At 41.6% G+C, this 72089-nt stretch overlaps 3 protein-coding genes and 1 non-coding gene across 5 annotated transcripts; 3 read left to right on the top strand and 1 right to left on the bottom strand.

Moving 5' to 3' along the window:
• Positions 1–7245: 7245 nt before the first annotated feature.
• On the bottom strand, positions 7246–15757 carry LOC149279472 (cell growth regulator with RING finger domain protein 1-like). The gene is made up of 6 exons (XM_089501177.1): positions 15654–15757; positions 14471–14610; positions 12846–13023; positions 11596–11743; positions 9147–9254; positions 7246–7569 (listed from the first exon to the last, which is right to left on the bottom strand). Exons 1-6 carry the CDS (start codon positions 15755–15757, stop codon positions 7246–7248), a joined length of 1002 nt encoding a protein of 333 aa, XP_089357303.1.
• An 810-nt stretch (positions 15758–16567) lies between these two features.
• Positions 16568–26431, top strand: LOC149279473 (glia maturation factor beta-like). Its single transcript, XM_089501174.1, has 7 exons — positions 16568–16588; positions 19636–19732; positions 21432–21481; positions 22210–22265; positions 24420–24496; positions 26123–26196; positions 26360–26431. Exons 1-7 carry the CDS (start codon positions 16568–16570, stop codon positions 26429–26431), a joined length of 447 nt encoding a protein of 148 aa, XP_089357300.1.
• Positions 26432–30715: 4284 nt separating this feature from the next.
• Positions 30716–37838, top strand: LOC149279474 (protein cornichon homolog 1-like). Of its 2 annotated transcripts, XM_089501155.1 has the most exons (6): positions 30716–30796; positions 33320–33388; positions 34214–34261; positions 36150–36262; positions 37386–37529; positions 37811–37838. In XM_089501155.1, the coding sequence occupies exons 1-6, from the start codon at positions 30716–30718 to the stop codon at positions 37836–37838; spliced, it is 483 nt and encodes a 160-aa protein (XP_089357281.1). The 2 variants fall into 2 exon arrangements, with proteins under 2 accessions (XP_089357281.1, XP_089357282.1); XM_089501156.1 differs by lacking the exon at positions 34214–34261.
• Positions 37839–45449: 7611 nt separating this feature from the next.
• TRNAE-UUC (transfer RNA glutamic acid (anticodon UUC)) lies at positions 45450–45521 on the top strand. Its single transcript has one exon. It is a non-coding gene; the product is annotated as a tRNA-Glu (tRNA).
• The last annotated feature ends 26568 nt before the right edge of the window (positions 45522–72089 follow it).

The raw sequence follows: 72089 nt of genomic DNA on the forward strand, positions 1-72089 counted from the left end.
TTTTCCTTAAGCCTAAGCACTGTGAGAGTAGAAGGCACTTGTTTCTTGCCCTTCCCCCTCCAAGAATCCCCCCCTTGGTGGCCAGATTTGTCTGCCCTTCCATCACACTTGGATCTGCGTAGTGGTGAAGTAGTACTCCAGGACATGATATCACTCCCAGCATCATCGGTAACCAGAGGACACATACAGCGTTGTACACCCCTCCAGAACCTCCAATAACCTCCTATATAGGCTGCTAAACATCAAGGACACTCCAGCCATCGGATTTACTTTAATGCATATGACTGCTGAGAGTCCGCTTTAAATTATAAAATTTTCTTGCCTTGCAAATTCATGAAACTTTAAATATAATGTAATTAACATCAACACATATTCCTGGCAGATTAAAAAACTAATTATATTTTACATTTCGTAATGAAAAATTAATAATTACATTTTAATGAATTTAAATATTAAATCATTAACCCAGTCAAACGTTTTCTGAATCGTTTTTTTAAGACACAACATTCTGCGATTTGGCTGCAACTCTCATCACATACAACCAATCTTAACATCTAGAGGGCCACAAGATGTGAACTCCCTGGAAGACAAAGGGTTTTCTAAGCAAAGTCTGAAGGAATGCAGCGTCTGTAATATGAAGCCAAACCTTCAGCTGGGAATTCCTCCTTTGTAACTTTCTCGCTCTTCGCATTTATGTCCCATGATGAATGAACGCCTTTATGTAAAGTACATCCACCAGTTGAAGCAAGTACAGAATGAAATTACATTTTAAATTGGCACTTTTTGTTTATATATCCACTATAGCATCTTCAAGCTCAGCATTGTTGGCAACCATCATTGTAAGATGGTTACATATTTTATTCTATTTACTATTGTGAAGAATTAAAATATAAACTGAAAATAGCTATCTATTATTATTATTAATTAATAATAATAATCAAGATGTCATTTAAAAGGGCAGTCTAGGTGGGCCAACTGGTTCTTTCCTGCCGTTACTATCGCATTCTTCCCGAGTACCCCTTTTTGGGATCCAAGTCCCTCTGTGCCCCCCCTCCCCTGATGCTCTTCTTTCCTTGAAGTTCGGAGTGTTGGGTTAGTATGTGTATCATGGTGTTCTACAGCCCTAAAGGTCACAGTAAGGCATATAACGATTTCAGGTGTCCAAAACACCTGTTTTGGGATGTGTGGCCAAAGGTGGGGAGAGGCCGGGGTCAGAGGTAGAAATGGGCATGTCTGGAGGTGGGAGTGGGGCAGCATGGCTACCCACCCACTGTATCCAAAGAGCAACCTCACAGCCCTCAATTGCAGAGCGTTACAAGGTGGCCACATGGGAGCTGCTATAGAGGTCTCTACTGTTCCTCCATTTATTATCTGGTCCAAGTAGGGGAGACCATAGGATCTGTCCTACTGGCTCATGATCTCCATGTTGGCAAAACCGACACTGTGCCCAGCAGTCGTGATTGTCCCCTGAAAACTGGGGCATTTGGCAACCAATCAGTATCTAAATAACTTACAAAGTTATACAAATAGCTATAAATACTGGGTGACATGTATATTTGGGGTAATGTCTCAGCCCTTTGTTTAAACACCATCCCGAAGAAACATTATGTATCACTGGTTGGGCATTTAAAGCCACGTGATGTAAGCACATACACCCCAAGTCTCCTGTTTAGCGTGGGAAAGGTCACAATCTTCAGGGACTGTCCCACTTTTGCCCGTTGAGCTGTAGAATCCATTAAACTCTGTATGTTTGTAGCACAGACCTCCACTGCTTTAAAGGTGGCCACCTCACGACCTGTTGAAGAGGAGTTTTGGGCTATGACATCATATACCAGCATTCTACTTCATCAGGTATGTTGATTGTCTTGCTTACAGCCCTGCTCTATCCACATCCCCCGACAAAGATATCTGACTTAAGGCATGGTATAATTTGTGGGGAATGCCGCTAAGCTGGTGAGTCCAAGACAACCTTAAACACAGCATTTTCTATTCTAAACACATCCATGACATAATGCTGCATTCTATTTGCCTCAGCAGTCAGCAACCGCATATTGCTTGCAAAGACTCCACCTAGTGGTCAATGTGAAAACTACATGACTGGCAAAACGCTGCATGGGCAAACTTCTATGATTCTCTACAGGGCAGTAAAGAGTTGTGGGGTTTGTAGGACAGGAGTTGTGGGGTTTATGGTTCTTCAAACTTGGAGAAGAACTTGACCTAACATCTAAGAAACATTCCTCTATGATGAAAATGCAAAAAGACATTATGAATAATTAAAAAACGCATAGAATAACAAGCCTCTTGAAAAAGTAAAAGGCATTTTGGACACATTTCATCCAAAAAACTTACCATGTTTGCTTTATTGAATCTATTATTTGATGCAGCCGTACTAATTATAAACCATTTTCTATAGACACTTCTCTGACCTATCACATATACATTCTTTATATAATAATCTGATGTGACAGCCGTGGTTGCACCAGGAACCAGCTGCTGTCTTAAAGGAGTTAATGTATTATGTGACCCAAAAGATGTAAAAGGGTTAAAATGGATCTATTATTTTCCATGTAAACTACATTTTAGGGCTGAAACAGGGGAAGGCTGGTACCTTCTGGCCCGGGGGCAGGTAAAGCCAAGTGGCACACTGACACACATATTTAAACACACACGCTGACACGCAAATACTTACACATGCTCACACAGTAACACACACTTATACTAGTACACACCCTCTAACACACACTTACACATACACATTCATGCTAACACACACTTACACATGCAGTCTTACTCTAACATACATACTCCCTCCCCTCACCCCCTTACTTCGCCCTGCAGCTTTCTTTCTGTGCGACTGGCCTTGCCTTAACTCTGGGATCACTTAACACCCCATTATGTGACCCCTGCTGTGTTCCCACCCCTGTGAGTGTCCCAGTCTGCATCGGTCCTACCCTACAATTTTGGACTGGCCTGGAACTGCCCCACCTGCACCTGGGCGATGGCGTACCATTAAGTTGCTGGTTGTTTTTTTCTTGGGGGGGGGGTGATGTGTCTACTACTAATTTCAGATTCCTTTAAGTAAAAAAAAGTAAAAAAAAGAACTTTAATTACGTACAACCAAATACTATTTGTAACAAATGTTATAGACACAGGGGTGCGCCTAGGGTAAGATCAAGCGAGTACCTGTGAGAGCATGGTGCATGGATCCGCTGGGGCACTCGGCACTGTGATGAGTGTGTGGGGGGCACACTTTTTTTTCACTTTGCACGGGTTGATAAGCAGGTTGTATTCACCTTGGAGCCCCTCATGATGCACCTTTTTTTTTATACCCACTCTTAAATTGCCCCAGCCATTGGCTGGTGGTGAAGGGTGAGTTTTTTATCTTACCAGCCATTGGCTGGGGCCTGTGATACCTTCACTGGCACTTATTTTGGCTCTGACACTTTTCAGATTTTTCTGATTCAGAGCACGATTGATTTCAAGTTTCGGATGAGTTAAGCACCATTGGGTCGCCTGAAGCCCCCGAAGACTCAGTCCAGTATTGGTGGGGGGAGCGGTGTGCGCCTTCTGGCCCCCACTTTGCCTTTCTCGTACTGGAGGACGAGAAGACCTCAGTGGATCTCCTTTCGGGGAGGAAGATCTGGTCCACCCATGGCTTCTGCCTGGGTGGGAAGGAAGGGGCTGCATATCCTTTCGGGGAGTGAATGCTCCAGAAGACGAAGATTGGGGACTCGGCTCCGCTGCGGCCTCACGATTTGATGAACGCACGACAGAAGACGACCGAAGAGCACGACCTCAAGCTCTCAAAAAAAAAAAAAAGCTTTTATTTGATGTCTGGGCATTAAATATTATGCATCATCCATGATCTACCTGCTGGATTCATGCTCCCCCCATCCAAAACATCCTACTTTGAGCAGCTAAGGGAGGTTACGTTATTTAGCTGAATAAGGTAAAACTTTTACCTGTCAAACAGAATTCAAAACTGAAATCAGAAGACCTGTTACTGTGACGAGTTATCTTTTATTTGCGATTGTGACACGGCGTCCTTCGCTTCATCACGCAGCCGTAACAAACATTCTTCCAAATTACCCTGCGGCGATTTCCTACCGAATACCACGGCTGTTCAGAATTACAGAATTATTATAATTTGGCATATGCTGTTTTTTATACTGTCACGCAGTCATAATGCGTTTGTCCAGCAGAGTAAAATGATGCAATAAATACATTTTTTTTTCTATGTGTATTGCATGAATTTTCTGTATAAATTTCTGTAAAAGGACAGCAGTGAAGGAAAAAATGTGGCCTATAAAAAAAGGTTACATATGTTTCCTTATGACTGTAAAATGAGTTATATTCCCCCTAATGGATCAGGCAGCCCTTTTTACATTTCTTTTTTTTCCACTTGCCGTGGTAGACTGTTCCATAAGTGGCAACTCAACAGCAAAAAAAAGGTATCATTGGGCTTGTAGTGAAGCCCAGCTTGTCTCTCGTTTGCGCGCACACACACACACACACACACACGCACACACACACACTAACCCTCTTGCTTCCCTGAACCTATATACACTGTTTGCAAGCTGTCCACCACTGCCTTCGGGGTCATGTTGGGTGTGCACCGTGCCTGATACACCAGCGCCAGCCATTCCTCGCAGGCAACCGGAAGTTATGGCGACCTGGCGTCTTGGCTTTGTATTTTTGGACACTTTTAATTAGACTCCTCATGCGCTCGAATAGTCTGAAAGCACCCCTCTTGATGAACCTTGCATGAATAATTGTTCCCACTTATCATGTAGAAGATGGCATCAGCGGAGCTTAAAACATATAGTGAGAACATTTCTGATCGTACTTACTTTTTGGTAACACATCTTTCATTTCATCAAGCAATTGATATCTGCCCCTGTCCCTCACTCCACCGAAGTGGCGCCCCACGACACGTTTCCTACTGACAAACCACTTGCATGTAACCGGGTTGCAGATTATCATTTGTTTATTTCCGTTTACCAAACAAGACAAGTTTTCATCCATTATACAACTTCCATTGTTCTGGTTCTTGACGTATATTCAGCTGTTTGTGTTCAGATATAACTTTGGGCTTAAAATTGTACATTTTGTCACTTGTTCACATAAAGTACATCTTTTCCTGTGAAAACTCCATAAAAGTCAAGTGTCAAAGATATAGAAGATGAGCTTGGTGTAGGCTGGTATGGCACAGACTATGGGGATTTTTAAGTCCAGCGCTGCAGGCTTCTCCTAGAAGGTACAGGTGGAGCTGAGTCTGTGAAACGCGTCGCGCTGAAACTCCCCAAAACTCCCGGATTAAACAATACGCTCATATATCATTCACACAGCTGCCGCAGCGCTAAGACCTTTAACAGCCATTTAATACAGACACGGAACACACGCTTCCTTAACGTAAACTTGTTGCCAGTAATGTATATTGAATTTTGTTACACAGTCAGCGAAGAGTCGCTGTTGCTGCGACGTACATGTACATCCTAATGGGCTTTTTGCCACAAGTTTCTATAGTACATATATGAGTTTTTTTATTTTACTGTTAAAGGGGCTTCATATGGAGGCCAAAAATGCAAATATGCAGCTGTTTAGCTTCTCAGCCCTGAAGCTGGCATGTTAGAACATTTGCCAAAGAACACGCTGACATGGTATGGATTCCTCCTGAAATAAAGGCCTCTCTATTCATCAGCGTGGCTCACAAAGACATTTGGAAAGCAGATGATCAGGTTACCTAATATTTCATTTTTCCATTTTTGAAGCTCCAGTGAATACTCTGTCCTTCTGTTTCTGCTGCAATATGGTATTCGGCGTATATCTACAATATATTACGCACATTTGGGTTGTATGGAGAGGTTCTGTAGAAAGCAAGCAGTGTGTGCAGGGAGGGACAGCAAACTCCTCAGTGGTTATTATTGCCTAAATGCAGCTGCACGGTCTCAAAATTTTTTAGGTGGTCTCCTTTGCAAATGCATTTTGGGGACTCTGCAGAATCCACCCAATGCATTTAGCTCTTCGTCTATCAGCTATTTGGCTTGCTGAACACATCTCCTGCCACGTGATATACTTACTGCCAGTGAGCTCCATCAGTTCCCCATGTGCAATGGGAGAACTTTCCTGCCTTTAATTGGCTGCTTCTGAACAGCAATTTAATAAAGGGTTTGGACGTTCATCAGTATTAGGAACCGTGTTTAAAATGCTGTGCTAAATTCAGCAGAGTAGATGGGACAGCGCCTTTAATATTACTGTTTAAAAATATTTTTTTTTACTTACAAATTATTAATTTAACATATTTTTGGACGGTCTGTTTGCCGTAGATCCAGAGTTTACTTGTTTATATTCATTAAGCAACCACTTATTTTAAGTGTGTCTTTGCATCCTATAGTCTTGCACAATGGTCCCAAGCACATGCGCAGATCCCCAGCATCCCCGACTGCCTGGCCTAATTCAGTTAACCCTTGACATCAGGTGAAGATGGAACCTTGTCATCATGGATCACCCCACCGATCCCTAAAAGTAATAAAGAAATGGGCATGGCTGTCCCTTTAATAAAATTCAAACCACAACTCGCACTATAAATTATTCCACAAATGTAAACATGACATACATCTATACAATTCCTAAAAATTCTGATCCTGCAACCTAAACAAATATATACAGCGCTTACACCCTGCCTTTTTTTTAAGATTATGGTTATTGTAGAGACAGCTGCGCATGGTGTGATTTTGATAGATCTTGTTAGAGGTTAAATCCAGCAATGCATTGAAAGTATATCTAATACCAGATGACTTTCTTATAGAACACCCATTAGGGGTTATGTATTAAAAATGATTTTGGGTGCAAACTTGTATAATCACCACGGCACGCAGTAGAAGGTTGCTGTTGATTGGACAGTCCGCTGATTGCCATTTCACAAGCTTTTTACGCTTTTAGACATAACTGCCCTGTGTAGCACAGAATTCGCTGGTGCTATTCAAATAAATAAAATAATATTTAACACTCTCAGCTCCCTATGACACATGTACCCAACGTACACACTTTGTGTGTACATTGCAATAAGATCAGACTGCAGTAACCCGATTCTTTAAATACGTGATCCTTCTCAAGAATGAGCATCCATGAATTTTCTTAATTTTCATTTTTCTAATACAATATAGATCCTGTGTGTTATATACATATAAATAATCCCTACTTTTACCCAACTAATAGTCCAGGTAGAATAAGTCTCTGATAAGGTCAGTCTTGAGAAACATGATGGCTTCCTTCATTTGTGGCCGGTGTCTTGTTGTGTAAAGGGAACGATTCTTGTACAAACTGTCGGCAGATGGGGCAGTGTTGGAAGTGCTTCAGACATCGGTCACACAAACACGCGTGTCTACACGGCAGCAGCACCCAGTTCACGGTGTCGTTCTGACACACAACGCAATCTTTTCCCGTGTCGTCTTGCAGTTCATCCTCAGAGAGTCCGAGTCTCTCGAGCAAATCCCTGTCAGAGTTCTCGGGGCCGACGGCGTCACTTGTAGACCTTGTGGATTTGTCGTTAGACGACATGAAAAGTTGCTGAAAAAGAAGAAAAAAAAGGTTTTCCTCGAAGTTCCAAGGCCATTGTGCAAATAACTTTTGTTTACTTTGAAAGAAACCAAAGTTGAGTTTAGTCGCACTTTAATGTTCTACGTTCTCAGTAAACATGGCCTGTTTTTCCTCTTCTCTAGACGTTTCAGTAAATAAACGACGTGTCCCTATAATTTTTTAATGTAGTTTATCCATTTTTTCCTGTTATTACAGTAGTACAGCTTTATATTTAACATTTATAGAATTAGACTTAAGCGGTGCTCAACACGCACACTACAGTGCAGAGCAGGTAGGGGGCGCCACCACAAGCTTCCTTCTATGCTTGCAAGCAAGTATATGCAACAGCGGAGGTCTGGCACCTTCTGGCCTGGGGGGGGTATGTAAAGGCAAGTGCCCCCCACCCCTGTCACATTACAAGACCCTGCTGATACCTGCCTCTGTGAGCAGGCAAGCCCGAATTGGGCCTTGGGCTGACCCTGTTTGGAGAATTATGACTGGCCAGGGGGGGGAAAATGCCCCTCTGCCCCCTGAGTCAGCCCACCCCTGGCATGTAGGAAAGGGAAATGGAGGCATAGTTTGCTTAAGATACTAAAAACCCTGAGTAGTGGGATTGCTGAAGAGGAAGATTCTTTGCCGAACCGAATGAAGGGATATTGCCATAACTGGGAACTCTCCGGGTTTGACACGGAGATTGCCGGGTGAAGCACCGTTTATCCGGTTCCAGACCTGAATCCTCCGGGTCGCGGGAGCCCATTTTCCCTTTAAATGGGGGACGTCAGCGGGACCGCCCACCGATGTCAGTGGGCAGTTCTGGCCGCGTCCCGTAAGGGAAGGCTGCGGGTAGCCGGTGCCCAGAAGTTCCCAGGTATGGATATTGCAGGTAATTCCCGTCCAGTGATTATACAAACAGCATAAACAATCACTGCGCTCGGATTCACGCAGAATCTTTGATATAACATAACAGTCATTTAGGTCGATAAAACACAATAAAACTCCATTAAGTTCAACCTCGCTGTTGATCTAGAAGGAAAAAACCCCATGTTGAACTGATTTTCCTTTGTGTCCCCAAAAGGGGAAGAATTCCCTTTTGACCCCAAATTACATCCGGTTTCTCACGGGATCGACAAGCTATAATTAATCGTCCTCATCCCTGTATATTCTTCTTTGCCAAAAAGTCATCAAGCCCATATTTAACGTCATCTGTCATTTGATAGCACAACCTCTGTAGTAATGAATTGAAATACTTGTTTTTACCCTAAAGAACTCTTTTTGCTGCTTTAAGTGACAATTCCTTTCTTTAATTGTGTTTTGATGACCTTTTCTTTGCACATTCCTATTAATGAACAGGTCAGAGAGTGGCTGGTATTGCTTCTTTTCCAATATAAAGAAATGTAACATTCTAGCCTTTCTTCATAACTAAGATGCTCCATTCCTCTTCACCATCTCTGCACCTTTTCAAGCTCCATCATGAAGAAGAGCTGCGCAGAACACTGTACTGAGCCCCATAGATCTGACGCTGTCACACTGCGTCCCGGTCCATACATACCGGGGGGGGGATAATTTACCTTAAGGTCATAAAATTGCCCTTGTGCCGTTAGGAGATATTGGTACATTATCCTGCAAGGAAGCCTATAACTCCTGTCGGGGATATGGATCACCGTCAGCATGGATACCTGAAACGACACAAATATATTCATTACATCTGTGAGTTGGCACGGGAGCTAATCATCATTCTTACAACCCTAAAAATATAATCACATCCAAAAAAAGTGATCATTCACAGTAACAAAAAAAAATAATTGCTTTGGTTAAATCTGGAGGTATTGATGCGTGCCTTGAGATTCCCTCTAACTCAACTCAAATGTGTCGATGCACCAAATTTCGCAATTTAGTTGAAACTCCAAAATCAACACTTTGTCTGAATTTTGGAAAATCAGGAACAATCACAGAGCAATAAAATAGAGAATTCACTCCACTCCGTGCGTATATGTGTCAAACTCTTGCCTGGGTCTTTGCCCTTACATACCTCCCTAGTGTCCCTATTTAAGAGGGATAGTCCCTCTTTGGGACCCAGTTCCCCCTGTCCCTCCTTCCTTCCCTGATGTGCTTCTTTTCTAGGCGCTCAGAACGGGTATGAGGGTAACCCAGGGTTCTACAGCCCTAAAAGTCCAGATAACGTGTATAGAAACAGCTGGAAATTGGGTCAAATTAAGTTACTTAAATTAAATACATACATCTAAAAGTTACACAATTCATCTAGAGGCCACCTAAAAAGTCACACTAAAACTCCGCCTCCTAGCCACACCCCAAATTGGCCATTTGAAAAGCTGGTAGCTATGCCATTGCCACCAGGACCATGCTTTACATAGGGAAAACTAGGGTGGTCACCCCCGGCCCCCGAGAGCCCACCTGTTCTGTATGCATAACTGCCGCATTGCTGTAAATGATCTTGATGTGTGGTTTCCGAGAAGTTGCCACGAGAACCTTGAGTCCCCTTGAGCCCCGCATCCCACTGGGGAGCCTACGACCCTTACTTACAAAAACACAGAACGTAGCGGTAATTGGGGGTATCAATAAAATAACAGGGTTATTTATTCTTCAACATGAATGTCCATTTAACAAGTTCAAAACACCAATGATTATTTCTTCGAGGTGCAAATCTGTGCCATTCATTCGCAGTTCTGTCTGAACCCTGGAATGATATATGATTCTAAGTGTAACATAAGTCAGTGAATGAATGAAAGGGTATAGATGCCTTTATGTATATAAGTGAAAAATATTAATACTTATGGATATACCGACCAATAACGCAGCTGCAACCCAGAAAAGCCCCCCAAGTTTATTAGCTTTACCTTTAAATCTTACCCAGAAATGGAACTTTGTTAGCTGTGCAGGAAACGAAGCTACCCAGTGAAGCGGGGATATTACTGGCTGCGTTACGGGGATTCGGTTACTGGAAAGTATTGCGTTTGACTTTTTAACGGGAAACAACGCAACACAAAGGTCAGCAAAACAAAGGAAGCTGGAAAGCCCCGATCACTTCGCTTTTAATCACACTTGGCATTCCAGGTAATTTGTTGTGGCCGATAAAGGCTAAAATAATCAGAATTTATACATAAACAAAATCAGCCATCTGTGTCATCCGTGATTCATTTTGCTCATCACTAGGATAACACTTGTTAGCCCTGGGTGGCATTTAACCTTTTCAGGTGCAAAGCTTTTTCTGAACGGTGTCAGATCATCCTTAAAATAAAAAAATGCCTGCCATATTTCAAATAAGTAACAAAAAGTGCGGCTCTTCAATTCTATCCGTACACAGAGATAAAGAAATGTAATAATAAAATAAATAGATGCTTAAAACAACATGAAAAAACCCACACACCTTCAAAAAAGTATTTTCATCCATAAATATAATATAAATCAGAGGCGAGACATTAAACAATATTTATAATGGTGAAATAAAAAGCAAGCATTGTGGAAAAGCTGCCTATTTGCCCAGTAGCGACAGCTGGCCTATTTGAAAGACTTGTGGGCAACTTGAGAAAGGAGTAATAGTATATAGGAGTATATCAGTCTGAGTATATTCACCGATCAGCCGTAACATGATGAGCACCGACAGGTGAAGTGAATAACACTGATAATTTTGTTATCATGGCGTCTATGGCGTGTGGGGGGGGGGATATATTAGGCAGCAAGTGAAAGTTGATGTTAGAAGCAGGAAAAATGAGCAAGCGTAAGGATCTGAGCGACTGACAAGGGCCAAGTTGTGATGGCGAGACGACTGGGTCAGAGCATCTCCAAAACTGCAGCTCTTGTGAGGTTCCCGGTCTGCAGGGGTCGGTAATCAAAACTAGACCAAGGAAGGAAAATCGGTGAACCGGTGACAGGGTGATGGGGGGCCAAGGCTCATTGATGCACGTGGGGGGGGGGCAAAGGCTGATCCGTGTGGTCAAAGGGTTACTTTTGTAGTGTATATATATATATATAAGGGTAGTGGGAAAATGAATGACTTACTATGTCATACAGCTCTCGGTCATCCTTATCTGATAAGGTCAGAACGGCTACAAGGGGATAGCGAGTCCGAGGCACTGGACCAAAGTCTTCTATTCTGTGATCCTCGGGCAAGTGAATCAATATTTCATCTTTGCTGTCTTTTTGGGCGCTTTATGCATATTCAGGGAAAATGAATTGTATAAAAGTACGTACAGATTGCAAGACATTGGAAACATTGTATTTGCAGTATGTTTACTAAATAAAAGTAGCTATTTTCAGGCATCAGAATGATTACCTATTAACAATTTACAACGCAGGACGCGGACCTACTGTTTATGAGACGCTGCACTATAGAAGCAACTGAAGGTTCACAAAAACCAAACGGTAACCGATAGCAACACACGCATCGCATGCAATGATATTCATAGCAGAAAGACCAGTAACTCCATCACCTTGTACAGATCAAGATAAGACAATCAAACCAAACGCTCTGTGATTAATGGAAATTTGTCAAATATTTTCCTGTAACAGGAGAATTTTAAAGGAAAACAATTATTAACTTTTCACTTTTATTTATCTCTAAAAATGTATAGTTTAACGGAGCCAATGAAGCTGTCAGCTCCGCAGTTCCCCTCCCATCCATCTGTTGGATTAGATGTGTTTTAACTAAAAGCAAGTACATACACGTTGGTGGCCCCCACACGCAATGGCCGCTTTGCTGCCCCCAGATATATTCTGTGTAGATGATGTATTCGGCCGAATAAATTTCATTATACATGATATACTGACCTCCACCTAGCTCCAGCACTGCCTTGAGGAACACTGTGAGCCGGGGGTATCTATTTAGACCCCCATGGACCTGCGCGGGGGGCTTTCCTATTATTGACTGGCTGCTCCAAGCCACAGAGCAGATGGGCAGCTGCAGGGTTGCAGCTTCTATTTCAGGTAAGTGATTCATTTATTGTTTTTGAAGAATATATATTAAAGTACTCACAGAGGGTTAGGGTTACTCGCAGTACTTTAATATGCTTTCTTCTTTAGTGTGGCCGTCAGGGACATTAAGCTGTTAATAATAATTCATGGGAATAATCACACAGCGTCATGGTCTGGATCAAAAAAGGGCTGCCAAAAAAAAGCATTTTAAAACCATTCATTTTTTTTAAATCCTGCATGATTATAAAGCCATGATAGGCACAAGGAAAGCGCAAAGTTTACGACGGAGCTCTGATCCCATGGAATAGTGAATTAAATATGTAGCAGATGAAGGATACTCATGGTGGGCTTTATGAAGGTATTCATTGCACAAAGCTTCTTCCAAAGCTCCTGGGGTCTTGACTGGAAAGTGGTAGACATGTTTCTGCAAAGCCTCCTGTACTCTTTGTACGCTGCACCCCCAGTACACGGTCAGAACACAATTCTCCAGACAATTCGGCCGAACTGTGACGCCACCTGTGGATAGAGAAGTTACACTTTGCAATTGAGATGCCCTCCATGTCTGACATATCAGCCTTCTATAGGGGGTGTGTGTGGTGTGTATCTGTGTGTGGTGTGTATCTGTGTGTGTGTGTAGCGTGTGTGTGAAACAACCAGACATAAGAAGGGAACCAGGCAACAATCTCCCCCCTAAAGTAGTCAACTGTGATGGCAGTCCTTAGCCAGTTGGACACGTTATTAAGGTGCCAAGAGAAATAACGACACTTTTCCAACCTCCATAAAGCAGGCATTATACAAGAAACAAGAACGAGACAGAGCTCCAGGAACAGAGACAGTCTAATGCGTTTGGTGCCTTTATCACAGATGGTCTATGGATGGTCCTCTGGAGGTCGGGAGAGTGCTGTTCCTGAATATCTCTGTGGTGTGAAACAAACCAAGTAAATGTTGGGCATATCAGGCATCCTTAATATATTTGATTTTGTTAACCCGTAACGCACTTGAGAAGACTGCCTATTGCCTTAGCTGACGGAAACCACCAGGACTATCTTTCCCAAAGGGCAAAAGGCACAAATGCCCAGGGCACATACATCCTCAGGAGCCCACACGTCCTCAAGGGCCCACACACAACTGCCCCAGACACTGTCATGTATGCCAGGGTGTGATTAGAGGCAGATGAGATGCAGAGACGTTAGGTAAACCAAACAGTATGTTTTTGATGCCCAGGACCCCATCAGAATTAAAAGTAGCCCTGCTACCAATCGGGGGAAACTGGATTATGATGTTTGCCCCCTGCGTGGCACACAGTGTTATTGGAGGTAAGTGTGACCACACAGAGCTGAACTGAGCAAGGGAAGCAGAACATCACCCGTGGACCCTGGTTCAAGCTCACGGAGTTCACAGGTATGCCCGTGGCTTCTGTATATGACATCATATGCCAGGACTTTACCTCATTCACTGCACCCAGTAACAAGTGGTGACTTGGTTCTCCTGGAGGCGCAGAGTCCAGACCTTATAGTCCACTAATAAGTGCTACTTCCTTCCAATGCGTGGGGTTAGAGATGTATTTATTAAAATAAATACTAAAGAACGCGTATTGAGATTGAATCTGGCTCTGATTACTCACTGAAGGCTTTGGTGTCTTAGCAGCTGAAACAACGCCAGCTCCTATTTAATGCTATTTAGGAAATAAAGGTTCTTTACAGTAAGGCCAGTAAAGATGTGGAATTCACTGCCTACAGAGGTCGTGCTATCAAATCCGACTGAAGCATTTAAAATGGGTTGAAAGTTTTTGTTTTGAGCAAAGCCAAATATAAATGTTAATAAAGACATGATTAATTGTAGCTTGTTGATCCAGTGTTAATTCGACTTAGATTTTGGGTCAGGAAAGAATGTTTTTGTTAAATAATTTAAAAAAAATTATTTCAAAATAGACTGGAATGTATTTAACCTTTATATCACTTACATGTTAGTGAAGCTGCATCTGGATTAACGATATCCAAGCCAAAGGGATTCTTCACTTGTTTCATCTGTTTCTTGCAAACGTAGGATACGGAATCGGCTTCTTCTGAGTTTCTCAGAATAACTGGAACATCCACACCAAACCTGCAATATGTATAAAATATAAGAATTACACAAAGCTTTGGGATACGGGACAGCGGCCCCCAGGGGTACGTTTACAGCGGATAAAAGTATAATAGTACATCTGGTGAATACTTTAACAGTCTGACTGCCAAAAGAGCTTAAGATCCAAGTACAATAATATTTTTTTTTTTTTTATATATATATATATATATATATATATATATTTTTATAAATAATGAAACACAAATATTACATAATTTAAAACTCAGAAATAGTCACGTTCCGCCATTTATTATTACTATAATTATTAACAGCTCAAAGCGTGGAATGACTTTTAGCTTGGGCTTCTTTGAAAGAAACTGAAAGGGGTCTCTTTATTAAGCGGTTTATTTCTCAGTGGTTTGGTTCTGCGCATGCGACAAAACAGCGTAAAGGTTTAAAAAGACAGGGGTGTAACACTACGATTCCACCACGGATCACAACAACCCAATTGCGTCAACCATGACTTTCTATTGTAACACAAATGACACTAACGGTATCTGGCGAGGGTTGGCTCAAAGGAAAATAAAAGAGCTTTCCATTACCCTTATTATTATGTATTGTTTTATATAGCGCCATCATATTCCGTAGCGCTGTACAAAGGGGTGATTTACTTTATGTTGCTAATATTGCATACGCCTGCAGTGCTACGGGCAAAGCGCTCTATTGATGGGCGCGTGTGTAATACAGACATCTGCTTCTCCGTACTAACGGAGAAAACCAACCATCGCATCATCATCACATCATCAGAGCTCACATACGGTAGGAACACACGACAAATAGATTGTAACAATTCTATGAGACATTGTGGTGGTTCAGGAAGGATAATTGTATAAAAAGTACACCGAGGGGGGGCACTGGCTTTGCCTTAACTGATTAAGGGGGGGGGTAATTGAGGTAGCTACGTGGTAGGTACATAAGGGAAGTAAACAGTCCTGTCAAATTAATCATGGGAGGGGGTGTTACCCCTGATTACTAGAGGAGGCAATAACATGACCAGGAGAATGAAGCAGCCTTTCACTTACCATCCCAGAACCAATCCAGAGGTCACTATAAAGCACACAAACACTACGGTGATGTAAAAGAGAGGAGAATACTCATACAACGTGGCCAAGAAAATAGCAGGCATAGCACCGGCAGGCCTTTCAACCAAAAAGCGAAACCACAATATTTTGGTCCATTTCGTATTCCATACTAGGAATGTCAACACAGCCGTCTCCGCAGTTGGCCAGTAGCATAGAGACATAAACACTAGGAGCAATGTTACCGGTTATAAAAATAAGTCTACACCGCGGAGCGCATTACATTACCGTAATGTAATAAGAGCATTCGATTAAAGCCAACAGTCACTTATACGAGTGCATTTGGCTGCATCAAAACAGTTCATTTAATGGAGACAGGTAAGTAAAGCCGGTTTGTGTATCTTGTGTTTAGAACTCTGACCCAAGTAGGTGACGACACTGGATCGCTTAATCGCTCAACTACTGAGCCATCAGCTGTCATATTTAGTGCTGGAAACTGCGCCTAAATGGTAAATTAATAACTACAATGACTAACCAGAACTCAACGCGCACCCTGAAAGCTTTATAGATAAAATTGTTTCCAACAGCTAACAAAAATACTGTCAAAAAGAGAAAATGCGAAAAGTTTTAAGGGAAATCCATATACTTTTATTGTAGACCCAGAAAGTGAGCTATTCTTGAGCAGGAGGGTTTAAAAAAAATATGTATTTTTTTTTCCAGTTTCAAAGATGGCCACCAGCTGCAATGGGCGCTTCATGTCACTGCAGCCACGATCCACCCAGTAGCTGAAACTTTCTTATTGTGATTGGTTGGTGTCAAAATCACATGACTGTGGCTTCAGTCTGGGTGTTGGTGGACGAGGCTACAGCGACCAGCCCTAGGTTTCCAAGCACTGCAGAGCCGGCTAGAGAGCGGACATGGTGAGTGGGAGTGGATGGGTGAGTGAGGGTATCTAAGGGAGAGTGTCCAGACTTGGCCCTCTGGGCAGGAGCATTGCCTAGAGCGAAGATGCAGCTGCAGCTTCCCTGCCTCCCATTCCCCTCCCTTGCTGGGAGACTCCCTGCACATGAAACATGCCCTGGAGGCTGGAAACTTCACGCAGGGCTTCCTGTGAGGGATGCACACATGTGTATGGACCGATCTGCTATAAAAACAGACCATTTAGTCTAAAAAGCCCAAATAAAATGTCATATTATATATAGCGTACAGGGTGCGTGTGACAGAATTAAGATTGTAAGCCTCTGAGCCGAGCTCTCTCTACCTAATGAATCAGTCTATCCTAGTCTGTCAGTTCTAGTCTCACCAGACCCAGTGAATGTGCGGGCTGTAAGAAGCGCTGCGTAAATTGCTTGCGCCATATAAATATATAAATAAAAGAAAATCATTTAATAATTGATTTTTTTAATAAATAACAAGCTGTATTTCTGCAGTAAGGAGGATGCTTTATCTCCCGCTAAGAAAGTGAATACTTCTGTAATGTCTAAACTAATAGTATTTTTTTTTTTATGTCCCGTGATATTCCTGACAACTGAAGGAGTTACGTTTTTTTCAAGAGGTTTATATGTGAATGGCGGTGTAATCCGCTAGATTGTAAGCCTCTGAGCCGAGCCTCATACCTAATGTATCGGTTTGTCTGTCGGCTCTAGTCTCGTCGCGCCTCTTCAATATATGTAGTGAGAGAAGCGCTGTGTACATTGTTGGCGCCATATAAAAAAATAATAGTAGTAATGTGGCAAATATGCTATTTGGGCTTGGAATAGGTATATTATTTATAACATTCCAGGCATTTTATCATTTTATCTTTTCTATAGATAAAGCCGCATTTTAGACTTTTTTTTTTTTTTCTTGTTTAACCAAAAAGACCCTCAGCATTCCTTTCGAAGTGAATCCCATTGTACGTTGCTATAGAGTAACAATAAACAGCTTGGGAAATAAAAACAAGAACTGCATTTTTCTCTTTTTTTTCCGCTGTTTGTTTTTAACATCCAGTTTGTTCATTTAATAATTTTAAATAAACAAAAAATGTACATAATTTTTTCTCAGATTAATCGGAAAAAAAAAATTGGCAAACCAATCGATTATGAAAATAATCGTTACTTGCAGCCCTAATAGCATCACCCGTTTTTAAAAAAGGATGATCATATAGCGGAGCCCTGGAGGAGGGCTTCACCGCGGGACCCCCATAGCCATAATTAATTGGTTTGCTTCTGTGAGCTTATGGATTCTACACCGAAATAATAAATTATTCACTAACCATCAATGCATAATTGGAGGCACAGTGAGGTTAATGTATACATACTGGTACTAGAAACATAGATGGATAGATTAGAACCGATCGGACCCCCATCTATTCTTTTTGTTCCAATAAACTCCCTTTATCTGCAGACCCGGAGGCCGCCATTGTTGTCAGTCATGTGATATTTTGGGTGACTTCACACTGAGCTGATACTTTATGGCAATGCTAATGAATTCCATCCTGCCAAAGACTTGCACTAGTCGCAGACTCTACCAGACTGCGTGATTAAGACCAAGCAATTCTAATTTTTAGGAGTTGGGATTTGTTTAGTAGATTGGGCTCAGATAACTTTTTATGTAATACTAGTGAAAGAAAATGGTTGGATTTTTTTTTAACAAACAATTATGTACATTTTCTTTTTTTTTTTTGGAAGGAAGGAAAGCAGAACTTTATTGTGTGTGTGATATATATTATATCTATATCAGTCGGAGGCAGTATCGGGAATGAATTAATTTAGGGCTGTTCATTTCACGCTTCCATTCACAGATAAATTGCCGGGGGTTTCTAACATCATGCAGTTACAGACACAAAATAAATTAGAACTGGGCTCGAATGTCATTATGTAGTGTATGAAGATATTAAAAGATAAGATATTATCCAAGAGTAACGTGTACTTAAAGGGGCTAGTTTTTTTTTTTTTTTTTTACTTATTTTCTTTATTATCATTAAATGTAGCGCTGTAGGAATCGTTTTGTTGTTTGTTTTATTTTTGGAGAATCCTCGTTCATTAATGATATTAAATGTTGTTCATTCTGTCGTGTGAGAAAAATATTCAATAAACTATAACTTTAAAGCCCACAACTGCACGAGGATCAGTACTGCTAGTCAGGGCCGGCCCGACAATGGAGCTGAGTGGGGCAACCGCTCCAGGCGGCACTTTTGAAGGGGTGGCACTTTGCCGCCCCAAGCCCTTTTTTTTTTTAAAAGCGAAAGAGAGAGAAAGGGGCGCGAGTGGTTTTCGCTTACCAAGCTGTCAGTACCCGCTCGGCGCCCCTCTCTCTCTCCTCTGCGGCGAGTCTTCCTGTTCGGTCTCGGTGCTGGCTTGTAATGCTGAGTGCCAGAAGATTTCCTCATAGCCGGCACCGAGACCGAACAGGGAGACTCGCCGCAGGACTGCTGAAAGGTAAATACAAGGGGGGCGGCAGGGACGGAGGGAGAGGAAGGGTAGATAATGGGGGGGGGGCATTTTAAAATTCGCCCCAGGCGGCATTTTGCCTTGGGCCGGCCCTGCTGCTAGTTACCACTTTGTAACCAAATGCAGCATTAGAAGCATCGTTCCTAATAGTGTTGAAAAGTTTTTATTTTAGTTTGTTACACTTTAGATGATATCTTCCCTGATAATCAAACGTCCAAGCTAACGTAATGAGGTTCTTCCCAGCCGTGGCGGCCAGCTGCCCGGCTTCTCTGTACTTCCGCAGGTGAAGATGTCTCCAGGAAATCGAGCTTTGCATCTTCTGAATGTGGCTTTTCCCAGAGATGTGAGAGGCAGTGTTTCATTTAAAAAGGACATTTTTAATACTCCGGGGACACCTGAACACCTTAAATTCTCCTTAAAATGTGTTATGCCGGTGGTTAGAGGGGGCTGGATAGATAAGCTGAAAACGAGTTTATGTACGTGTAAATGTCACATTTTCCAGGACCATTGGCATTGTTTTGGTTTTATTTTTAACTGTTTTCCTGTTTTTACAGAGTGAGTCTCTGGTTGTATGCGATGTGGATGAAGAGCTTGTGGAGAAGCTAAAGAAGTTTCGTTTCCGGAAAGAAACCAACAATGCTGCTATTATTAGTAAGTCCATAGATGAGTTTCATGCTCTGATGGCTAAAGGATTATAAATATAAATGCATATCTACACATACATACATACATACATACATACATACATACACACACACACCCTGCTGGCATAGTGAGCTGTCCAAAGGAAGATAAGGAGGCCGCCATTGTGAAGAGCCAGAAACTGCTTACGATGCACACAGGTTGCCAGTCCAACACCCAGACTGGTGGGCGATGTCTGGTAAGTGTCAAAGCCACCATTCTTGATAAAAATCAGAGCATCGGTAAGGTGGCACTCAGATGAGCTTCTGGGAGAATGTCTGAACCAGCAACAGACACGGAATTAAGATCAAGTAGAGGAAGTAGCATGGCAAGCCAAGACCCTGCATGGGATGCACCATCGACAAATAGCAGAGGTGGCTGACATTGGGAAATCTTACTGATAATGGCACAAGAGCAGGCACTAAGCACCAGATCCATAGAGGCAGGGATCTGCCGCACCAGACAGGACCCAAGGTGCAGACAATGTAGAGAGGCTTCTGAGACAGTCCAACACATAATGGCGGGGTGTAAGATGGTGAACGGCCCCGCCAAGTAGCTGGAATTGTGTACAGGAACAGATGCACGGAGTATGGGCTAAACCCTCCCAAGTCCAAACAGGAGATTCCACAAAAGATTGTTAATAATAACAGGACCTCCAGATACAGACTAACAAGCAGGTACTGGGCAATCAACCTGACAGAGTGGTAGTACACAAGGACCAGAAAACAGTGGGGGTGATGGATGTAGTGGTGCCAAGTGACAGCAACATCAGTAAAAAGTGTATGAGAAGCTGAAGAAGTACCGGGGCCTGAAAGAAGAACTAGAGAAGATGTGGAGAGTGATGGCCAACGTAGTCCCATTGGTCATAGGAGCACTCGGCACTGTGATTCCAGGAACAACCTTAGAACACACCATCCCTTACTACGGCACTTTTACCTATTGTGTAACACACCTTAAATCACTCTAGACTGTAAGCTTGTTTGAGCACCTGTTGTCTCTGTCAATTTATGTTACATACTACTTGTTATATCCTGTCTACCCATTGTACAGCGCTACGGAATTTGACACTATATAAAACAAATATTAATAATAACACTCTGTCCAGAAGAGTGCAGTGCTGGAACAGCTATGATACCGCGCAGGACCCTCAAACTATCAGGCCTCTGGTAGAGGACCTGAGGTTGGAGGTTGACAAAGACACATAAGGCCCATAAGGATGAGAAGGGAATTTATATTAGAAACTCAACTTTAGTGATTAACATGCTGATAACTTGATATGCATGGTTATATTATTCTTCTAACATCTCCAAAGCAGTACAAAAACCCCAAGCTGTTACGTTTTTAAGGAATTTGATGATAGTAAAAGCGTGTAGTCCGCCTCTGTTACCTCTCCGTTTTTTGTTAAGTTGCTGATTGTTGATTGGTTCAGGCAGTCTTTGTATGAATGAAATTGACTAAATAATGCTAGTTTTGTCACCTGCTGTCACAGATCTGTTATTCTTAAATGTAACGTAGTAACTTTAGTTTTAAAGTAAATATCTCCAGTGAAATCACACGTGTAGTTTAAATGTAGCCAGACTTTTAAAAAGTCTATAGCTTGCAGAGAAAAGGAAAACATTGTAGATAGGCAACTGATAAACATGTTTATTCTTTTGTTTGTTTTTTTCAGTGAAAATTGATAAAGACCGGCGTCTGGTCGTGCTAGAGGAGGAACACGAGGTCAGTTTCACCAGAATTTATGATGTTTGATAATCTTGTTAAAAAATGATATTCATTCTGTGTACAAACATTTCCAGCTATCATCTCGTCAGAAATTTCTCTTCTCCATCATTAGTGTCCTTTATTTATTTATAAACAAGCGACTTTTCCAAACACGGTGGGTTTGCAGATTGAGAGCTTCCTAAAAGTAAAGCTACATCAAAAAGTTGATGTCCGCTCACCTCTGTCTGCGTCGGGCGGCTTTATGAAGCGCTTCTGAAATCTGTTCGGTTAACTGTGTAAGCCCAAAACAAGTCCATTGGTAATTATGATGTCATGGACATGCTATAGTGACATGTTACAAAGAGCTAGGAGTCGTACAGTTGTCATATGTTTGGACACTCCAGTCTTATTTTCATCATCATCAAGAAAAAACCCCTTCGCCAAAGACTATAATCTCCGTGTACGACTGGCCCCAGTCTACTGCTTACCCGTACGAACTCATAGCGTTACATTAAATGTGCAGCGCGTGTGCTTTCGCTGCTAGATTGCACAATTTGGATCTTGTGATACAGCGGCGGCCGAGTGAATATTTCTGTGCAGTTAATTGTTACCAGCTGAGTCTGGAAGAAAATCTGCCTATAATTAAAGTTTCCCAACATGAAAGAAAGTCCCCGAGTTCTTCTTGCTAAGCAATGGTGCATTGTGGGCCCGGCCCTATTAATTACTGCTCTTCCATGTGTCAACAGGGCATTTCTCCAGATGAACTCAAAGATGAGCTCCCAGAAAGACAACCGAGATATCCTTTACTTTTACTGAGAAACCGCACTTTCCCATAATATTATAAATCAGGATTTCAAGAGCTTCTGAGAATTTGCTGGGGTTTTTTTATGGTTTGGTTTTTTTCTTCTAAACCCTTACAAGCGACTTGTAAGCAAATTCCTTTGCAGCCTTATTATTATTCACCCTGTCCCAAAGAGTTAATACGGAGAGCGCCAATGTTTATATCTATATGTAAGTAAAGATATGTGGGTGGTAAATGGCATTGCACAGGATTAATGCTATTTATGAGTATTACAGATTATTATAACGGGGACGAATTAAAAGATGGAGATGAGCTACACGCTTATTTATTATCTTTTATTTATATAGCGCCAACAATTTAGCCAGGGCTTAGGATACTAGAGGGAGTGGGCGACACACGGTACAATGTATAGAGAGGAAGCCTGATATCTCACAGGCATGGGCGTAGGAACCAGGGGGGGACAGATCCCCCCAGTAACTCATGCGGGGGGGACCGATAATGAAGAAATCCCCCCCCAGGGCCGTAGGAACCCCCCCCAATAAAAACGCTGCAAATGCGGCCTGCGAGACCTCGAGGTGCGGCCCGCGTAAAATCGGCAGCCAGGACAACCGATCTTACGCGGTCCGCACCTCGAGCCCTGCTACTTACCTGTGGGAGGGTCTTCTGTACTGCACAGAGGAAGCGGAACCCAGCAGAGTTCACGTGACATCACATCCTGCTTCCTCTGTGTAGTACCAGAGAACGCAGAGGGAGGCCGCGCCCCCTGCTGAAGTCTGTGAGCGGCATCGAGGAGCTGCAGTGATTGTGATTGAGGGAATTAATTTGTGAATGAATGAGTATATGAATGAGTGTGTGTGTGTGATATAGCATGGATGTGTAAGTGCTGGACCTTAGGCATGATGGGACTATGATTGCTGTTAGCAATCACACTCCTATCATGCCAAGTCAGCCAGTACATGCTGAAACCTAGCTAGCTGCCCCCCTTGTGTATTGATGCTGCCAGCAGTATGGGGTCTGCACATCACTTACAGCCACCCTTCACCAACATGTACTGGCTGACTTGGCATGATAGGAGTGTGATTGCTAACAGCAATCACAGTCCCATCATGCCTAGGTTCCAGCATTTACTGGTTGGATGTGTAAGTGCTGGAACCTAGGCATGATGGGACTGCGATTGCTGTTAGCAATCACACTCCTATCATGCCAAGTCAGCCAGTACATGCTGAAACCTAGCTAGCTGCCCCCCTTGTGTATTGATGCTGCCAGCAGTATGGGGTCTGCACATCACTTACAGCCACCCTTCACCAACATGTACTGGCTGACTTGGCATGATAGGAGTGTGATTGCTAACAGCAATCACAGTCCCATCATGCCTAGGTTCCAGCATTTACTGGTTGGATGTGTAAGTGCTGGAACCTAGGCATGATGGGACTGTGATTGCTGTTAGCAATCACACTCCTATCATGCCAAGTCAGCCAGTACATGCTGAAACCTAGCTAACTGCCCCCCCTTGTGTATTGATGCTGCCAGCAATATGGGGTCTGCACATCACTTACAGCCACCCTGTACCAGCATGTACTGGCTGCCTGGGTATGATAGGAGTGTGACTCCTAGTGTGAGAGATGGGGATAAAGTGGGGATCTGATGGGGGAAAATGCTGTCCCCCCCAGATTTTTAGGGGTTCCTACGCCCATGCTCGCAGGTGCAACAGAACTGGTATAAAGGAGGCCTGCATCAGTCGAGAAGATCTGTTTCTATGTAATATGTAATTGTAAACATGCATTAAGACCCATTTAGCACACAAGGGTCTATCCTGAATATAGATTTTAGACCAGGGACTGGTTAACGTCCGAGTCTCTACATCAGGAAAAACAGGCAGACTAGATGTGCTGAGCAGGTCTGATCTGCCATCAAATAGAAAATGTTCCAATGAGTATGAGTGTGTGTATGTTTGTGTGTCCTATATATACCGGTATATATACATTATATTATGAGCCTTGAGAAAGGCTCATTGAGAGCTGAAACGTTGGACCTGCTGAGTGCATCGACGTTACCTGCATGCTGTGTGTGTGTATGTGTGTGTATATATATATATATGTGTGTATATATGTTAAAGCTAATCTGCCATTTTCCTTAATATGTGCTAACGTTTATAGTGTACAGTTACAAGTACCTGCATGAAGATGGTAGAGTCTCCTACCCATTGTGTTTCATTTTCTCCAGTCCTGTGGGTAAGTGTGCTCAGCCCACAATCCTCTATATTCCATTTCTTTTTCTTTCCTGCGTGCGATTTGCATTACTTGTAAGATACAGACTTGTGAAAAACCTGCCTCCCGGCATTTCCAACAGCTGAACGGAGACCTCTCTATGAGCAGGATCGCCTGGAAGCTGTACCAAGACACTTTTCACCAGTTGATGGCTACCAGTGTAAGCAAGGCATTTAGTAGACAAGTAATGCTGTTCATACACACCATGTGTGTTGCCTGTAGATACACTCAATCCCAGCAAACATTCTGAGCTCCCAGAAAAGTGGGACTGTCCCTCTGAGACAGGGACACTTGGGTGATATGGGAGACAGCTAGATACTCAGTGGTAAAATACTGCTAGTTTCACAGATAAATTAAGTCAAATATAATTTTTTTTCTTATTGTATCTAGGGCTGAAACAACGAATCGATAAAATTGATAATAATCGATAACGGAAATCGTTGTCGACGATTTCCGTTATCGATTAATCGAGTGATCGATTCGTTGTTGGAGCACTCGGCTCCTTTTACTTACCTCCGCGAGCGTTCCCCGCTTCCGCTACACGCGCCTTCTTTTAGTTGCGGTTCGCTCTGTGCGAGTGGCTCCGTTCGCACAGAGCGATTCGCGGGGGTGGGGGTGGGGTTTCAGGGGATGCAGGGCAGAGTGGGGGTGGGGGGGGCAGGCCAGGGTAGGAGACTGAGTGCAGGGCAGGGTGGGGGTGGGGATGCAGGGCAGGGTGTGAGTGTGGGGGCAGGGCAGGAGACTGGGTGCAGGGCAGAGTGGGGGTGGGGGTGCAGGGCAGAGTTGGAGACTGGGTGCAGGGCAGAGTGTGAGTGTGGGTGCAGAGCAGAGTGGGTGCAGGGTGTGAGTGTGGGGGCAGGGCAGAATGTGGGGGCAGGGCTGGGTGCAGGGCAGAGTTGGAGACTGGGTGCAGGGGCACAGTGCAAAGTGCCAGGGCTGGGTGCAAAGTGCCAGGGCTGGGTGCAAAGTTCTGGGTGCAAAGTGCCAGGGCTGGGTGCAAAGTGCCAGGGCTGGGTGCAAAGTGCCAGGGCTGGGTGCAAAGTTCTGGGTGCAAAGTTCTGGGTGCAAAGTGCCAGGGCTGGGTGCAAAGTGCTGGGTGCAAAGTGCTGGGTGCAAAGTGCCAGGGCTGGGTGCAAAGTTCTGGGTGCAAAGTGCTGGGTGCAAAGTGCCAGGGCTGGGGCAAAGTGCCAGGGGTGGGGCAAAGTGCTGGGTGCAAAGTGCCAGGGCTGGGTGCAAAGTGCCGGGTGCAAAGTGCTGGGTGCAAAGTTTCTTGAACAGTAATAGTCCACCTCTTTTCAGAATGTTTGGGGTTATTTTGTTTCATAAATATTGTGTTTGGGTTTTTGTACTTTGAAAATATTGTTTTTTTATTACATCATAACAAAATAAGAATGTTAATGTAAATTTGAAGTTGTTTTTTAACATCCAGTTCATTAAATTATTTTAAATAAACAAAAAATTTGCATATTGTTTTTTTTATCCGATTAATCGATTAATCGAAAAAATAATCGGCCAACTAATCGATTATTAAAATAATCGTTAGTTGCAGCCCTAATTGTATCCTAAAGCTTTGTTCTTTTGCCAATGTAGGTTGTAAGCCGGAGCAGCAGATGATGTACGCAGGAAGCAAAAACAAGCTTGTTCAGACAGCCCAGCTCACAAAGGTGATCGGTCTCTAAGAAACTTAATAAAAATAAACTAATCTGGTATATTCTTTTGCTGACGGCTCTTTAATGTAAGCTTCCCATATGTTTCTGGTTTAAAGGGCCTTCTCCGCGTGGCGAGTATTTTCATCTTTTAACGAAGATTTTTTTTTTTTTTTTGTAGGTATTTGAAATCAGGAACACTGAAGATCTTACCGAAGAATGGCTGACCGAGAAACTCGGCTTTTTCCATTAATTTGTATACCTGTCTTTTTTTTCTTTTTCTTTCTATATAAAAGAGCCTGGAGTGTTTTCATTGTACTTCTTCATTCTCTTCTAGACAAGATACCCACCCAGTGAGTGTCTGTGTTTTAAAAGCTGCGTGGAAATCTATTTTCTACCTAAAACGTAATTGCTTACAATATCCATGCTGCCCCCCTGATTAACCTGTTCACTGCCAGATGCGCATGCATGCCCATTGGCTATGAAAATAAAAAATGTTAGAAATATGCACATAAACCAAACCACACTGGAGCGACACTAGCCGTAGCGTTCATGCGGATCTAGTGTATTTCGGGGTTCAGTCCCTGTAATACCACGCTACGTTTTCATTAATGCTGCATCTGCACAAGAAGGCTCCGAGAACTCGGACCTGATAACGTCGTTTTTATCCACCGTTCTCTGTATGTTTCAGATTTTTCTGCAGTAGTGGTGCTTGATGTAATATTTGATCTCTCGGTATATAAGCACGTCTGGATATGTTTTTTTATGATACATTAATTGAACGTCGCATGTTTAAAAGCTCCATCCCTAAAGGCTAGGATGCCTGATTTTGAATGCAAGCTTTGCGTTAATTATCGTGACTAATGCATGCTTGTTTGGGTATGAGTATTTTTTTTTTTTTAGACTTGACTATGATAAATTAGGCACAGGAGTATGTGTTTTTTGTACCAGGTCGTATTTGGCATAGACATTGGTTCAGTATGGGGTCTTAAGTCGGTAGTTTGCCATCTTTCGAGGCTGGAGAAAAGTACTCTCTGAAATGTCTACTGGAAAGCGCACACGCGTTTGGCACTCCTTAAAGGGACAGTGCAATGTCCCTGACACTTTAGTACTTTAATACACATTCTTCCAAAACAGAATAATGAAAGAAAGTACTCGCCTGACACAGAAGTTGCGGCCATGCTGGCATGATGTGACATTTATTGGCACTGTCTGACAGCTTTAAGCAGCTCATCGGTGGCAGGAAAGTGATCCCATTGAAATCAATAGAAGGATTTTACACATGCCTACTGGGGTCTGAACAGACCCCCCAAACACAGCTTTCACCAGAGCCAGTGCTAGAGGGGCGTACATCACATGCATGGAGATATATTTGGCCAAAATCATCTCCAGCAAGGCATATAGCTGGGGAGGGTGGATTAATATTTGAAGATTCTGCAATGCAAAATGAAAAGGATTCACACAGAATACATCATATGTAATAAATTGCATATGATGACTGGGTTGTCATTTAAGATTTCTGTGTATATCCTAGAAAAAAAAAAAAAAGAGATCATTACCATGGCATCCAGAAATGTCTCTATAGCCATGGTCATCTCTGGGACCAATGCATCTATTTAAACAAAAACCTGTAATCCGTACCCAAAAGATACAATATTTACGGTTTACGAGCAGCGGAAGCACACGTCATTTTCAAGGATATTTATCTAATGATTGTTATGTGCCAAATTCATGATCCCATTCTAAATTATATATGCTTATATAGATTATATTGATGAAAGCATTGTTTGTTTGAACAGTAGACCCAATAGATTTAATTTTTTTCTTACAAGTGTACTGTATTACATACAGAATTGCAAAAGTGTTTTAAACTATTAGCACAAAAAACAGGAACTGGCCAATGTATCTTCTTCTTTAGGCATCCATCACTCACATGGTTAAAGGATGTCATTGCCTGTAAAGAACATAATATATAAATATTAATGTATGTATAAATGTTTGGCTACCAAAGGAGTAGCCCAATGAACAAGAACATTCCATTGGGTGTTATGGTGAGACCTCTCTTAAAAGCATGCATCAGTTTTGTTCTTTGGAAATGCATTACTATTAGGATAGAATATAACGGCTGTTTTGGATATGGTATATGCTTGCGTTAAATACTGTTTAAGTTCCCTTTAAACATGATCCATAGTGATTGCAACTTGAAACAGGCACAATGAAACAGCGATGTATTCTGGCCTAGGGTTGCCTTCCAAGGGGTCGCTAGTCCCCCCTGCTGCAAAACCTGGGTGCATTTAGACTATAGCTGGCATGGCTTTCATAAACTGCATGGCTTTACATCACGGAGCACTGGGATATGACTTCATCCGATGACTTACTGCTAGTCTGCAGACTGTCCATCTCCGAGCTGCATTAAAACCATTCCTTATTTAGTGTTTTGTTTTTTTTGTATGTATGTAGAAATATAATACACGCATTGTTCCTGGATTGACATTTAACTGTGAAATTAATCAGGAAAGCATCTGTTTGCGGTTATGATCTTAATTCTCTTTTTTTAGCTATATAGAATTGTGTATAATTATTACAAGTCCCGCTTGCATCAAAGGGTCCATTGCTTGTTCTGCAATTTTGGGCATTTTGTTGGCTAAAGAGAATAACATTTGTAATCCTATAGCCTGCTGTAATAAATATTACCGATCTAGAATCAAACTTGAATTTTATTTACTGGAAACACTTTATAATATTATACAAAGAGGGTTAACGTTCGCAGTGACATAAATCTGTCCTCAGTGGTATTCTCTGAGAAGCCCTCCTAGCAATGATATACATACATACATACATACATACATACATACATACATACATACATACATACATACAGTATAACGCGTGCACTGGAATCCACACACATATATTACATGAATTATATCTATTATGTGAATTCTATTCCTTTTTCGGGGTAATATGATTTTAGGTGACAGGTCTACCTTAAGTAAATATTTTCTAGGTGCTTTTTGGAGTAGTTGCCGAGATTATGTATTTATCAGCCACAGTACTTAATTACATGGTGTGTGGGAATGTGCTTGAAAAAAGAAAAACTTTTTTTTTTTATTGAATATACTGAACATTTTTATTTGTGCTAACAGTATGTATTGGCATAATTTTCACAGGCTTAAGATGTCTGGGCGTTCTGAAACAATATTTCTACAACTGTATAGAAATAAATGGAAGGCTTGTGCGGAAGGGCTAAGGGGTGTAGTATATGATCACATTATGATTCCCATATATATATATATATATATATATATATATATATTGCCAATAGATGAACCATTTTACTTATTTCCCACCCTGCCGCATAATACTGTTGGATTGTAATTTCCCTTTCTGTATATAACGCCCACACCGTTCCGTTTTGTTCTTGGTCTGTATACATTTTAAGCTGTGAATTCTTGTGCCTTTTGTATGCAACTGAAACTTCTGTTTTTTAATCAAATTTACGAACACAAATCTCTGCATAGCCTGCTGTCCACGGCTGTAGGATATCGTTTCTCTGTATATCATTAGTGCCGGAGTCGTGATTGTGCGTTGGCTGTTATTCTTGGCTAAATAAACACATTTTGAAATGTACCATATTCTCGTTTCCGTGTAGTCATTCGTGTATTTGAAATACAAATTTATTCAAACACCCAGCCTCTGTTATGGGCCCGTGCCAGGTGTTTATCTCTAACGTTTGCTTTATACAGATGGCAGGGTCATTTGATGGATGGTATACCTATTCAGGCCTCCAACCAGCCACAATTTTTTGACATCCCAGCTCGCTCCCCTCTCTCCACCATTCTATACAATGTATATACATGCGCATGTCGTATGATAGTTTCTTAAGGATAATCTCCGGAACAAACCCCAAATTCTAATAAAACCAACATCTTTAGCTGACTGCTTTGTGCATTTGGTACGTTATATAGTTCCCCGGCCATTTGTTTGGTATCATAGTGTATTAATCAGGTTGATTTAGGACTTTATTCCGGAAATAAATTGAGGTAACAGGGACCACAATCTCCCAGATTTCTTTTCTACTTTAATCTTTTTTGACCTGTTTGTTATTTATTTTATTTAAATATCACCCCGGCTATTGGTGCCAAAGCAGACAGGCAATAATATTCGCATCTCTTGTCTGTGAGGAACTGAGAATAATTTGTATTAATATTTGATTATGTAAAATGTAAATGGTGTAAGTAATGAGACGAGTCCGCGTGGAAATATTATCCCCCTCAGTCTCTGAGGAACAATCTCCACAGACTGCATTCTAACTACTACTCTGTGCACTCAGGGACCACCGCGCGTGCACGCACTGACAGCTACGTTCACGCAACACCCTCCCAGCGAGTGAGTTTAGAGGGAAGCGCCCGCGCCACGCAGAAGGGTTGCGTACGCGTCCCCGTGCCCAGTTGATGTCGTGCAGGCCGAGCAGCCGGTGAATGGTTTTTCCCAGCAGCCCCCTCGACAGCCTCTTCCTCCGCTCCCCGGGCTGAACATGGCGTTCACGTTCGCGGCCTTTTGTTATATGTTGGCTTTGCTGCTGACCGCGGCACTCATCTTTTTCGCCATTTGGCACGTAAGTAAGAGGGCTCCCGGCCGTGAGTCCCGGGTCGGGTACAGGATATGTGCCTCGCCGGCCACCACACCCTGAGCGGAGGCTGTTCCTGGAGCAAGGTTCACAACAGAGACACCTCGGCTTATTTGGCCCGTACACAACCCCCCCTTGCCGTGTCGCTGTGCCCGTACACAACCCCCCCTTGCCGTGTCGCTGTGCCCGTACACAACCCCCCCTTGCCGTGTCGCTGTGCCCGTACACAACCCCCCCTTGCCGTGTCGCTGTGCCCGTACACAACCCCCCCTTGCCGTGTCGCTGTGCCCGTACACAACCCCCCCTTGCCGTGTCGCTGTGCCCGTACACAACCCCCCCTTGCCGTGTCGCTGTGCCCGTACACAACCCCCCCTTGCCGTGTCGCTGTGCCCGTACACAACCCCCCCTTGCCGTGTCGCTGTGCCCGTACACAACCCCCCCTTGCCGTGTCGCTGTGCCCGTACACAACCCCCCCTTGCCGTGTCGCTGTGCCCGTACACAACCCCCCCTTGCCGTGTCGCTGTGCCCGTACACAACCCCCCCTTGCCGTGTCGCTGTGCCCGTACACAACCCCCCTTGCCGTGTCGCTGTGCCCGTACACAACCCCCCCTTGCCGTGTCGCTGTGCCCGTACACAACCCCCCCTTGCCGTGTCGCTGTGCCCGTACACAACCCCCCCTTGCCGTGTCGCTGTGCCCGTACACAACCCCCCCTTGCCGTGTCGCTGTGCCCATACAGGCAACCCACTCTGGTTGCCGTGTCACTGTGTCCGTGCACACCCCCCCCTTACCGTGTCACTGTGCCTGTGCACGCAACCCCCCCCCCCCTGGTTGCCGTGTCGCTGTGCCCGTACAGGCAACCCACTCTGGTTGCCGTGTCACTGTGCCCGTGCACCCCCCCCATGTCGTGTCACTGTGCCCGTGCACCCCCCCCATGTCGTGTCACTGTGCCCGTGCACACACCCCTCCGGTTGCTGTGTCGCTGTGCCCGTCCACGCAACCCCCCTCCGGTTGCCGTGTCGCTGTGCCCGTCCACGCAACCCCCCGCCGGTTGCCGTGTCGCTGTGCCGGTCCACGCAACCCCCCGCCGGTTGCCGTGTCGCTGTGCCGGTCCACGCAACCCCCTGCCGGTTGCCGTGTCGCTGTGCCCGTCCACGCAATCCCCCCTCCTTCCAGTTAATATTAATAGGGCTGGTCGGGTATAATTATACAAATTGGATACATCCAGAAAGATCTGTGATAAATACCCGAAATGCTAGGCGCTGCCAGTAATGTTATTAGTGATTATTAGTACATGCTCCGTGGAATCTGTCAGACTGGTAGATTACACTACACCCTGTTTATTTCGCCCAGCAGCACCATGTCATGCAGCGATTTATATTTACCTGCATCTGGCCAGGTGACAGAACTGTGTATTTGGTGGGTGTGATATGTCGCAGTAACAGATCTGAGACCCCGTGGAGAGGACAGAACTGTAGACTACGGCTCATTTGTTATCTAGGTCAAAAAACGTTCAGCTAAATGTTTGGGAATCTGCCTCCCCGCAGCCCAGGCTGGGTTATTAGACATCCCGTGGCCCCTGGGGTATTTGCAGAGGTCTCTGGGGCAGAGGACTCTCGGTCCTCGCTGTGCCATCTGGTACCCGTGACATTTGCTACTAATGACTACTCGCCAGGCTTCTGTTTGTCATCTGATCACTAGCCAGAACCGGATCCTGGAATTTTGTTGCATTTATTGACTTATATGGTGCCTTCATATTCCGCAGAGCTGTACAATGCTTATTATTACATTTTGTAGCACTGTTACAAAAGAGAAAACAAACAGATCTGTAACTCTGAAATAGACATCGTAGGAAACGAGCACGCGTTTAAAACGTACTGGTACAGAGCGAGAAGAGAGCCCTCCTTGTATGAGCTGGCGATCTAAATTGTGTTTAATATCACGATAAACATCTGAAGAGGTAAAAGGATGGACAGAATGTTTAATCCGCTGTGTGGCCCAGATACAACCAGGAGGGTTATTTTTTACAACTGGAATGTCTTAAAGACGTATTTCAGATTTAAAGATACATTTTATTACGTTAGCTGAAGTAGTAACTCGTGGTAAATTTAGCTTCGGTCATTAAGCAGGTAATAACTTCTTAGACTGCCAGTTTCGTATATACCAAATAATCACCAGATTATCGTATACAATTCTGCTCTATCTGCTAGTGATGTATATGGTATATTATAGTGTACGTGTTAACATTATTCCCATACTAATTTAATGATTGATGCTACATTAAATAAAACCGCCGGCTCCTGCTGAGTATATATGAAATAAATATATACTTCAAAGTGCTTCCGCCATATAAACCCAGCGTATTGTGGCTGCTGCGCCGACCACAACCACCGGCCCGTGTTCCTTTTTGCGCTGTCGCGATGATGATGCGAGTGCGAACCATCCCGTGGCTTTCCCTCGACTTTGCAAAAACGTTTAACATGAATTAACATGAATTACAATTTATTTTTCAGATTATTGCGTTCGATGAACTGAAGACAGACTACAAGAATCCTATAGATCAGTGTAACACGCTCAACCCTGTAAGTGACGGCTTGCCACCCGCTCCATTCATTTGTGTGATCGCACCCAATTTGTACTTCGTTGCCATGCCGTTTCCAGCCAGCTCTGTGTGGAAGCGACTATCCCACTTGTCTTAAGATTGAGCGCATTCAGTTACCTCTTTTATTGTAGATGGGAAAATAGAATACCTGGTTTTAGAGCCGTATAAAAGACTGGCGATGCCCCAAATATACAGGAGACATTTTTTGTCTCTGCGGTCTTAAGCTTTAGTGAGTTGGGGTCCGGATTGAATATGGGCTTTTCTCCCCGGCACGTTATCCTTATGGGTGGAAATGTTCATTAAATCTCGTTGGGGACTTGCTAGATCTTCTCCCAGTGCCGCTGTGGTGGGTGGCTGGTCACTTCCAGGCGATGGCCGTTGGTTCAGGTGATAACGAGAAGCGTTCAGCTTCCTACAAATCCCAAGGATTACTCAAACTAGAAACGGTAACCAAAAGGAAACGCATTGCTTGCTCCTTCTACATTATTTATTCATAGACTCTGGTTAGAATTTGGATCTGCGGTGCTAGTGGAACATCTCCAACGCCTTAATCATCTGATTTTAGCTTCTGAGAAACCTCATAGGATTTTAGATTTAGATGTGTAATGAAATTGACGGCTCGAGCTCCTGAGTGGGATGGTAGCTTTAAACACCCTCCCCCCCCCTTGTATCACATTCTGCATCAAAAGTATCTGTGTTGAGATTAGATTTCTGTTTCTTCTTCTGGCTGTTAATCTCCTTTTGGTCCTGCCAGCTGTTACACTAACATTCTTCCAATCTGCTTTTTACTTTGTCGCCACAAAAGACATTTGAAAAGCTCAAAAAGATTAAAAGAGTCAAAATTGCACTCAAGGTGTGTACTGGTCTTCAGTTCAATGGTCCAATGCCTCATCTTTACATTTCTTTTGGGACGTCTGTTGAATGTTTGGTTTAATCTTTCCCTAACATGCCTGAATCATCATTACTTTTGTTTTTACACAACGGCACACCGCATTAACCCCTTTCCTTCCAGAGGGATAACTTTGCCAATCTATCGGGACTTTACACGAGCCATAAGAAGCCACATGCTGCGTACGCAGGGCATCACTAATGATGATCAGTGATGATCTGCTAAGTTAAAGCCCTTGGAAACGACCAAAAATTAGCAGCGCTTCTAAAATTGTATTCTTTATCACATATTATGTAGATAGCAGCTTTTTCCTCCCAGACTCGTGTAATATTTACAACATCCCTTGGGATTACTGTGTCATCTTACTAATCGGTTAGTTTTATTAACACGCATGTGACGTGAACATGCCTGGTACCGGTACATACTTTCCGTGGGAATGTGCACGATCCTTCTACCGGTCCACCATGAGCTACGCTTACACGTTATCTCCCGGTCCTGTAAACCCAGAGCTGTGCGTTTGGTTATCGCCGTGGGCTGAATTGGCTGCAGGAAGTCTTTCTACCATTTACCAGGAGAATGGCCGAGATGGCCCTCAATGCCGGATAAAGTGGGCCAACCACGTCTTAATTCCGGCTTTACGATGAGGCATTATGTATTGAAATACATGTATTAGCTATTTTATGTATATATGACGGGGGGTAGTATATGCATTACATATTCACTGTGCGTTAAGAACTATTTAATTATTTTGTTAAATTGGTAGGATGACATTCAATAAATATCATTGATTTAACTGCATTGCCAGTTCAGCCCTTGGATAAAGCGAGATGATGTATGAAGTTATATGAAGTCCGAGATGAAATGTTTTCTATGTCTTGCTGGACTGCCGCTTTGTAATCGAAGTAATATATGTTGGGATGGAAGCTATGCCACCGACGTGCTCATTTTATCCGCTGGGAATAATAGTAATTGTTCTCCGCCTGGGCTCTGTAACGTTGCTTCTATCCTCCAGTCCTCAAGGGTCTTGTCCTCTCTGGGTTTTCAGACTGGTGCTAACATATTGCTTTGTCACGCAAATTCCTGGTGATCTGAAAATGAGAGAAATCCCAAAATAAGGACTGATTTATCGATCATACGGAACGTACCCCAGGTTTCCAAATGCTTTTGGAGAGTCGGTACAAGGGAGGAACTTTGAATGATTACTTCTCCCAGAGGGACAAAACAAGATTTTGTTCCAACAATAACCAGCTTGAGACGTGTATCTTGTGTACGTTGTGCTTAGTAATCAATCTATGAGAGGCATATTATGCCCCCGAAGGGTTAAAGTAAGAAGGGATTCACTATTTTCTTAAATGATTCCGTACCAGGTGGACATTCCAGATGGTTCCAGAAATGATGGCGGACAGGAATTTGTAGGGTTAGGAAAATAGCGTGTGTGTTTATGAAATTATATTGCATTTTTGTTTGATTTATAACTGGTTTTGAAATAGTTTATATAATGTCTTAATTCACATTTTGAGGGGGACAGATCCTCTTTAATTTCCCTTAGTCCTCTTCAACTCCTATTTACTGTCCATTGTGGATTTTATGTGCACTTTTATTTATATATAGAAAGCACAGCGCTATAGAACACATCTCCTAACATAATTGCACTAAATCTGTGAAGAGAAGAAATTGTATTCTAACATTGTGATAGTCTGTGGATATTTTACCGCATTTACAGGCAAATTATTGTACGTTGGGAAGTTTTGAGACCTGATATTTCTTAATCAATTGGCGCTATCTTCATAAAGGTTCCGGTTGTCTATTATGTATAATATATATGTAATGTATATATGTTTTCTGTTTCCAGCTTGTGCTGCCCGAGTATCTGATCCATGCGTTCTTCTGCGTTATGTTTCTGTGCGCTGCGGAGTGGCTTACGCTGAGTTTGAATATGCCTCTATTGGCGTATCATATTTGGAGGTAATCTTACTTGGTTTGTCTTATAAATGCAGCTATCGTTACGATATGGTATTCTGTCGTTCAATGTAGAGTAGATTACTGTCATTTTACCTCTTATGTATTTAGAGCCCTATTTCATTAAACAGACCAGTAATGCAAAACATGCCCCCGAGGCAGATGCAAACCTGGGCGATCCAGAATGCCTCTTCCTTGAGACAACCCAACGATCCCCCAACACGGGCTACAGAACCTCCCACTCTCTGCGATTCACCGTGAATCACGGCAATCGGGGGTTAACCGACAGACCAGTGATTCAAATCACTAGTCTGTCAATCGTGTAAGTTTTACCCCGGTCCAATATCTGGACCTCTTTCTTGGGGAGGATATTCTGACTGATAGCCTCCTAAACTAATATTTATGCAACGCGTTATATTGCTGCTGGGATGCCATGGAGCTCCGCCGATTCTGGGCCGTCTGCCGCGTAGCCTTGGGGGTCTACTATTGCAAATAGACTGCCAGGATGGGGTAAATAAAACTTGGGGACTGACAGGGGGTCCAAAAACAGACAAAGGCCCATCAACATAAAGTCAAAATGTGTTCCTTTCCATATATGACCCATAACTAACAAAAATACATGTAAATCCTAGGCATGTGGGGTATTTCCAATCTCAGGACAATGTTTAACAAAACTGGGGGGAAAAAACACTCTAATTTCATCCATTTGGCCAGTAAACAAAGGGTTAATTCTCTAAAAAAAAAAAAAAATCGAAAAAAGCCTATATATATATATATATATATATATATATATATATATATATATATATATATATATATATATATATATATATATATATATATATATATATATATATATATATAATGTGGGGATTCATTCAAAAAGCAATTGTGCGATTCTGTTTGAACGCACACATAGCAAGTAGCAAAATGGCTCTTGTCCCAAACGTTTACAAAAAATAAGCGGTTAAACCGTCCTACTTATCGTATTCCCGTTCTGCCTTGTATAAAGTCAGGAGTAAGAAATTTAAATCGTGTGTGCATAAATATATTTATACACATTTTATGTAATTAATAAACATACACTGCAGAGATTAACCCGTTATTTCCTTTTTGTCTGCTGTTCTAGGTATATGAGTAGACCGGTCATGAGCGGACCTGGTCTATACGATCCCACAACCATCATGAATGCTGATATTCTAGCATATTGTCAAAAGGAAGGATGGTGCAAACTAGCGTTTTACCTTCTCTCTTTTTTTTACTACCTGTATGGGTAAGTTTGCTTTATTCCCTTGAAATCTTAACCCCTTCACATCATTTGTTGTTCCGTGCCACAATATCTGGAGAACTCCATAGTTGATAATGTTGGCTAACAGATCAAATGCGACCAGCACTCTGCTTGGTTAAACTTATATATTATATAAAATCCCAAAGTCAGGACGCCCCAGTGTGATCTCTGAAAGGTGTTTTTCTAACAGATTTGTTTTGTGTGATGTCCGCTGTCTCTTGTTTCATGCCATGACTTATGCTGTTTATTATCTTGTTCTATCCTAGCATGATCTACGTGTTGGTGAGCTCCTAAAGAAGAACTCTTGGAAGAAACTGGTTCCAGTTATTTGCATGCAAACTTTAAATACTATAGGCATTTGGTCTGCGAGAACCTGGTATACGTGGCCAGTGAGGTCCTTGGATCACTTTTGCTTCCCATTTTTAAATAACACCTTTTGTGCTGGCGGGAAGATTTTTCATATTTTATGAAGACTGGGATATCCTGTACACAATATTTAAGTATTGCAATGCTTCAATCATCTACATCACTATAATCCATAACAAGCTTCCTCTATGCATTTTCCTTTTATATTTATATGTTGGAATTTATTTTAATAAGTCCTATTGCAGCAATATTATTATTAAAACCACCCCAAATAGCTGCAGTCTGCAAATAGGTATCACCTTCAAATGATTAGTTGCAGGTAAAGAAACCTTACAGTATGATTTAGAAAAACATTAGTAAACCTTTGATTATCAAACACTCAGTGGAATCTGTTGGCTAAGGGAAAAAAATGTTTTGAGAAATAAATGTTTTTGTTATTCCTTTTTGCAGTCTTGAGTAAAAATACTGGATGTCTATACTTTGTGGAGGGGGGGAGTTATGTGGGTTGGTATATATAAATGGATGTGTTGATGTGTAGTTCTTGAATTATAAATCCATGCTGTTAACCAAATGGGATTCAGTACCACGGGCTTTGCGACTCTGAAGATACTGATATGTGTTGGGTTGTTTTTTTTGGGGGGGGGGGGTTCAACAAGATTTTGTGTAAAATCATGGATGCATTTACAAACTAAGAGGCTATTGCGGTAACACAAGCATGAACTATAATCGTAATGTCCAGTTAATCAATAACTGTTGAACTTGTTACAATGATACACTCCACTTCGTGTGTTCGTGAAGTTTAGTTTTTCCTCTATAATCATCGAATGTTAATGTTTGATTTAAAAAACTGGTAACAAAGGAAGTTGCATTACCTAAATGAGCAATTGTATACCAGCCAATAGGGATGATTTTTGCTCGGTCCTGTCACCAGGCATTTGACTTTAACGGCACAATAAACCCATCACAAATCTCATAAAGGTCTCTGACGTAGCAGGCACAATTCTGGCAAATGCATGACTTGCTAGAATGGAAGAAATACTTATTTTACCCCCTTTATCACCTTTGGAACGACCCGTCCTCAGCCCAGTGTACACAACGCTAAGAGTCTTATAGCAGGGGCTTCTTGGTCGCTCTTTAAGTCATTAATCCTCATCGGTTTCGTCTAAAGATATACCTGTGGCCTCAGTGGCTGTTGCAGTGCGATGTGCTATATATTCATTGCAGTGAGTTATAAAACGGATATGTTTTATACAAATAACCTATGTATGTATCACCCAACAAATTAAAAATGACAACCAAAACACTTAGCCATGGCGGCAGGGAAGTGTGTACTCTAAATTTGTAGTTAGTATTGTTTTTTTGTGTGTGTTTTTTGGATTAGTGCCTCTAACCTTGTTCTATAACCTTCCACATCTTTTGGAAATGCTAGATGGCCGGGTGATGTTCCTGGTTACTTGTTTATTGCTGACCTGTCTATTTTGTTAAAAAAAAAGCTGCAGACCCCATTCCATCTGTTCCTTTCTGTAATAGAATTGTCACAAAATTCAGAATCAAATGTATTACATAGTTATTCACTAAGTGAGATATTTGTGACTAGTATACATTGGTACTTACCCACTCCAACCCGTTATAACCGTCCTAAGAAAAAAATTCTCAGTGGATTACATTCCCTCTATTTATAAATACCGCTTGCACTACACTTACCGCTTGAGGTTTGGTAATTGATACCAGCCAGCCAACAGTCTGTGATGGGTTCGGTGAGCCAGTAGCAAACACTCGCACATTACGTGTAGGACTGGATATGTTGATGTAGAATGCAATAATACGGGAGGACGATGTTCCACAGTCTCACGCTAAGACCAGAAGGATCTACCATCGTCTGAAGGGATGTAAACACAGCGGTTGTCTGGCTCTATACATAAAGAGACGAGCACTTATTTAAAGTACAATTTACATAACTACAGAGGTACTGGATTTTATAAAAACGTTGCAAAAAGCGAGAAGGGATTTGGAAAGAAAATGCTTTTTTCTGTGTGAGATGCACAAGCTTGAAATAAGAAATCCACTGGAATTTTCTTGACTTTCAAAATTGGCCCTAAAGGAGCCTCCAACAATAGTGACTTAGGGATCCAGCATGTGATAAATGGTTGCAGTACTTGATTCCTTTATTATTAGGGCTGGTTGGTTAGGTAGCCTGAAAAGCAGTTAGTTCCAGGCGAGGAGATATTAAAAAAAAACCACGAAAGAAGAACCATCAACTGTTGCCTCGATAAAAGACTGAGAAAACCTGGTGTAAATGATCAACAAATTAACGACGATGCTGTATAGAAAGTTCTGCAGGCACTTTTATTTCAAGTTGACACCTTTAGAAAAGATGGCTAATCCCACCCTGATCGAGATCTACAAGTATCTTCTGGTTTTGAGAGATGTTTAGTCAAATTGATCTTAGTCTTATAGTCAGACCTCTATTTGAGGTCTGATTATAAGACCACCTCGAATATAAGACCTCGTCTTATAATCGAGCAAATACGGTAATCAGAATGTCATCTATATAGTGTTTCCAGAACGCCAGGTTTGCACCAAATGGGTTGTTGGTCCAGATGGATTTGGCTTCCCAATTTTCTACATATATACATTGGCATAGCTTGGTGCAAACCTGGTGCCCATGGCTGCCCCACATAGCTGCAAAAAAAATTTATGATTGAACCAAAGATAGTTACAGTATCTCACAAAAATGAGTACACCCCTCACATTGTAAATATTTTATTATATCTTTTCATGTGACAACACTGAAGAAATGACACTAAAGTAGTGAGGGTACAGCCTGTATAACAGTGTAAATGTGCTGTCCCCTCAAAATAACTCAACACAGCCATTAATGTCTAAACCTTGGCAACAAAAGTGAGTACACCCCTAAGTGGAAATGTCCAAATTGGGCCCAAAGTGTCAATATTTTTTGTGGCCATCAGTATTTTCCAGCACTGCCTTAACCCTCATGGGCATTGAGTTCACCAGAGCTTCACAGGTTGCCACTGGAGTCCTCTTCCACTCCTCCATGACAACATCACAGAGCTGGTGGATGTTAGAGACCTTGCGCTCCCCCACCTTCCGTTTGAGGATGCCCCACAGAAGCTCAATGGGGTTTTGGTCTGGAGACATGCTTGGCCAGTCCATCACCTTTACCCTCAGCTTCTTTAGCAAGGCAGTGATTGTCTTGGAAGTGTGTTTGGGGTCGTTATGTTGGAATATTCTCCTGCGGTCCAGTCTCTGAAGGGCATTCATGGTTCCCTCAATGAACTGTAGCTCCCCAGTGCCCAGTGCCGGCAGCACCCATGCAGGCCCAGACCATGACACTCCCACCACCAAGCTTGACTGTAGGCAAGACACACTTGTCTTTGTACTCCTCACCTGGTTGCCACCACAGACGCTTGACACCATCTGAACCAAATAAATTTATCTTGGTCTCATCAGACCACAGGACGTGGTTCCAGTAATCCAAGTCTGCTTGTCTTCAGCAAACTGTTTGCGGATTTTCTTGTGCATCATCTTTAGAAGAGCCTTCTTCCTGGGACAGCAACAATGCAGACCTGTTTGCTGCAGTGTGCAGCGTATGGTCTGAGCACTGACAGGCTGACCCCCACCCCTTCAACCTCTGCAGCAATGTTGGCAGCAATCATACGTCTATTTCCCAAAGACAACCTCTGGATATGGAGCTGAGCACGTGCACTTAACTTCTTTGGTCGACCATGGCGAGGCCTGTTCTGAGTGGAACTTGTCCTGTGAAACCGCTGTATGATGTTGCCCACTGTGCTGCAGCTCAGTTTCAGGGTCTTGGCAATCTTCTTATAGCCTCATGTAGAGCAACATTTTTTTGCCATGAGGTGCCATGTTGAACTTCGAGTGACCAGTATGAGAGAGTGTGAGAGCGATAACACCAAATTTAACACACCTGCTCCCCATTCACACCTGAGACCTTGTAACACTAACGAGTCACATGACACTGGGGAGGGGAAATGGCTAATTGGGCCCAATTTGGGCATTTCCCCTGTGTACTCACTTTTGTTGCCAAGGTGCCTGTGTGTTGACTTATTTTGAGGGGACAGCAAATCCATAGATCCATGTATCAACTGGATAACCAGCTCGACTTGTTGAATTTCTGTGAATTCATGAGTTGCTAGACTATTCATGAAAACTTGCTGGGAATTTACAGCCGCGTAAACCTGGATTGTGTTTGAGCTACACAAGCAAAAACTCATATTGCTTTTGAAATATTGTTTACCAGAGTGTTTTAGGGGAAAAATCCAGAGGTAGATCAAGGGCAACTTTCCCTTGAAATTGAGGACGTATGGTGACCCTACCTTGAAATGTTATTCGGCTAAAATAATTATGATGGGAGTTCCTCCGATGACTTCAGAATTTCCGCTGTGCTGTACCTCGTCTCTGGAGATTTTCTCCCTCTTATTTTAATTTTAAACGCTATGCCAAGAAGGTTCCAACCTTCCATCCTAACGACCTCAAACAGCATGCCTAAGAAACCATCTGTCAAGTCCACCTGAAATAATCAACGCAATTCTCCATATCACCCTCGTTACAATCAACTCATCCTCACCCAAGCTGCCCTCTCCTACTGTCTCTCGTTCTCCTCAACTTTCTTATTTACTTTTACTGTAATAGTGCTACGGATTCTGCAGGAGCTATATAAATAAATATAATGTACTGATACAGATGAGAACAGGTTTTTCCAGAGGATTTTCCTGAAATGCACCACATTAGACTGTAGGTGGAGCCCAAGTCGTTTGTTCAAATTAAAAATGTTCAAGTATCTGTAATATGTAAGTTTTTTTTATTTTTTTATTCTGATAACAAAATCTGCAGCAACTTGATTAACCTCAGAAGTGAAAATATATTAATTCCCTTGTGATCTGAATCAATCTGGATTTACAAAGAAATGTATAAGGGCCAAAATCTTACAAGTATATTTTTTGTCTCAAGGTATTCATGGGGAAGATTCTTAATCTGCAATTTGCTCCAGTTGTGTAATTTTAGGCAAACTGCTATGTTGTGGATTCCTCTAATATGATTGTCCCAAATTATGGAAAACCTGAAAAGTAATTTAAAATTTGTTGAGTTCTCCGCATCATAGAGTTACTCCATGTACCTCCTAGGTTAACCCACGTGTTTTAGCGATGCTAAACTTAGAGATTTATGGATAGATGGCAGAAACTGTCCTGCAATTTATAGGCCTCCAGTACATCAATGATGAGAGAAAGGAAAGGTCCGGTCAACATGAAAATGAAAATCCATCAGCTAGGGTGGTATTCACTTGAACGGTTTAACTTCACTTGAACGTCGTCTTATGATGTGATTTCATTATTCAGAAGATTTCTGGTGCTGGCCCTTTTTCATCCATGAGTAAGACAGCTTAACATGAACAACTTCATAAATCAGTTTCGTGAATACATTCCCAAGTTTGTCACACAAAAAAACAAATTAACCAAAATTTGGTAGTAGTTTTGTAAACAAACCAATAAACCAAAAATAACACCACCACACTTCCATGTAAAAAAAACCTTAGGCTGTATCAAAGGTTTTCTTTGTATAGGTATAAGTGACGTCATTGGTCTGTACATTTACAAACATATCATTGATACAGCATTCCCTCCAATATTTCAGGTGTCCAAAACTTGTGAGACATGATGGAGATGTGCAGGGGCAGATCTAGAGGAGGTCACGATGTAGTGAAGCAGACCACCAGCATATGATATTAAATGTCAACGCACAACTTTGGTATGTCGGCACATACCTCAACCCGGGGCCAGACTGGTGGTGACGGGGCGGCCCTGGCTCTTTAGGGCCAGGAGCCACTTGGTGATGTAAGTGTAGCCGACATCAATATCCCACTAGCTTCACACTGGAGTGTCAGATTGGGTGAGTGTGTGGTGTTGTTGGCCAGGCATTCCTCGTAGTGTCTTGGTTTCTGAATTGCCAGTCTTACTCTGCAGCATGTCTACCATTCTCCATCTACGCAACATAATCCTGTTTCTGACCTTACCCATAGCTATATATGTATGTATAATGTATAACTACTGATACGCTTCCATTAACAGTAAAAAGATTGTTTACCATACAAGTCTTTTGTAGTTTTGAAGGCATTGCGGTAAAAAAAAAAAATAAACCACAAAGAGGGGCCAGTCACACAGCTAGCAGCTCACATGAAATGTTTGACATTTCCTGGTCTAGGTTTCCTGTATCTGTTTTTTCTGGATATGAAAAAAGATATTTTTAATGCTGGATAATACAGAAGGACACATCGTGGGTGGGCCACCTCTCAAAGTCACTGCACATGTGTCTAGTCCAGGATATTACAACAAAACCATAAAACAGGCTGCAGATTTCATTCTTCTTAATTTGCTTGTTCTCAGAACTAACGATAAACACACAGTAGTTTGAAGAAACATTTCTTTATTTTACATTATTAAGGATTTATTATGTACCATGTGCTTTTTAATATCCAATAAAATGAAGTTTCGCAATTAACGTATCCCGACAAGTCATGCTTCTTTTTAAAACCTCTGTTTGATCACCCCTCTCTGGCATATCTTGCATATTACTTAAAAATTGTAGCTAACATATGAATACTGGATTATATTATCCAGTAATGACTGTACAAAGAACAGTTGAGATAAGATTTTTTTATTTTTAATTTTGGAGAAATTTATTTGGGCGTTTGAGGATACTTGAAAAGTAGTGTAAATTAGATTCAGAAAGTTACCACGGAAAGAACCTATTTTTTTCCCATCAATTACATGCAGCCAGATGCTACCCAGAGCCCCTTCCAAAATATACCCTGCACAAATTTGTTTTAATCATAGGATGACTTTAATGACAGCGGGGCTCCCGGGCAAAAGTCTGCTGATGGGTTCCTCATGTACAATGGATTGTAAGATCTATTTGAAAATTTTGTCTCAAAGATCTTGCAGTCTTTTTTTAGGTATACTAATGGATTAACATACCACCCAAGGGTCTCTCTAAAGGTAAAGATTCCTTTTGGAGACCAAAACCCCTTTTTTCTAGGGACTCAATGTTTGCCGGGTATCAGGGTATCACAAGGTTCTACAGCCCTAAAAGCGACAATTATATCAGTTGGTAATCAAAGTGACTATTGGGCAGTGGACAGAGTCCTGTTTTGCGCTATAACATTGGTTTTGTAACATTTTTCACTCCGTGGATTTGCATAGACCAGCGATGGTTACACTGAGGGACTCCGGAGTCCAGCTCTTGTAGCCTCTATGATGGTCATTCAATCAAATGGAAACTTAACTCTACACTAGTTGGTGTACGCTAAGGCCTCGCTCTCACAGGCATAGCTCCAGAACACTGAAATACACAGATGAGGTGAAAACGGGCTTTGTGATGTGTAACATGTGCACTCTGTAAAATTATGGTAATAAGGTGATCTGTAAGGTACTGATTATGACTGATTATCACCGGTGGCAGTGATTTTTCCATGAGAGTTGCCACCAACGTATCTTTACAAGTTCCCATATGGTCTAGCGGTTAGGATTCCTTGTTTTCACCCAGGCGGCCCGGGTTCGACTCCCGGTATGGGAATCATAGTTTTATTTTTTTTTCAAATTACAATTACACTAATTATTTCCTCTCTAGACTACTGTAACTTTTTACTCATTGGTTTTCCTTGTTCATACATCGGTTCTCTACAATCTATTCTCAGCTTAGCCACCAATGACTTGGCTTCCTGTAAAAAGGAAGTGCGTCACATTCCGATATTTTATTGTAACTATAGATGACATATATATATATATATTGTCGGGGTGCTAGCTGGAAAGGTAGGGAGCGTAGAGCAGGGTAGCACCAGATGGAAAGAATAAGCCAAATACAAAGTCCGAGTGATAAATCCGGGTCAGGGCAGGCAGCGAAGGAGCAATAACGAGAAACAAGCCGAAGTCGAATACCAGGAGGTCAAACACAAAAAGGCAGGATAAATGGGGAATCGCACAGAGCAGAACACAAGGCACTAGAAGCTCAATAACTAAGCCCAGACTGAAGGGTGAGCTGGGTTTTTATATTCTACAGGCCAGGTTCCTCCCACTGACTCACAGGTGTTACACCTACACCCGAGAGCATAAGTATTCCCCACCATGGGGGTTAATTAGGGGTTAACTTAGTCTGCCCTGCACTACCGTGCGGCGGCCAGCAGAGGGCGCCTGAGATTGGGATTGTGCGGGAGCGCGCCTTGCTGTAATTGCCGTGCGCGGCCGCAACAGCGTGGGGGCGCGCCTCGCAGCAACTGCCGCTGGCGGCCGTGATGGCCGGATGATCTGCCGCGTGGTTGCCGGCACGGGAGGCACCGGAGGACGAGGACGTAGTCCGCCCCGCAACGGAGCACGGCGTCCAGCCAAAGACCCCGGTAAGGGGCATGATGAGGGGCTGGGGGCCTGACATATATATACACTGTATCTTCCCTTTTATTATATACTATTATTATTTATTATTATTTATTGTTTTATAAGAAGCTAAGAACATCTGTTAGTGCTTAATAAATAAAAATAAAAAACCTCATACTGCAGTATCTCTGGCCGCCCCTTGGACCTACCTTGATGAGTAGAGTACCTTCTCCTTGCACTACATATTATCTTTGTGTATGAAAATCGCATCCCGGAGTTCCGCCTCTGAAGGTCAACTTGCTGCAACGCAGGAAAATGTTGTATTGGCCGAGGCTCAGACCTCTGAACTGTAAATGGGACTATTAAAAAGGAGATCCTGTCACCGGCCCATTGAGTTTCAGCCCATCAGGTTTTTTGGAACTACACATACAGTGGATATACACACATATACATATAGTCTACACACCCCTGTTAAAATGCCAGGTTCTTATGATTTTAAAGAATGAGAAAGATAAATCATGTCAGAACTTTTTCCACCTTTAATGTGACATATAACGTGAACAATTCAATTGCAAAACAAGCTGAAATCTTTGAGGGGGTAGCAATCAGTCTTTTTGGGTAAGAGTCTATTAGCATGGCACATCTTGACCTGGCAATATTTGCGTACTCTTCTTTGCAAAAGCGCTCCAAATCTATCAGATTTCGAGGACATCTTCTGTGCACAGCCCTCTTCAGATCACCCCACAGATGTTCAACTGGATTCAGGTCTGGGCTCTGGCTGGGCCATTCCAAAACATGAATCTTCTTCTGGTGAAGCCATGCTTTTGTGGATTTGGATGTGTGCTTTGGGTCGTTGTCGTGCTGAAAGGTGAACTTCCTCTTCTTCTTCCTAACGGACGCCTTAAGGTTTTGTGCCAAAATTGCCTGGTATTTTGAACTGTTCATAATTCCCCCCACGCTGACAATGGCCCCGGTTCCAGCTGAAGAAAAACAGCCCCAAAGCATGATGCAGCCACCACCATGCTTCACTGTGGGCATGGTGTTCTTTGGGTGATGTGCAGTGTTGTCTTTGTGCCAAACATACCTTTTGGAGTTTTCATACAGACACTAAGACTTAATTAAAAAAATGTATCCTATAAAAATAATTATATAATTATAACTAATTAACTGATCCCTATGTGTAAACTGTTTATAGAAAAAAATCCAGACACGATGCAGCAGGTATAAATCAATATTCCATCAAACGAAAAGTGACAATAAAGCAAAAGAAAACAGTATAAGAAATGAGTCAATAAACCAAAAAATGGCAATAAACCAAAAGAAAACAATATAAGAAACATGACATTAAAGTGGTAGTATAACGCAGGCAAAATAGAAATATTAACTTAAATTTATTTTTTTACAACAATAAATTAGATTTTAAAAATCCACATGAAATTAAAAAGAATGCATACCTCTAAAAAACCCTTACTTCAAATACCTTTTACACCACAACCAAATAGTATATTTTTGAACAGCAGGGGGGGCTGTTGTCATACAAATGCCAATTAAGGTAACGAGGAGATCTATCGTTGGAGCAAAACGCAAAAAACTAAAAAATAATCAGCTTCAGCTTATGGGAAAATAAGCAAAATATTTTATTACTAATCACTAATAGTTACTAGTTTTATATTTTTGCTAGATTGTAAGCTCCTTTGAACAGGGCCCTCATATGTTGTTTCTGTATCATCTTGTTTTACTATATACTAATTGTTAGGTACTGTCTACGCTTTGTACATCGCTGCGGAATCTGATGGTGCTATATAAAACAATAAATAATAATAATAGTGTCTCCGCTAATTAACCTGGAATGCATACCAGACTCAAACACTTCTGTATAAGAATATTCTTTATGATAAGAACTATTCAGACCTATTAGGTGTTTTGAGGATAAACGTTTCGGATGGGTACAGGTTCTTCAGTTTTTACGACACCAGAAGCCTCAAACCCCCCCCCCCACTGTACCAAAAATCCAAATGAGAAGAGTCATAGATCGGAAATGTGCTGGATGATGCTGAGATCACCTATGGGCCACGAAATTCTTTATTGTAACCATATACTAGGTTAAAATATATAATTTTTTTATTATAATGTTTTTATTTAGTGTATAACCCTCAACATTTCAGGTGTCCAAAACGGGACACCTTTGTTAGGGGTTGAGGCCGGAGGTAGGGCAGGGGCTGCTTGTCTACTTCATGGCACTTAGCTTAAGAGTGTGGTTGGGTAGCAAAAGCACGACCTCCATCACAGCTCCTGGGCTGGTAACTGGGAATCAGAGGATCTCCTCAATGAGATCATGATCCCATGGTGGGGCGGATCGGCCTAAAAATTAGAACTGTTCCACGGAAAACGGGACGGTTGGGAGGTAAGCTTCGTGCATTATTATGGTAAAATAGTGACCTGCAAGGAACATTTAGGACTTATTAGTGGTGATGTTAAAAGAGTTTGAAGGATATTTTATTAATGTCTCAATAAACTGGTTAACATGAATATATTTTTAAGAACTCTAACTAAAAGTTCAAACTTTTTTTTAATATTTTTTAATATTTTAAATAGGGTTTGAGTTGTTGCCTGTGCTGCGCTGGATACCTGACTATTTGACGGTCTTCTTAAACCAGTCTGATATTACCTGATGGTTATCTTAATCCTTCCTGAGTTATTATGAAATAAAACAATTTGACAATGAAATTACAATTTACTTAATAGCAACCATCTGTCTCTCAGAACGAAAACCCTTTAACTGTAAGTATATCTGTCTTGTGTCGTGTTTTCTGTAAAAGCAACCTCTAGTTTGTCTCACTCGCTCTGATGTACTAAAACTCCCACCACTCTCAGCCAGCGTTCCTATGTGTGCCTCTTCGTTTGGCACCTGACTGGCTTACCTAGAAAAATAATTCTATAATTATTTACACAAATAAATGTATAAAGGCATTTTCTGCTGGTCTATACTCATTGTGACTTTTAGGGCTTTGGAAAAACTGTGTTCCTATAATATTTTTATTATTATTATTTATATAGCACCATCAAATTCCATAGCGCTGTACAATGGGTGGACAGAACATAACAAGTAGCATGTAATATAACAAATTGACTAACAGAGACAACAGGTGAGGAGGGCCCTGCTCAAACGAGCTTACAGTCTAGAGAGACATAAGGGGAGGACGAAGGGACAGAGGGAAGGGTCACCATCATGGGGGGTATAGCCGATATAGGTTTAAGGGGCCTGCCCTCTGGGGGGGCACGAGCCCCATATAGCGCTTCACTGTCCCTACCCTTCTGTGCCGTCCATTAATGCTCGACATACGTGCCATTACGTTACATGCAAACACTTTGCTCTATACACCGGCATGCAGCAAGCATGAAGGGTAGGCACAGAGGGGTATGCAAAGGGGTGATGGGCATACCTGGGAACTCCTTGGGTTTCCGGGTCACTAAGGTGAAACTACCCCTCGCACGAGAGGCATTGTTCTCCTATGCGGGGGGGGCTCCGGATAGATGAGCATGAAATTTCCCAGGTATGGCAATGGGGTCCGGGAGGTATTGGCCCAGGCGTGATGGGCACAAGGTGGATTTGTCGCAGGTTGATGGACACCAGGGGGTAAATATGTTTGGACCATGGAAGGAGAGAGAGTAAAGATGGGTATGGACACTCGGGAAGCTGGTGAGGAAGAAGGAAGAGGGATTTGGGCACTGGGGAGAGCGAAGCAGAGGGGTATCTACACTGGAAGGAGAAGCAAGGATACTGGGTGGGCAAGAAAATAGAAATAGGGGACAGGGAAAAAGAAGTGGCCTTGGAGAACATGGAGAATGGATACAACACTGATACATCTGTACTAGGCCCGAAAATTCCTGATGGCGGCCCTGACCGAGGTATTTCAGTCCCAAAGAGGGCTGTCTCTCCTAAATAGGGGTAGTTGGAAATTATGCCCTTACGAAAAAATTACTGCAGTTTTTCTGAAGTAATACTGCTGTTTTTTGGACATGAAAAAACTGCAAAACTGCACTTTTACTGCAGTATTACTGCACATTTACTGCAGTTGTACTGCAGTTATTTTTGTACGGAAGTACAAATGCAATAAAGCTGCAGTACATTGAAGTACAACTGTAGGTTTGCAATATAAAAAAAAAAAGTGCAGTAAATGTGCAGTAAAACTGCAGTACAGTGAAGTACAAATGCAGTACAACTGCAGTAAATGTGCAGTAATACTGCACTAAAAGTGCAGTATTGCAGTTTTTTCATGTCCAAAAAACAGCAGTATTACTTCAGAAAAACTGCAGTAATTTTTCGTAAGGGTGTTACTATATGACATGTTGTGCAGGAAGGGTTTAGATAGGCAGGTTAAGATCTATAATTACAAATATATTTAAGAAAAGGAACATTTATTTTTATATAATGGTGACACAAGATACAGACATATTTTATGCTCTGCTCATTATTGTAAAGGTCTACTTAACAGATTATTCCTCATTTTACCCTTACGGACTCCATGGCCAGTCGGGTTAATCTCTGGATCACTCAGCTAATTTAGTACTTAGTATTACTTTAGTTAGTCCATTATTGCTTTAAAAACATTATGAAAATTCAGATAAAAGTGTATGAGGATCCCATGGTAAGTTCCTCTTAATGAAAAATCTGCCTGTTTCTGTCAAATTAAATATTTAATATGATTGTTATAATTTTTTTTTAATTAGAATTATTTGTATCTTTGGATCTCTTTAAACATTTATGAAAAGCATGGATTTACCTAAATCTTGCTAATTACCTGGCAGGTAAAGTTCAGGGGCTCCATGGAGCTTGAAGTTTAATGTGTCCCATGTTCAGTATGCATTCGGTGTGCTGAAGACTTGTGCAATTTCAGTTTGAAAGAAATTTTTAATTTGTATGGCTGTCCGAAAATGAGGATAGACCCCAATGACATATATGAAAACGAAGCAAAGAACTCTCTGAACTAAATGTCTCATATCCCTCTGAACTAACTGTTCATAATTCTCTGAACTAACTGTCTCATATCCCTCTGAACTAACTAACTGTCTCATATCCCTCTGAACTAACTGTCTCATATCCCTCTGAACTAACTAACTGTCTCATATCCCTCTGAACTAACTGTCTCATATCCCTCTGAACTAACTGTCTCATATCCCTCTGAACTAACTGTCTCATATCCCTCTGAACTAACTGTCTCATAATTCTCTGAACTAACTGTCTCATATCCCTCTGAACTAACTGTCTCATATCCCTTCACCTCATGTTCTTCTGAATGGAGCGTTGTGATATGATGTCATACCTTGGATTGCATTAAGAAGGAGGTATAAAAGTAGTAGCTCCGTTTTATTTAGCAACTAGGGTGCTTTCCTGGTCTATAATGCTGTTCAACCGAATTTTGAATGATCAGATCAGTTCCAAACTGGAAAGGCAAAACTGGCCCTGGCGCTTCATGGTATATTAATGTTGGGTTTTGGGGCATTACTGTCGGGTATTTGCATGGTTTGCCGACGGCCACTCCAGACCTGATCTTTAGCTCTACAATCTCTAATTTCTCAGTGCAATCTGCCACAGTTTGAGTGCTCAGTGACTTTCTATATGAATTTGCCGACACTCTAGAGTAGGTTTAAGTAACACTTCAGGTGCTGCCTAGAATGGCTGTTCACCTATAATAATGTATTCAATGATCACAACGCTAGTAAATTGTGTTCTCATTACTTCTCCTTTTAAAAACACACTTGCGCGTTTTATTCCAAAATTCCACTTAAATTCCACTTAAAAGCAAAAATGTGGCAACCTTTCCCCCGCACGGCCCTTGCTTCCTTCAATAAAAACCTACTTCTGGTCCTTTGTCCCTGATATTTCCCTCAGGGGGCTGGGGGCGACCATTTTATGTTGTGAGTAAATTCCCAAACGTTTGGTCACTGTGACTAAGAGGGAGTTGACTTTGCCGCAGACGTCTTTTCTTGATTAACATCTCTGTGAATAAATCTGCTTTGCAAATGCAAACCCTGCTGGCCTGTCGCAGTTCTCTGCTAGTTACCTGTGGCTCCAGGAAGGTGCAATCCGGGGCAGTAAAGAGATTTAAGATAGCGAGGGCTACTGGTGACAGCGAGGCTGGCTTACTCAGTCTGAGGAAGCAGACTTACCAAATAAAACTCTACCCATTCCTTTGAGAGTCATGAGCTGACATGAGAGAAGATGATGATGATGATGACGGGACAGACATCTGATTTATGACAAGATTAAGCTGCAAATGCTCAACTTTTTTTTTCTCTTCCTCATTGTTTATCGTTCATTGTAGTCTCCTGTAAACAAAAGCCATTGTTTTAATTCTGTCTGGAATTTAAACAGGCATTATTAGTTTATTTCTTTTGATATATGTCATCGTAATAACCTATTATATTGTGAATTTCCTGTAACTACTTCAGCTGACATCAAATGACATCTCTATATATATAATATTCACAATCTAATGAAACATTTTCTCAAATGAATATTATAACCCTTTCTTTCTACTGCACTGATGTGTTAAACTTTAAGGCCAGCGCACAACATAAACCGGAACCATGGGGCCACAGGCTAGTAAAGATAGAGGCACTGGTGTGTCCAATGGTTAATCCAGTCTATATAGTATGCATGTATATCTATAAATATACGGTACTTTGAAACAGCATTAGATATCATAGTCTTGCACTCACACTGGGGTCAGATGTATGACCCGTATTTAACCTGTTAGGCAATAAAACCACTGGTTGCTTTTAGACAGGGCGCCCCTTTTATATTATTGATATGCAAAGCAGCGTCATTAGTTACTCCACCTCCCCAGGTGTCCACCTGTCATGAAGACCAACAATATAGAACAAACGGAGACACACGGGACCTAGGTGTGAAATGCACCCCCCTGATCCATTTAATTGTAGCAGGTTAACACTGTAGCATCAAACACTTTCCCAGGCATATGCCTCCCCCATGCTAGCGTGCAGCGTCTCTTCCATGGTGTTGCATTAAGGGTGGCTTTTTGACTTCCTCCTATAGAGGCCATCATTGATACGTCTGTTCTTCAGCTTACTCCACCTATGAATGTCACCAGCGATGACTTCCAGCAGGGTGATGACAGGAGGACAACCCAGTTCCTTTTGGAAACCAGACAATGATAGAAGTTGAATGATATTAGTGTAAAGATAATCTATAATCAAATGTAGAAGGCTACACCTATATAATGCTGAAAAACTGGGTGACCTGGTACCTTTTGTTTAATAAAATCATCACTGGATATCACACCTCCGTTACGCTGATAATCAGTATAGCTTCCTGACTGTAGAGCAAAGGTTTGCTGCTTTTCTAACACGTTGGGAAACGGACAGTGAGAAATTGTATTCAAATACAGAGAGAGAACATGCAGGATGCCTGTGATGGAAAAACTCATTTGGGTTTCTTCCCATAATGGGTTAGGGGGCTAGGTTCTACCTTGTATATAATTTCATTGCAGCAGATAAAATAGGTAATTTATTTTACTGTAAAGTACATTTGTAAGCACTTAAATAAAAATATACATGCAAAATGCATACTTGTTTATTTTGGGAAAACCTAATTCCAAGGTCTTTTTTTTTTTTTCAGAGAATGAAAAGGTCAAATAATATATTCATGGTGATTAATTGTTATCTTTTGAACTGACCTGTTACATTAAAGAAGCTTTACTTTTGCTAAATGTCAGCCTTTCTCCTGTTTTTATTTTTTTCAAATTGTTGCATTCATTTTTTTGTAGTATGCTTTTTGTTTCTTGATTGATCTCTCACTGCTTGTAGCACCCAAAATATGTAGGTAACGCTGCATTTCCCAAACAGGTTCCTGTCTTACATCGACGACAGAGAGAACTGCTTTACTGTAAAGACATTTCATGTTAAGAACTAAGCTTGCTGGGTGAACTTTGATGCAGGAAAAGTTGTAGGGGAAAAATATTGCAAACATTAATTTGGCAATTTAATGAAATTAAATCTGTCCTAAAAGATTTGTAGTCTTCTGGCACTCACCTTCCCATTGTCTACCTTTGTACACAAGGTCCCATTAGGAGGCACTATCCCTTCACCATATTCTCAATCATAGACTAAGGCATGCCATAAGAGGCATGAACGGACATCAACAAAGAACACTGTTCATCAAAGTGGGTTATGGGAAAGTATAATATATTCAAATTCATCTGAGCGGGCCAAGATTTAAAACAATATTTATGTTTTAACAGGAACTCCAATTATTTTACGTAACGTACTTATATCCTCAGCTGGGTACCTAAAAATGTGTTCTGTATGTGAAGGGAGAGCAACTTCTTAAATACAAACACATTTTGAGAAAATATGTCACTTGCATGTTGACATTTGACATCAAATGGGGCTAATTATATTTTTCAGGGCTTAGCATTGACCCAGAAACTTCATATTTAGTCGTAGAAACAGCTTGCATTTTTTCCCACAAATACGCAAAGTATCAAAATGGTCCAGAGCTGTTGATTTTATTCTTAATGCGTCAGTATTTACGTAATTATGGTGCACGCTCGTCATGTGTTATAATATTCTGATCACTGAGATGATTCCACATTGGGAGAGATTGCTTCTCAAATTATAGAGGATCACGGGAAAATGAATACTAGCACGATACAGAGAAATGGTTATAAACGCCTGATGACATCAGTGCGGCTGACAGCTGAGTATGAGCATGACTGGGTGTGCGCGAGATGGCCAGTCTAGGCCTGGTTATAAAGATAGTAACTTTACATAAACGTACATATTGTTTACAAACTATAGAACAATACCAAGAGGATGTAAACACATGGAGTTCCCCTTTAAAAATTAAATGGTGAGTATAAAACATTGCTTTATTGAAGGTAGAAATAACCCTAGTTCTGAGGTCGGGTTAAATCATGGCGCAGATCTGCAGGTTTCTGTAAGATTTGGGGGCTCCCATACTGGTAAAGTCCAAAGAGTAAGGTGGGCAGTATGTATAAATAAGAATACTACTTTGATTTATGCACCACAACTTCAACTTTACAGATTGTGTAAGCAGACATTTTAGTATATTGGAGGAAGGTACATTATGACTGTATTGCCCCAGGGCTCCACCTGTCCTTAATCTTTCCATGGCTCAGGTGGTGTAAATCAACAATCCAGTGTTAAATCCTGTGGGTTTCAATTCACCTGGATAATAATTACATTTAGCCCTGTGCCTAGGGGGAAAACTAAGTTGAGTATCCCAAACAGAACTCCACAAAGAGTTTGATATGTTTTGCTTTGCACCTGTTTCAGTCCTCCATTCCAGTTTGGTAAGATAATGCTATTGTATACTTTAATTTTTTACTTTTAAATCAAGAGTATTCTTATTAAAATGAATAGCCGTAGCAGCAGTTGGCGCACTACTGCTTTAACCAAGACAGATAAGGAAAGATAATTACTTGCAGAAAGGGAAATTGGGGTCTGACCCTTGGATGGGATGGGAAAATAAAAAAAAATATATCAGTTCGGATTTTTTGGGGGGGAATATTCAAAAATACACATCAGGAGTACCAATGCTGTCATCACCATAACCATCTGCATTTGTCTGGCGTGGCCAAGGCAGCACCTACAGCCACCCCCTGTGCTACCGCTGCCCTTACTGCCAAGTGCTGGGATATGACATGTCTTAGGTGGCCAATGGCCAGAATACACCTCTGTGTACTGTATGTGAGCCCAGTGTGCTCTGACCTCTTTCCTTGGCCAACAGTATGATTCCATTCAAATTTTCACTGAAGAATCTAAAATGTTCAGAAATCTCTATGGCTTTTGTTTCCAAAGCTGGGAAATAAAAATCTAAATAAATAAAAAACAGAATATTAAATAAAAATCTTAACAGTAGAAGTTATAGATGATTTTTGACACTGGGCTCATGTTTGTATTCCTCTCAGTTGTCTAAGAAAAAAAACCGGACAGAGTAGATGGACCACGGGCTTCTTATCTGTCGTCAAATTCTACGTTTCTATATTTCTTAGAACCTCTTTAAGTGGATGAGCAGCAGTCACAGCACAAGTATTCACAGGGTTCTGATAAGCACCGCTGTGTAGTTCCTCTGCCACCAAGTGCAAAGCTGGAGCAACCAGGCGAGATGTTGCAGTGTGTTCTGGCTTCCAGTTGAGTTGGCAACATGTCCTATACTGACAGTTCTCTAAATTACACTTGGCATTCCTGAAACATCTGGTGCTAGCAATTTAAGTGTAATTATTAATTTTTGCACTTTGTTTTACCTTTAGCTGGGCCGCACCCATAACTTAAATTTACTTCAATTAATTTGTTCTTTAAATGTCTTTGAAGGGGCTCAGTTACCCATGATCTGCAAGACGCATGTCGTTCTGGCAAAGAAAAAACTTAAACAGCTTGTGCCCCAGGCCAACATCTGTAAAAATAAGCTAAAATCCGACCATAAACTTGCTCTTCTCATGAATGTGTTTGACAGCGACGCTTTGATCCTGGACAAGTGTTTGCGCTTGTAATGAATGTCACACAAATAATGTCTGCATTGATGAGCGTAATCAAGCTAAACGGAATAGGTTCTTAAAAAAAAAAAACACTGGTGACCCTTGATTTTGTTATCTTGTTATTTTAAAACTTCCTCAACAAAAAAAAGATGTAAACAAAAACAAAGTGTGGCTGCCTACACATCTTTGGTTAGAATCCATGATAAAGCCCGAGAGACGGTAAAATGCGTAGGACTTGAGTTCTGTCACAATGCCAAAAGTGGTGCATCCGGTTAGTCTCACAATTCCTCTTTGCCGTTAGAATGTTGAAATGACTTATTGCAAGTATCTGACCCGTGCTACTTGTTAGTAGTTTAACAACACAAGGCTGCTCAATTAGCCAGGCTTTGATTGAGTTTTGAGTTGGGTATCAAATCCATTATCAATCATGCGGTGACAGGGATTCCCACCAGGTAGATCGGCATGTCATTAGTGCGCGTTTGTTTTAAAAACGATGCTGGAGTGGAAAGGGTAGAAATGTAACGGCAGCCTTGACCATGCCCTGCCATGCTGTTCATGCCTATGGGTGTTTGACACGCTGCAGGCCAGGATTACGCCCTAGATAGTGATGTATGAGGAAGGGTAGGGCAACACTCCTACCACCAAATGCAAAATCCCCCGTGTGTGGAGGCTGCTCCTTGGTGGTCTGGCAATGCAGGCATCATATCCCAGGTCTCAGCAGGAAAGCAGATCTCAGCTCCTGATCACATGCTGCCTTTCTCAGATTGCCAACCTAGGTGTATGCTTAGTCAGCCTAGGTCAAAGTAGTCCCCTGACTCAGAAGCACCCTGCTAAGGCCACACTGAACGTTTGTGCTGGGCGATGTGAAGTGGAAGACAAAAAAGCAGGTAACATGCTTCCTCCACTTCCTTCATTGGGTCCTCACAAGCACCCTGTGGGACATGTACCTCCACAGCTTGGTACAAGGCAGCTTGGATTGTGCACGGTTTGGCAAGCTAGGCTGGGGTCAGGTTCAACGCTGGCTCGGCTTGTGCCCCACCACTGCTGGCTTTTAAACCTCTGCCCTGTCTGTCAAACCTAATACACTTTGGTACTTCCATCCAACACCAAGTAAAACGGTATGCAAGCTACCAAATCTGGATAAGAAGGATCTAGACTTTACTCCAACACCTGGCTGCACCTTATTGTAGACTTTCTGTAACCACCTCTGAGTTATACCATTAGTGGGATTTAAATAATTGGTTTTCATGGTACCTGTGAGGCCCAAACATATCTGTTCCATAAAAAAGAATTCCATTTCTTGGAACGAGCTAAGGCATTACGATCCCTTAAAACTCCTCTGGCAGTCCGTTTTCTTAAAATGGAAGAAGATTCGGAGCCAATTATTGCTGTCCGCGGCTTGTCAGCCTATGTATTATTCATATCTGGAAACAAGATTACACTCCATATAGTTATATTCTATTTTTTTATGTTTAGAACAAAATAATAGTTTTTACATACCAAAGGTTTTTTTTTTTACCGACGCCAAGCGCAGCACTCCTTGTATAGTTACATGACCTCTTTTTTATAGGCGTTGGTTCCCCTTTAAATGCTTTGAGCACTAACGGATTACTGTATGCTGTTTAGACAGGGATTTAGTTGCACCTGTATGGGTTTAGCAAGCGCAGTGTTGTAATCTCTGGCAGCAGTTTGTGGAAGAAAACGTATATGTTATTTTTATAAGGCATCTGGTTTTATGATCATGCATTATTTATTTCAGTAGTCCTACTCCAGCATCATCCTTAGCATCCCTGCCCTGATGAACAGACCACATTAAAGGGATGTCAGGGGAGACAGTTGTTTCTTCTCTGTATTTTCCTTGTGGTTGTGAATGAGTCAGAGTCTTTTCTGCGGTTGCATTTGAGGCAGGTACCTTAACTCTTTCGCTTGCGAACCGTGAGCTTTTGTGGGAAAATACTACATGAGAGCAAGAGGTTACAGACTGCTTCTTGCACGTCATTCATCTTAATCAGACATAGGACTTAAAATAAGTTATATCTACATGTTTAGGTTTATATATATATATATATATATATATATATATATAATGCATATATCGTAAATTTACTTCTAGAGGAACCAGATCCCTCTTTAACTTAGGGAGCTGATAAAACATGCATTTCCCATACACTCCCTCAAAGTGAACCTGCCATCCACATGAAGGTGGTGCTACCATAAAAGTTGATTACGTAGTTACCTAGGGCTCCAGTGATATGTTGGGGTCCCTTTAATTAGACAGAGTACAGAGACTTATGCATACGCGACACACAGGAGCAATCAACAGGGACCATTCCATTGGCTGCCATGGTGATTGCTCCATGTTTACTATGCCTACCATATATATTCTTAATACTTAACTGCTATAGTGCAGTGAAGGCAATGGCAAAAGAAGACCCTAATTGTAATTTGGTCCTGTTTCGTAGACCATTTTTCACTCTCTGGGTTAAGTAAGGCAAGTTTTAAATATTCAGTCCAGGGCTATAAAATGCTATATAAGATGATGCTACTTAAACCAATACTTTGGCATAAACCCATACTTTCTTCATTATCCCACAAATAGCGCTCCACTGTCGACGGAACTAAGCAGAGCTTCTTACTTTGAGGTCCTGACCACAGAATGACTGTGAATGCTTTAATCCCATCGGACGCTGGCTCTTGATACAATGGAAGATTAAATCCTACGAGTCACTTATGATTTTTACAACGGCCTTTGTAGCAGTTGAGGTGTAAAGTGAAACTCCGCACGATGGCGTGACTGTCGACATTTTTGGAAAATGTTGACGCCTTTGTGCTGCTGTTTTAAATTATTACGTAGCTTAGAGTTCGTGTCAACGCATTGAAGCTTATGGCAGACTTCTGTAATATCAGCCTTGAAGTCCCAGTTGTATTACCTGTTGCAACATAACAAATTAGCTGATGAAATTATTACCAGCTCAGTAGAGTAGCCGTGCCAGGAACACAGTGTCTAATCAAAACGAGCAAGAACCAGACATAAAATACTAGGTTTCTGTATGATTTCATATATATATATATAATATAATAATTTTACTAGCATATATATTTCATGCTCTACCTGAACCTTGTCATTTGTACCTGCAGATGATAGGCCCACTGCAATCATAAATACCAGTAGTATTATGAGATATGCATTGTTGTAACTGGGAACACTGGTATTCCACCCCCAAAAAAGGCATGTGATAATATGACTAATATTAAAAAACAAAATGTCCTCCAGTGTGTTTTTATTATGATTTTGTATAATGTTTATTTTTCTAGTTAGAAAAGTACCTATATTTCCACGTGTGTGTACCGCAAAATATGTAACTTATTATTTATTATTTATTGTTTTATATAGCGCCATCAGATTCCGCAGCACGGTACAAAGGGTAGACAGGACATATATAACATAACGAGATGACATACAGAAACAAGAGGTGAAGGGGGCCATGCTCAAATGAGCTTACAATCAAAAGGATATAAAATAAAATAAAATAACAAATAAATAATAATGACAATAATTAACACTCCAATATGTAAGTGTTTTTTAAACACTATGTCTTTTTATTCATATATGTTTAGTCCACGGCTGGCCATCTAGTTGTGCCGGCTGTGTGCCACATGTATATATTAGGAGGGGCAGGGATACTGCTGTAGCTACATCCACCCATAGGGGGCATCCTTGGAAATGGTGCCCACGGGGGTCAGGGAAGCTAGGCTGAGCCCTGCCTTCAACATAATGGGGTCTCTCGACAACTTCCCGTTTCACCCGATCATTAGGGGAGGCCTTAACCCTTTTCTGAGAGTCAGACAATGAGGGCCTTATGGGTGAGGTAGCCGCGTGCCTATAGCCCACATACATACTGCCTACTATAGAATATTAACTATTCTCACTTTTTTCTGTGTTTTTTAGTAAAACTACATCATGAAAGATTCCATTCTTTACACAGATCGTGTAAGTGATATCCAATTACTTAGAACTCTTTCTACACAGCAATTTTCTTTTTACCACTAAAGCTGTTAAACCGGGAAGCGTGTTTAAAAGTTCTCGGTCGAACGGCGTGTGTGCGAACAAACTTTAAAGCACATCCTTCCCTAAACTGGATTATAGGTTGAAATTCTGTTTCCTGGTGCTCCCGATAAAATGACCTCACTACCGCCAAGTTTCGTTGTACCACGGCATTCCAACCATTTGCTCTAATTTTCGCCAGATCGGGGGGGGGGGCGGGGAAAAACAAAAAACAAAAAAAAAACCTTGCGGTCTGCAGATCTTTAGTATTAACAGAACAAAAAAACCTGACCTTGACAAGCTAATTTCTCATTCCTTTCTTGTTATAGGTAATATGGCTGAAAATGTGGCTTTAATTAGAACGTTAATGAAAACTGAAAATCCAGACAGACACTTGACAAACTCTGGTACTCTTTATATTACATTTGTGCTAACTACAAAGTATCCAGCTGCGTGAAACATTATCTCTCTCTCTTTTTTTTCCCTTCAGCATCCGCCTGACTTAAGCTGTATAATTAATGTGTTCTTTAGCGAGAGGTCAGCTTACAGTTTTCTGTGTAGAATTTTTACATTTTTCGAGATGTTGTAATGCAGCTAATGTGCTCAGCGCCGTTTGGTGGGAGTACAGCTATCTCTGAAATGCTTGTACCGAAACATGCGTATTTCCAGACTCCCTCTGTGTTCTCGCTGAATATTTCATGTTTATCAAAGAGCACGCAGCATGAACGCTTGTGGCTTTCTTTAAAAAATGTTAAATCTGAAATCCAACCGGCCCTTGAGAAACTACTGGCTTCTTCTTATTTTAACGCTTTAAGCACCTGAGGGATGGATGTATTTGTTGTAAATATTTTAAATATGTGGCCGATTTTCCAGTGTTAGTACAAGCGGGTTCTTTCATGTGAAAACACATAGGCTTGGAACTTGTACCCACCTATATACGCTAAACATTTAATAATGTGTTGTTGTTTTTTTTTAACAGGGACACTTGAACAAAGGGGCATGGTGGAAAATGACACCATGGAAGAAGAAGACTTACTTTACTGAGAGAGTGGTAGATAAGTGGAACAACCTCTCATCAGATGAAGGGTCTAACACATTAAGGGTATTTAAAAATGCATAGAATATGGCTCCTGAATCTAAGACAGGACCAAAGGCTGTTTAAGGTCTGAGTCCCTACATCGGGAAAAATGGGCAGACTAGAGGAGCCAAATGGGTCTTCTCTGCTGTCAAATTCAAAATTCTATATTAGTAAGGGACAATTGTGCCAGCTAACACTGCTGAGGTGGTAGAAGGTGTGTGGAATAGATGAGGAATTCAGCCAAAATCACAAATTATTGGGATTTGCAGAAAGTTTTCAGGAAAAAAACAAATAAGGCAGATTTTCAGAAGTCCATTGAAGCTGAATGGTCTCGCATGGGAATAGTTAAAAGAGTCTTTAAAAGCATACAACTTTGAATCGATTCTTGTTTGTGTGCTTGGTTGGTTAACACTCGGAAGAAGGTGGGTCAATAGGTTTTAATGTCCCGCTCAGCTATGTCTAGGATTCTATCTTCCCAAGCCCACATGTTGAGCACCGTTACAAGGAATTGTAAGCCAGAAGGACTACACCAGGGTAGAAAGAGCTGGAGAAACATGCTGTGTTACATCAATGGAAAATATTTTAAGGGATATGCAACATCTGTGTTATATTCAACTTTTTACATGTGTTCCATGGTACATCTTGGGATTTAACACGGATTTTTGGTACATCAGAGTTAGTGTTACTTGATAAAATATCACGCTCAGTTCTGTCCCTGGGCTTCTTCTGGAGATACACAAAGTAAGGCTTTATCAACACTACCAAAACTTTATGGGTATTAGTCACAAATGGGTAATTCTTAACTGAACCAGCTCTGGTCATGTCAACCAGACACTGTGCTTTGTGAAGAAAGAGGTAACAGAGAAATCTAAATACAGATTAAAGACACAATAAAGTTTATTGAATACAAATATGAATAAACATACATTTAATGGTGGATTACATTAGGACATCCTTTTTTATTTTCGTATTCTCACTGTGAAAATGGAAATCAGTGAATTGTTTCATCTGAAAATGTGTCTAATTGTGACATAAATTTGCAGTTTATGTGCAGCTTAGAATCTGTCGGCACAAAAGGACAATGTACACTATATGGACAAAAGTACTAGCACACCTGACCATCACATCAACAGGGACTTTTATGACATCAACATTAATATGTCCCCCATTTGCTGCTATAACAGCTTTCACTCTTCTGGGAAGGCTTTCCACAAGATTTTGCCCATTCACCCAATAGAGCATTTGTGAGGTCAGGCACTGATGTTGGACGAGAAGGCCTGGCTCGTAATCTTCCTTCCAGATCATCCCAATGGTGTTCAGTTGGGTTGAGGTTAGGGCTTTTTGGCATCCGCCAAACCCAGACTCGCCCATCAGGCTGCCAAACAGAGAAGTGTGATTCATCGCTCCACAGAACACGTTTCCACTGATCCAGAGTGCGGCGTGCTTTATACCACTTGATGCTTTGTACTTGGTGATGTCAGGCATGCATGCAGCTGCTCGGCCATGAAAACCCATTGCATGAAGCTCCAATATAATAAATAACATAAATAACATACAGAAAAGATAACATTTGAAGTACATAACACTCATGATCTGGTGAAAGCCCGCTAGGAGCAACCAGCAATCCATGCCAGCAGGTAGGACAATGCAGTAGAGATGTGGATAGGCTGGACACAAAATTAGAGCCAACATGTTGTGCTCAATTCAGAGAGTAAGCTGACTGCAGTGAGTACACATGGCCTGTTACTGCAAGTAGGAAAAAGCAAGGGTTAGGAGTTAATTTGGGAGGATGACAAGGTGTTTTTATGGATCACAATACTAATTTTGGTGGCATTTCAAGTAATTTTGCACGGTCATTTCAAATACAATATAATTACACAGAAACTATGTGCTTGATGAAGGGCAATTTGAGACTTTGTAATTGCAGGGAAGGGGTTACGGGGGGGGGGTATAGCAAACCCTAATACCCAATGATTTTGAAGTGGACTGTGGAGATCATTAGAGGTCTAACAGACCAAGAGGTCAGGTATCAGAGAGCCTGATGTAAAGGTGAGAATATGGTTTGGTTGTAATATCAGGGCTGGATCACTCGTAAGACAAACTACTGACAGACACTAGAAGCTTAATAGATCATCTGCCCAATCCTACTTATACCTCCACACATTTTTACTTGTGCTGGACCCATACCTGAGAACTCTCTGGGTTTGACCTGGAGTCTTCAGGCGAAACACTGTTTTCCCCGGGTCTCTGGGTCACTTTACCTATTATTGGGCAGGGGAGAGAAATGTTGCCACGCCTCACTGCTCACCAATCCCTCCCCCGCCTCTCGGACCATTTAAGGCTTTTGGGGCTAGCCCCGCCCCATACACTGCTAGCCACACCCTCCAGAAGAGGGAGAGCTCAGGGTAACCACCAACGGAAGTTCCCAAGTACTGCTGTACCCTGTTTCAGTGTGTGCCTCATCCTCAAATACTATTATTATTATTATTATTATTATTATTACTATTATTATTTAATTTTGGGTTCATGTCTACGGGCGATACAGTAAGTAATGTTTCCTTCCTTGGTTGCTTGCAGCGTGAAGTCACCTCTATGGGAACGTGTTGTTCTGGCACATGAAAGGTGGACACCTGGGATCGTTTTCATTTGTGTAAATATATGAGCGTGGAAACCACAACACGCAGCAAACAGAAACATGAATCAGGTACCTCCACAAAAGAGAAACCCACAACAGCTTGCAACATGGTTTTAAAAAGACCTTTCTTATGTAGATTACTCAAAACTAATAAACATGCAATATGGAACACAGATTTTAACTTTTTAGTACAGGGGTAATAGATGGTTTACGTGCCCGCCTTTCTCTGCAACTTTCAACAATAAATTGACTTACTTTTGAGTTTATGAGGCAATAAACAGTTTGGACCTTTGACCTTGGCATTCAATGAATAGATTTCCAGCAGATGTGTTTATTGACAACTATTTACATGGGAGCCTTTCGTATGGAGTGTGGGTACATTATGTAAGGAGCCATGTGTTTGAATTTAACACTATATTCCTATAGGCCATGTGTTAAAATCACAGTATGGATTTGCTTGTGCAGATTTAAAAACTAAAATATGTCAGCTCGCAGAAACTTGAAGGAACTTGGTACAATCAGAAAAGACACAAACTAGTAAAGGTTTGAGAATCTGAGCTGTGATTGGGCCTGTCGCTGCATCTCAAATTTTCTTGCTAAATTAATTATACCGCGCTATCATATTCTTCAGCGCTATACTCCCTGGGTCCGCCAGAACAATGGACGCATATGAACATACTGAGTAAGTACTTCTATAGGCATTCTATACGATTTCACACCACTGATTGGCTGCATGGAGTAGCCAATCAGCAGCAGGAAAGGGCTCCCATTGAAATCCATGGGAACATGTTCTCTACATGTGCATGTTACACCCCTGCCCACAACCTTTATCGATCTTAGTAGCGGAAAATACATTACTTGCCCGGAAGTGAGTTCGGCCGATAACAGCTCCTGTATGGCAAATAGATGGGGTGGGGGGGGGGATGCTTCAAATTCCTTGCACTGGGTGTCTTTTCAGTTATTTAACCAGATTCATAGAAAGCGTATACCAATAAATTGCTCAGTTACGGGACAAAGCATGAGATCTGTAAAGCAGAATTTTATAGACTCTTACTGAGCTATTTGAGTCACGCTAAATATTTAGCTTAGTACAAAACATTGGAAACCTAATTGATTCTACCCAGGACCAGAAACAAGACGCTGTCTGCAGATTCACAAGGCTTACAGAAAAATAACTTTTTTTTTAGGCAGCGCTTCTTACAATCTCCCGGTTTGCTCATGATATTGACACTGAAAGCCTTTAATTGTATCATATACCCCTCTGTCGCAGTAATGTGAGCTCGGGAAGGTGTGTATATAACAACTCACATTTGAACAGGGTCATCCCAGAGCATTGACTCCATTACTTCTTGTGGCATGCCAGAGGGGTAAAAGTTGGTGGCCATCATATCTCATAATGTGATCTGGCTACAGATACAGGTCATCTGTGATGTCATCCAAATCTTGTCGTAGAGCGTGGTTGATTAAATATCTGCATTATGTCGAGGGGAAGGCCATGTCAAGGTGATCTGGTGCTGTTATTATAACACCAGCGTTAAAGGTCACTTGCACCTGTCGGAATATTGAATGTTTTTGAATGTGTTACTACAGATAACGTTAATTTTTTTATTCCGATGGGTTGTTAAGCATACTTGCTTTTGATTTTTAAGGTGACTTTTTAAATTACTAAACAATTTGATGTTTTTTTGACAAGATATATATTGCTTTGTCCATCATAGAGAAAACATCGCCTGATATGTCTTAGATGGTCAACATATTGACAGGACAAGTCAAATAAACGTTTAGGCCTGAATAGTTCCCCCTTTGAGACCAAAGGTCCTTTCTTATATATGAAAAGAGTCCTCAGGAGTCAGGAAAGCTCATATGACTCTGTATCGCCATCTATAAATAGTGCGGCTCAATAGAAGTTCTCAGTGAATTATAAAATACTTTTTCATGTTCCAGCATAAATCGTATATATACCTGCTAATTCTCTGGCTTTGGCTTGGAGTCTCCAGATGAAGCCCTGATTACCCAGGTTAGTTTCTTCTTTCCCCGGGCAGGTGAGCAGTGTTTGGTCATGCCCGTTCCCCACCAACTAAAGGTGGTCTATGACTAACCCAGTCCCTACATTTGGATAGCCACACCCCTTCATGAAATTGCACCCCTTAAGAGGCAGAGCCTTCCCTAAGATTATTATTATATATTATTTATTATTTTTTTATTTAGTGCCCTCATATTCAGCAGCGCCGTACAATGGGTATTACTATTAGATGCCACCATTCCCTTCTCGCATTTGCGATTCTCACACTCCTCATTATGGTCCGGCATCAGATGCTGTGGTGACAATTCTCGGTCTTATTTCAAGTAATAAATCAAAAATGTATTCTAATGAATTAATTCTAATAAAAGAGGTAGACCAGTATAAACCGGTACCCCCTTCTACTCTATGAAATTCCTTTTCATCCCAATACCCGATACCGTTCCAGCAGCACTTTTCAAGCCTGTGAATAATAACTATAACGTCTAAAGTATACCTCACATTCTGGTTTTAATTATCATGATGTCATACAAAATTCTTAAAATCCAATAAAAAGAAAATTAAAAATAACAATGTACTACGGATTTACTTGGGTGCTGTAAACAATTGAAAGCTAGCTTAGTGAATCCTTTGGGAGAAAAAAATGTTCCTGCACCAAATGTAATTTATCTTAATAATTTTCAGTCCTTGCCAAGAAAAAAAAAACTTGTTCGCAAGCACCCCAGGTAAAGAAGATCTTATTACACAATGATTAGTATTCAGAGGTCAATAATCTTTATTTACAGCGGTGTTACTAAATAGAATCCAGTGATTTTCTCTAAACTTCACCCCCCCCTTAAAAGAGGAAATTGGGCCGTAAAAAAGCTTGTAATAATGCAGATTATGTGGCATTGCACTTTTGAAAATATATTGCACAGTCAGCAAACGATTTGAAGGGCTTGGCTAGTGGCCCACCTAGAGAATGGGCTAATTAACCATTTTCGTACTGGACGGGAGCTAAAAAAAACATCGAGGAAAATGTTCATTTCTTTTATTAAGTGGAACTTAAACTTTAAACTTGAGAGCAATGGATGCCATCGTACACCTTCCATCACGTCAAGTGGCCAAAAAAAGTTTACTGTATGTTATGAAAAAATATATACGACATAGAATATTTCTTATAGTTACAATCTATGTGTGTAAACATCTTTGCCTAACGCTCTATATTGTAACATCGGTGGAAGATAATCCCTAGAGTATATAAACATTAAGTCTCTTCAGTGGCCCATAGTATTTAGGAGAAAAATATCCACGTTTCCTAGAACCAAATCCGAAGTCAATAGGAGGATGACATAAGGATAGCGCAAGCCAACACAGACAACCCATTGAAATCCTATCATACGACAAGCTACTGGCAACTCCAGAGCTGTCATCACCGGCTCCAGAAAACCAAGCCAGGAAAGCAGATGCCACGGCTTCTGTGGACCCACGAAAGTCTTACTCAATGCCAATTTTAAGGGAGGTTAAACACTAAGCAATAGCTCAGAGCCTCCAGGCCTACACCCTAATGTGGTGTCATTTACATGTTTCGGGCAAGCGTATGTAGTATATTATTTAAAATTAATGATAGCTATAGTTACAATAATGGGGATTGTAGCTGGATGGTACAGCTTAACGTAAGATGAAAGTTGCATTTAATGGGATAGTAAAGGGGGATATTCATCAGTGGGGAGCGGGGTAGAGCTCCCCTAGACTGAGTTTGGCAGGTATCCAACAGTGAACTGCACATTTCAATATTTTGTAATTTTGTCCAGGAAAATAATACAAGTAGAAGTTATTATACCTCCAGAGTTTTGGTATTATTGGTATTTATTGAAAGCCACCAGGCCACCCCACTTTGTATTTTCTCCAAAAGCTTGCACAGAACCAGATGCCTGATAATGCAGGTGCTTACTGCAGATATCCGTTTATTCCTTAAAGGAGGTAAAGTTGACTTGGATTTATTGCGAGTCTGTACGTTCCTGTCCAAGGCTGGCCCTACCATATAGGTGATCTAGGCAATACTGGTGGCCAGCATTACCAGCCTGCACACGAGTCACCTCCATTAACAGAATAAAGCAGATTTCTAAACAGAACGTGAAGATCTAGGAGACAGAACGTGAAGATCTAGGAGCTGTCAATGTCTGTGAGCACACAGCCGTGTATCCTGACCTAGGTCTAGGATTGGCAGGTTGCCAGGGTGAGGGAAGCTCCCACTTATTTAATGGGCAGGTACATTTACACAATGTATTCCTAGCAGGCACAGCCGCCATAGCATGCCTTATCTGACATCATATCTCAATGCTTAACAGAGAGGTCAGCAACACGTGAAATGGATGTGTACTGAAAACAATGGCCGGTATGTTCACCCTACATGCGAGTAACCAAGCAGCGTCTGCCATTGACAGGGCACTCAGTTTGAGTATTTCATTTTTGATCCACGTTCCTAAATGTAGTTTCTAATAATTATCCGAGGTCTTATCCAGAACAGACTGCACTTAGTTATAAACGACTAGATGGTGTCAAATATTTCTAATTTGTCAAAAATCGTAGTATTTCCCTTTCCCTTTCATTTTTTTTTTTTTTTTTTCAAAGCTTAATACTTGTATGGCCCCAGACACGAGCAGCGCGTTGGTCTGCAATGTTTCCATACCCTTGTAGAATTGAAAAGGTTAAGAACCACATTATATTCATGTCATTCTTCTTTCTTTTATTATTCTTCATCTGCAGAGAATGGAAGGGTCTGTACCGTGCACATGTTTTGAATAAGTGCAAGATGTATACACAGATGAAGTAAATAAACTCAAACAGGAGTTTTAGAAAGGCTACAGTGTCTTTTGTGAAATGTGAACAGATTGCAGATCAATCAAAAGCATCTTAAATTCAAAAGCCTCGTGCAGCTGGTGTTCTGACTCAATTATTCCGATTTCAGCTGTCTGAAAAAAAGAAGGGGAAAAAAATCCACTATGCTTTTCTAGAGGTCAGTTTAAATTTTATTACACCTTTTATTTTAACTAGCTCAGTTAAGCATGCTGTTACATTTTATGTGGCCGAGATCCTGTAGCGTTGGTCTAAGGATTGAAGTCTAAAGCTGCATCGTAGTGTATGCCCAAAACAAATTTAATTTTTTAGAGTTCTTTTTTAGATTGGGATGAATAGCAGTTGGTTCCGATTCTAGGTTGTTTCATGATCTGTCCCAGTGAATACATTTTTCGAAGAGAATATGATTGGTTAACTGCTTGGGGCTTGACATGTTGTAGTGACTTTTGGGTTACAATTCCCAACATGGCCGGCCATTCTTCAGCTTCCAGGTTCCTTGTTATACATGTTTTGCATGTGGCTGTAGGTTGGGTCTACATCAGTGGTCTTCAACTCCAAGCCACAATGGCCACAATCAGTCCATGCAGTTTTTTTGTTTGTTATTGAGATGCCCATGCTTAAACTAGTACTTTCAGAAGGCAATGGTCCTCGAGGAACAGAGCTGGAAACCACCGATTTAGGGCAAGGCTGCAGACCGCTATGTCTTAGTTTTGCACACAGGCCAGGATTTCTAGTTATTCCATATTAAACACAAGCATCTGAATCTCTAAACCTAGAGTTTGACAGCCTTGATCCAGCAAAAGATGGAACCAAGTTATTCACATTTATTTCATATCCCCTATGGTAAGTACTACTAATTATTATTTATTGATCTATATAGTGCAGCGTTGTACAATAGGTTAAGCGGACGGCAGTATTTCACATAGCAAAAGGTGAAGAGGGCTGATGTCTGTAGCACAGAACAGAGTAGTATGTATGACTGCAAAACCGGTATTTGGGCTACAAATACTGTTAGATCAACCTACTGCATGTCAATGGCCACTACATGTCTTAGTCTCTTGATTGTAAGCTTGGAACCGGACTCCCTAAACCTAATGTATCAGTTTGTCTTAGTCTGTCAATGCTAGTCTTGTCATACCCCTTGAATATATGTATTGTATTAAGCGCTGCGTAAATTGTTGGCGCTGGGTGAGTTTGAGTGTTCGATTCGGTGGGTTGTGCGTCTTGCTTGTTCCTATCTGTATTTTGCGTTGATACCCTGTGCTGAACGGATGTATTGCAATAAAGCCGCCTTCATCCTAACCTGAGTATGAAAAACCACAAAGGGTGTTTTCACAGGCTGTATCCATTATTATTAGTATTTTGCTGCTCATTGCTGAATGGTGAAAGAAAACGAGTGAAATGTCTGGCATGAATAACATGGCAAGATTTTTCTTTGACACTTCCTTGTTGAGAATCTCCTTGATGGAACTGATTACTGTATATAATTTTGGCACTGAGTGTCAGCATCAAATTTCAAAAGATGAGTGATTCATTGTACCTGCATTCTCGCGAAGAATGCCTTGTAGATCGTTCTATCCAAATACGTCCTGCATGAATGTGACCAGCTGGATATCATTTCTCTTCCAACTCTCTGTTCATGTTCTGAAAGATACCAACGTGATTTTAAGGCTACACCTCCGTGCTGGTTTTATGTTTTATAAGATTATTAGAATTTTGTTGCCTATTACAAGTTACCTGTCTACAATTATTTATTTAAAAGCATTGAAGCCTAAGGTAAATTATTTAACATCCAGAATTATTTTTCATACTGAGAGGTATATTTTGTACAATATGAATTTGCAGGAGAGACAAACATTTCCACTTATCAAAGGCAGATCAAGTTAGTATGGAGCCATGTCACAAATGAAGCGATGCTGGGAAGATGACTATGTGCTCAATGCTATAATATGTTTAAAGCTATAGATATTTAGCCATACCTAGGAACTTGTGGGCTCCAGCTGCCCAAAACTTGCCCTTGCAGGATGCCACCAGGAGTGAACGCTGACATTGGGGGAAACAGCCCTGTTTAAAGGGGGAAATTGGCATGTCAGGACCCCACAACCCGAAGGATTCAGGTGTTGCCCTGGAGAACCGGAGCTTCCCCCTGGAGTCTCCAGGTGAAACCAGGAGAATTCCCAGGCATAGACACTTCTGGAGCCATAGGGGTTCTCAGGATATTGGCATACAAAGACATTTGTATGGGAGGAACCCATTTTTAAATTGAATATCCAGTCAAGCGCAGCTATTCCCCCTTCTTCAGCCAAAATAAGTATTCAATAAAAGCATAAGTCATACTAAGAAAAAAAAACTTATGTCAATTGATTAACCATACATAAAATTCTATAGGGTTCTGGTATTTTCATTTCTGTATGGAATATTAATGTATGTCATGTAGAGGATAAAGTTACTTGTTCCATTACTAATTTTCCTTCCTTTTCCACATTAAGCAGCCACGCTTTATGGCCAAAAAGGGGTCCACGCCACGCAAATAGACATTGCTGATCGCACATACAGCTCCCAACCGAGGATCTAAATATTTCTCAGGACAGAAAAAAAGCTTTTTAACATATGGAAGGTGTATAAGGCATAGCTG

The sequence above is a fragment of the Sceloporus occidentalis genome, unplaced genomic scaffold (genome assembly GCF_023333645.1).
Source record: "Sceloporus occidentalis isolate IW3139 unplaced genomic scaffold, rSceOcc1.0.p SCAF_165, whole genome shotgun sequence".
Lineage (NCBI taxonomy): Eukaryota > Metazoa > Chordata > Lepidosauria > Squamata > Phrynosomatidae > Sceloporus > Sceloporus occidentalis.

Bases quoted from the DNA above. Each gene is read 5' to 3' on its own strand.
- LOC149279472 (XM_089501177.1), bottom strand. From the start codon at position 15,757: ATGCCTGCTATTTTCTTGGCCACGTTGTATGAGTATTCTCCTCTCTTT. The intron at 11,744-12,845 runs GTATCCTTCATC...ATATGCATAAAG, and splicing joins CTTCATAAAGCCCACCATGA to CGCCCAAAAAGACAGCAAAG. The intron at 9,255-11,595 runs GTAAGTCATTCA...GTGTCGTTTCAG, and splicing joins ACCGAGAGCTGTATGACATA to GTATCCATGCTGACGGTGAT.
- LOC149279473 (XM_089501174.1), top strand. From the start codon at position 16,568: ATGGTGAGTGGGAGTGGATGG. The intron at 22,266-24,419 runs TTTACTTTTACT...GCTAACGTTTAT, and splicing joins GAAAGACAACCGAGATATCC to AGTGTACAGTTACAAGTACC. The intron at 24,497-26,122 runs GTAAGTGTGCTC...TTGCCAATGTAG, and splicing joins CATTTTCTCCAGTCCTGTGG to GTTGTAAGCCGGAGCAGCAG.
- LOC149279474 (XM_089501155.1), top strand. From the start codon at position 30,716: ATGGCGTTCACGTTCGCGGCCTTTTGTTATATGTTGGCTTTGCTGCTG. The intron at 34,262-36,149 runs GTGTGTACTGGT...TTCTGTTTCCAG, and splicing joins GAGTCAAAATTGCACTCAAG to CTTGTGCTGCCCGAGTATCT. The intron at 36,263-37,385 runs GTAATCTTACTT...CTGCTGTTCTAG, and splicing joins TTGGCGTATCATATTTGGAG to GTATATGAGTAGACCGGTCA.